General features: G+C 26.1%; 6 protein-coding genes across 7 annotated transcripts in view; 4 read left to right on the forward strand and 2 right to left on the reverse strand.

The window, feature by feature from the left end:
• The first annotated feature begins 270 nt into the window (after window positions 1-270).
• Window positions 271-864, forward strand: LOC132918740 (KRAB-A domain-containing protein 2-like). The gene has a single exon (XM_060980179.1). It carries the CDS (start codon window positions 271-273, stop codon window positions 862-864), a length of 594 nt encoding a protein of 197 aa, XP_060836162.1.
• An 8,798-nt stretch (window positions 865-9,662) lies between these two features.
• On the forward strand, window positions 9,663-13,928 carry LOC132931813 (uncharacterized). Of its 2 annotated transcripts, XM_060997836.1 has the most exons (4): window positions 9,663-9,809; window positions 10,697-10,849; window positions 11,951-12,022; window positions 13,245-13,928. In XM_060997836.1, exons 3-4 carry the CDS (start codon window positions 12,004-12,006, stop codon window positions 13,676-13,678), a joined length of 453 nt encoding a protein of 150 aa, XP_060853819.1. In that variant the 5' UTR covers window positions 9,663-9,809; window positions 10,697-10,849; window positions 11,951-12,003; the 3' UTR covers window positions 13,679-13,928. The 2 variants fall into 2 exon arrangements, with proteins under 2 accessions (XP_060853819.1, XP_060853818.1); XM_060997835.1 differs by lacking the exon at window positions 10,697-10,849 and having other exon boundaries at window positions 13,245-13,926.
• Window positions 13,929-17,600: 3,672 nt separating this feature from the next.
• Window positions 17,601-27,998, reverse strand: LOC132918256 (protein ROP-like). Its single transcript, XM_060979394.1, has 10 exons — window positions 27,765-27,998; window positions 27,508-27,660; window positions 27,271-27,426; window positions 25,968-26,071; window positions 25,476-25,840; window positions 25,317-25,421; window positions 21,760-22,222; window positions 21,502-21,689; window positions 18,541-18,701; window positions 17,601-18,472 (listed from the first exon to the last, which is right to left on the reverse strand). The coding sequence occupies exons 1-10, from the start codon at window positions 27,790-27,792 to the stop codon at window positions 18,411-18,413; spliced, it is 1,785 nt and encodes a 594-aa protein (XP_060835377.1). The 5' UTR covers window positions 27,793-27,998; the 3' UTR covers window positions 17,601-18,410.
• Window positions 27,999-38,880: 10,882 nt separating this feature from the next.
• LOC132931712 (mitochondrial import inner membrane translocase subunit Tim23-like) lies at window positions 38,881-39,730 on the forward strand. The gene is made up of 3 exons (XM_060998079.1): window positions 38,881-38,987; window positions 39,066-39,235; window positions 39,630-39,730. The coding sequence occupies exons 1-3, from the start codon at window positions 38,953-38,955 to the stop codon at window positions 39,728-39,730; spliced, it is 306 nt and encodes a 101-aa protein (XP_060854062.1). The 5' UTR covers window positions 38,881-38,952.
• Window positions 39,731-61,474: 21,744 nt separating this feature from the next.
• Window positions 61,475-64,204, forward strand: LOC132916889 (uncharacterized). Its single transcript, XM_060981128.1, has 4 exons — window positions 61,475-61,704; window positions 63,705-63,916; window positions 64,007-64,103; window positions 64,180-64,204. Exons 1-4 carry the CDS (start codon window positions 61,643-61,645, stop codon window positions 64,202-64,204), a joined length of 396 nt encoding a protein of 131 aa, XP_060837111.1. The 5' UTR covers window positions 61,475-61,642.
• Window positions 64,205-70,675: 6,471 nt separating this feature from the next.
• The window catches only part of LOC132918711 (uncharacterized), a 9,718-nt gene continuing 8,304 nt past the window's right edge, over window positions 70,676-72,089 (reverse strand). The window contains exons 3-4 of the mRNA XM_060980138.1: window positions 71,510-71,642; window positions 70,676-70,788 (exon numbers count right to left, since the gene is read on the reverse strand). Coding sequence (XP_060836121.1) covers window positions 70,761-70,788; window positions 71,510-71,642 — 161 coding nt within the window. The 3' untranslated portion in view covers window positions 70,676-70,760. The remainder of the gene's footprint in view (window positions 70,789-71,509; window positions 71,643-72,089) is intronic.

Genomic DNA, 72,089 nt, shown 5'->3' on the forward strand with positions numbered 1-72,089 from the left:
AAAGTACAAAATACGGTTAGTGTACATATTACCCAGGTAATGTGAACACTACCTATACCTATCGGATAAAGTAAAAATACTAATTATAAAACGTTTATTTCGTACATTACTCGGGTATTTTACACATTATCTACGACTGAGTGGTTAAAGTACTTTGATAAAATGTATACGATAAAATTACGATTGTAGATAATTGTTTTTGATTAAACACATAATATTTAGTACAGTGCTAGTTCGTCGTTCGTTTTAATACATGTGTCGTACATATAAATGACTTCACGCGAAAGATTTTACGAATGTTTTTATAAAATAGTCAATGAAAAAAATAATAATTCAGTTTATTTATCGGCAGTTAAGTATAATGAAATAGTTTCGGAAATTAAAAATGTGAGATCAAGTGGAATAAAAAGTAACAAGGCATATCGAATTTTGAAAAGGTACGACCTCATTACTATTGGAGAAGAAAATAAATTAATATTGCCGTTGTTGGAAGGTAATACAAACATTTTGTACTATATTACTGATGAAAATATCTATGATGTGCTACATGATGTACATTTAAGTATTGGACATGGTGGAAAACACCGCATGAATGCTGAAGTTAAAAAAAAGTATAAAAATATAACACAAGAAGCAGTATCTATTAACTTAAAATTTTGCGAATCATGTCAATCAAAACAAAAATCTAAAAGTAAGGGTCTAGTGATTAAACCAATGGTGTTTTCGGAAATGAATAGTAGGTGCCAAGTGGACTTGATTGATATGCAATCGCAGGGGGATGGAGAGTTCCGGTTTATTATGGTATATCAGGATCCTGGTATATTAGTACCTTCATCCATTGAGCCATATATCGTTTTCGGATAAAATACGGTTCTGATGAAATATTTTCTGCTAAAATACGGTTCGGGTAAAATATTTTTCGACTAAAATATTATTCGGATAAATTAGTTTTCATTGTGAATATACCCCTCAAACTCGTACTATACAAAATTCTTCTATAACCACTCTGGGTGTACGGTGTAGTAATTTGGGGTTCTGCTAAAAAATCAAATAAGAGAACTATCAAAGCCTTCCAGAATATCTGCTGTCGTAGTGTCGCGTATATCTCCAACAATGCAATAAACTCTGACTTAAAAATCTGCTTTGTCAACGAAACTGCCACTATATGCTACAAAAAGTTTCAACGCTAAACTACAATCAAACCTCAACCAGCTCATCGGGGACCTTTCCATACCAGCACTACCCGGAAATCCAACCAGACGACTCAAACGAAACTAGTGTCGTGACTGTATACATTTTAAATTGTAAATGTAACTATGTAAAGCCACTAGGTGTCTCTAATGTGAGATTTCCTACCATGTCACCTTTAGTTCTTAGTGTCTCATTTTTTACCATAATTATTACGAATCTAGGAAAAAAACGACACGGAAAAAAACAAGGTTAAAAAACGACAAGGAAAAAAACAACATTTAAATAAATGCTATATAATAAATATAACACGACAAAAAACGTTAAATGCAGTTAACTTTAAAATTTCAAATAAGTATTAATTAAATATAAATGTATTATAAAAATTCAATTATTGTTAAATTAAATAAATAAATAATAATAAAAATAAATTATATAGATATTATCATATTGAATAGTATACGACACGACGTACATTGTGCCGCGACATTTCAAAGAGCATTCCTTTGTGCATATCCACGTTAATCGCGTTCGGCCCTGGTGTTTCATTATGTACGTATACCCATTCCAATAAATTTTTAAGCCACCTTTGTTAGATTTAACCAATTCCATATTTAATAAAAAAAAAATTAAACTTCCGAAAATTATCGCGTATTCACGTTGAACGATCAACACATAATTAACGCCTATAATGTTTTACAAAATATACTATATAGTAGAACCTATAGTTCATATCCATAATCTTATCATAACATCCAAAGTCGTAATTTAAACTTTATAATTATATTCAATAAGTAATAGGTATCTGTTCTCTATATATTATTATTATCATCGTTGTGACTTGCGACTTCGCTCATCAAAACTACGTAGGTATACCTAGGTATAAAATACGATTACATTTTTAACGATAAAATTTGGTTTATCGAAACCCAATATGTGTATCATTGTGTAGGTATACAAATATAACTTCAGGCTAATGGCCTGTGATGTTGAAGCCTTACTTCTAATATAAATTTATATGTATATGTGTGTTGGATACACATTTTAATATTTTAATTTGATGCGGCGACAAGTCCTGCGTCGTAACGTTGCCACCCTGGTGCGCTGTCCGTGTAAACTTTGTCCCTCCGGAGGGGGACCGCACCGCCGCGGTCTAGCCGATGATCGCTGATGCTGCCACCCCGCCGCCGTGTCCTTTATCTTTTACCTTCCGTCTAACGAAGCAGTCTTTGTTTTCGTTGGTCATCGCAAAACCGTTGCGCCATCGCCGTATTCCGCCCTTTGGTTTACGCGCATCTGAACTCTCGCGCTCATCGTCGTGCCGCACACGTTCCGTGTCCGCGATTTTATTATTTGTATTTTGTTTCGGCTTTTACGCCAAGCAAATACCCCCTTTCGCTTCGTGCCATCGCCCGTCCGAGTTCTCGCAGTGCGACCGAAGCCGTTCGCGACAAGTGCTTCAGTTTGTTCAACGAAGTGCAAACACGGTTGACTGTTGTTCTCGCCGTATTACTATTTAACATTGCAGGAATACAGTCAATCGAATCAACTCGTAAATCTTGTGTCCACGATACAAAATTTGCTGTATCCAGGGACGAATTGGAATTTTATACCGGCCCGGGAATAAAATTTTTTAGCGGAAAACTAGTAATCATGTTTTTTTGGGGGGCAAGTGCACCATACTGAAGTCTGAAGGTGCTAATTTTTAGTCCTTTAAAGGAACAGTAAATATTTATTTACATTTTATGGTGTATTAATTATTTCTACAAAAATGATTATATTATAATGATATTAGTGAGGTTTGAATAGACAAATATATGATACCTAGTTGTTATAGGTTGTAATTTTTAGTTAAAAACCACTTGGCCCACTTTAAATATATATGTACTATTTAAAAAATTAAAATATTACTATTTACTTACATTCTAAAACATATGTCTTACCAGTTACCAGTATAAATAAACAACATTAATTATACATAGGTATTAGTATAAAAAAAACTGATCAATGCTTTATTCATAAAAAATTAACCTTTAATAACACAATATAATAAAAATAATAATGATGGAATAACAATATATGGTATACTGTAAACATATAAATGTTAAATAATAAAATATATAGCTAATAATAATGAAATTTATAATGAAAGTTTTTTTTTAAAAGAGAACTCTCTTTTTGTATTTCTTCTATAATTTTATCTGAATCTAATAGTGTTAATTTCTGTTTTTCAATTGCTATTAACATGAATGCTTCTAGTTTTGGATCCGACAGTTGACTACGAAGCCTTGTTTTAATATTTTTTAGGAAAGAAAAAGATCTTTCACATGATACTTGAGTAGAAGGTAGTGTAAGTACATATTTGTATGCTAAAAATAAATTAGAATATGCATCACAATACAAATTGTATTTTTGTAAAATGTTATAACAACAAATAACACAGTTTTTGCAACTCTTGCAAATCGCATTTTGTGATTCAGGATTAATATTATATTCAATGTCATCTTCTTCTCCTTGCTCCAAAGAGTATGAAGTAGCAAATGATTCTGCAAGACTTTTTTTCAATTTATCCCAATTTTTTGCAAAATGTATCAATTCATCCTTTAGATTGTTGTAAGTTACATTTAAATTTAAGTTCTTTAACTTATCACATAAAGTAGTCAATGCTTGATCAGGCAACCCATTTTGAACTATATATGTAAAATAGCTTGGTGACAAACATGATAAATCATTATATAATTTTCTATGTTTTATAAATCTTTTTTTAATACTTTCGACAACTATATCTAATATTCTGTTATGAACTTCTATTTCAAACTTTTTTAAAGGATCTTCATGTACCATATTGTTACTAATCTCACCTGGTAACATTTTTTTCTTTCTAGTTCTTATATTAGGTCATATTTCATTCACAGTTATAGGACTATCACCATTAAATCGTGAATCCAACTCAGTATTAGCCCAAACAACAAATGAATCTGCAGATAATTTTATCCATTCCATATTTCTTTGAATTTTTTCTAAATTTTCAAGTGCTCCATCAACTAGGTTCTGAGCTGTAATTAAATCCATAGATTTTGATTGCAGGTATCTCGATAAAGGACCTGTAATACTAAATACTCTTATATATATATATATGCAGTCAATATAGTAGAAAAATTCAATAATGTATTTGTCATAGTTTCAGCTTTGACCCTTATATCTGGTGTAGATTTTTCATCATTTAGAATATCATATAAAGCCATTAAAACATCAACATACAGTGCATTACTCTTATATGGACCTTCAGTAGAACCAAATATTTTAATAAGTGCTACTTCTTTACTCCACCACCTTGTTTCACCAATACTTTGTAAGCGTTGATTAAGACTATGGCATTGTTCTGTCCAAACTCTCATACGCTTATGTGAATCTTTAAAAAACACTGCTAAACTATTTCACAAATTGAAAAGTGATGCAGCAGTCAATGGTGATTTGGAAGCATCTGACAAAACTAAATTTAATACATGGCTATAACACCAAACATGAACTTGATATGGGGATGATTGATTAAGCCATGTCGAGAATCCATTGTACTCCCCTTGCATATTAGCCGCACCATCAGTAGTATTGGCAATACAGTTTTTTATATTCAAATTATTTAAAAGTAAAACATTTTGTAATAAATTATGCATACCTTTACCTGTTGAATCTGAACAGTTGACAACTGCAATTAGGCTTTCATGTATACCATTGTCATCGACATACTATATCTTAAAACTACTGCACATTGATCCGATGATGTAATATCCTGAGTAGTATCCAGCATAACTGCATACATTTTAGCATTTTCAACTTCATCACAAATAGATTTTTTTATTAAACGACTTATTGCAACAATAACATAATCAACTGTGGTTTTAGAAAGAAATGTAACAAGTCCTCCTCTTCCTTTACTACCACTTTCGTGAGCTTTATGGCTTTTCTTTATTACAGTGTCCAAGTGATCTTTCATTTGAAAATCATATTTTGCTAAAAATAATTCTAAAAAATTTCCATGGTCAACAAATGGATTTGTTAATGTATATGCTGCTTCAAATTGATTTCCCCTATAACTCAATCCACGTTTTCCAATAAGTTTAACAGCTTCAACAACTCTTGAAACAATTTCGCGGTTTTTTTTAATTTCTTTTTTAGTTTCACTGAAAAGTAGTGAGCCAATATCATGTTCATTTGAATGGAGAAAAAGAGCCGAAACACAATTTTTATGTATTGTACTCTTTTCGTGTTCATCAATTCGAATATAAGTATGACTCCATACATCTAAGCCTTTAGTAAAATTATTACTTTCAGAAGAAAATGCAAGACACAAATAACAGAATAATTGTTTTGCATTTGTATTATAGGTTAACCATTTTCGTTCTGAACCATTACTTCTAAAGAAAGCTTTTTGAATATTAAATGGAGTTTCTTCATTTAATTTTGGTTTTTGAGGATGATGTTTCAAAAATTGATTAAGCTGTGTAATTTCAGGTTTTTTAAATATATCTAAAGAGTGGAGAACCAAAATTTAAAAAAAAACACATACCTACACATTATTCACAAACTACCAATGACACAAAGACATATGGCCTAATCAAAATTTATAATAAGAATAATTATAAAATAAAAGATAAAAAAAAATCCTTCTTATGTATATATTTGTAAATTGTAAATAATATTATTTTGCCTATGTGCCTTTGTATACTAAACTATAATTGTTTCCGAAATTAAAAAAAAACTTACTAGGTACAAGTTCATCGCTAAAAATGTTTTGATGATCATTAGATTCAATTACATTCAAACCAACATTTGCATTATCTTTATTGCCAATACCAACAGTTTCAGTTTCAATTAAACTAACGTTATTAATGCAACTATCAGTCACCTATATTAATAAGTCATTTAAAAATTAAAATTATAAATAATATTAGACATATTTTTTCTTACATTTTACAACTCATTAGTTATTACTAGGATAAGAATGTGTTTGATTTTGCATATTTTTTTTAGGTTGACTATTAGCTATCATTCTCATATTATGGAAATGTGTTTCTAATAATTTTTAAAAGTACCTATCAATTAAATATCACAATAAAATACCTAAATAATTAATTCAATAATTATTATAAATTATAATACAATTATATGATGTAGGTACCTATATTTTTTTATTATTATATAATATATAATTTATTATTAAAAATTGAATACCTATTGCATTATTTCACTTAAATATCTTGTTTCTCTCATTCTTTGTCAATAAAATGCATTTTATACTGTACAATAAATTAACGATTATCATTAATTTTTTATTTAGTTCTTTGTAAAATTTTTAATAAAATATTAAGAAAATTTACTTTAATAATTTAATATTATTAAATATTAATATATTTTTGTCATTATTATTATTATTATAAAAAAATTCAGATAAACTCACTTCGTTATCCCGAGACTTGAAAAATGAATGAATGCTTTTAGAAGCCTTTGCTTCTAAAAGTAATTTTTTTTTGTTTTTGTCACGAATTTTTTCAGCTCCACCTTTTCGTTTTTTTTTACTATCATCATTATTAATATCCATTTTATTTTATAATTTAAAACTACAATATTTATATTTAAAGAAATATAATTAGTAAATACATTCATGAATATATGTAGTTAAATAAATATATTCATAAATAATTACCTACTCTACTGAAAAACTGAATAGGTACACGTCGTAATAAATTAAGTCCAAAACCAATTGGCAAAATATATGGCAAACTGTTTGGTGCTGATTAACGAAGTGTTGAAAGACGATAAACAAATGAATTATTTAGTTGGTAAACTAATATATCAATTCGACAGTGTTTATTACAATATTATAAATAATCTAAATTTAAAATAAAAATATTCTTATTGTTCAGACTTACGCCGACTTGTATTATTGAAATTCGTTGGTGTCACCCGCCGACCATCACAGAACGCCGACAGTCGACAACCCGTCACCCGAATACGGAATAACAAATTATTTATAGATTTTATTGTTCATGGAGGTTGATTTTTTTATTAAAATTATTGTTATTACTTATAAGTTATAATGATTATTTATTTTCTGTTATAAATGTATACTGATATATGCGTTATATAGTAATATTTATTATTCAATATTCACGTTAGTTATTGACCTATTGCTTTTTGTTCGTTATTTAAAAATTGCAATTCTTACTATGAGAAAAAATTACAAGTTAAAATAAGAAAAAAACGTCTATATCTAATTGTTGTTACTTATTAGTTTGCGACAGGCCACAGCCGTAGAGTTTGGTAGCGCACGCGGCCCATCGGGAATTTCCCGATTTCCCGATGGCCCAATCCGTCCCTGGCTGTATCAACCCTGCGCTCGTACGCGTAGGTATACGCGGTCGTTGACCCGTGTTGCCCAACCGACGTTCGGTGGAGTGTCGTCGCCGTCTGGTCGGTCCCTGCGTACCGTTCCATCGATGTGCCGGGACAACGACAACAACAGCCACCGTCATCATCACCAACTATGATTATAATGGACTGGTCTCGAAATTATGAGGAGTGTATAGCGGGACGGGTCGCAAATGTCTGTACTTTTCCTCGATACTTGGGGTGTTTATGCTCTCAAGCGCAACCTGGTTTTTAAGCACGATAACATCATACTTGGATAAACCAAAAGCTACACTGGTAAATCTGAAGTCCAAGGGTGGTTTAACTCATCCAAATGTATTTGTCTTCCACATATTATCTGCTTTGAAAAATTCTGTGACAATAATGATGTGTTTGAACTCACTTTGGAAAATTTTTTTTCAGAATATGGACCAATTCAGTTTCCATGTCAAGACCATAAAAGTGATGTACTAATGTCTATTATATCGTATTACATTATTACGAGAATGCATCAGTACACACTTATAATAAACAAAAATAAAAATAAATATAATGCGAAAAATAAAAATTTTCAAAGCTTGTTATTATTCTGCTCGTCACCATTGTGGTACGGCATATATTTATATTTTACATTTATTTAATCTGGCCGATCGGGTGGTGATTGTGCTATACAATTGACTAACGTCTAACACTAGTTATAATATATTATTTTATTAATTGTGGAACGTCAATAAATGTATTCTAATATTTTCTATACCACTAAATATTGTTATTGACATCTTAGGGATCTCGCACTCAACATCGATCTTGTAGTTAAATACTTTTATTTGAATCAACCTTAATATTATACAGTCTTCCCATCCTACAGGGTTATTGACAATCAACGTAAGTATTCACGTACGACGGGTTGCGTGTAGTGCACTGTAGGCCGTCGTCGTTGCACGCACACACACACATACACACGTACACTCTTCCGCCGGCTTCTTGTGCTGCCTCTCGCATAATATATATATATATATATATATATACATATAACTTACATATTAAAAAAATTAATATAAATGTAAAGTTTATTTCAACAAGCGTGCTTTAGAATTTCTATGTAATTTAAAAATAATTTTATTTATGACAATTATTTTAATAACTTTTAACCAAAATTAACGTTTTGTCGTTTTTAACGATTACCATTATTACTTATTGTACACCTATATAGATTGTAATATTTTAAAATAGTTAGGTATATATTTAAAAAAAAAATTATTTTTTTATCAAATATAGTTCTAAAAAAATACTTTTCTTAAAATATATTTTTCGAATTAAAATATTTTTCGGCAAAAATACTGTTTGGACAAAATATTTTCGGACATTTTACGTGCTCCCCCTCTAGCACTGTAACGCTCTGTCTTAGAAATGGGAAACTTTCAATACCTAGTGCATTTTGTACTTTTGTAGATTCATTGTCATTCTGTGCTCTGTGCTCATTATGGTTGTAAAAATGTAAACAATTTGTAATATTTGTAAAAATATGTTGTTTTGTCATAATATTGATATTATGATTTATTTAAGTGATAACTTATGCTATGCCACCCTTTCTCCTCCCACCACCGAGAACGTGTTCAAGGCCAGAATTCATCGAATTGTCTATACCCGGGTATAATTATCTACAACCGTGCTTATCACTGCAGTACGGCACTTACACCTTAAAGTAATGAATACACAAAATTAATTACACTGATAGCCGCCCGAGATTTATAGACTCAACACAAGTACTTCTGAGTACTTGCAACGAGAAATGGATTTCCATACTATAGGTTTTTATTACGCTTAAATAGTTAAGTCATATACTGTGGATGAGGCCATAGCCCTATCTCGCCTACGTAAACAATTTTAAGCACATATTAGCGACGAGTCTCTCATTGAGATGCGTTATCTGCGCGTGCGCAAGTATACTCGTTGCATAATTATTTGAGTTATCACTCATGAATTCCCATGGAAAAAGGAATAAAATAAAATAAATTTTTTTTTATAGACTTGTCGCTTAGTATGTGATTCAAGTATCAGTCCATCTATAGTATACTATGATCTTAGGTCATACGCATTGAGTCGTTTAATGTAATTGAAATTCAACATTAATGCAATAGTGTCCGTTGTGATTGTTCTGAAACTTTGTCAACAGTCAAAATTCAATCAGTGGAATATGGAAGCACCATCAGGTACCTAACACAAATCTGATATAGTACCTATAAATCACTACAATGACAAATTAAAACATTTAAAACCCTATCCTATATCATTTTTAATTAAAATACATGATTTACTACCGATTGTTACTGTATGATACTAAGAGCAGTACTAGTAAATCATTATCTTTTACTCTGTAGATATATGTGGATATTGTAGTGAGCTCGTCAACTAATTGTTGATTAGTGATTTTGTAGTCGTGGCGTAATAAAAGATAATGCAAATATTTTCGGTGTTAATTTATTGAAAATATTACAGTTTTTAATTGCAATATATTCTAAGTATTATACTACCTACAAGAAAATAAGAGTTAGTCAAAATGATTGATTCGTGATGTCAACTGACGTGAAGGTGCTCGTGCTGACTGGTAAATCACGTCTATCAGAGTCGTCTCCAGGGCCCCCTTATATAGTCAGATTCCTCTCGTCCTACTTTTGTCCTTTCTGGTCAAATAATATATGTCATTTGTGTTTACACATTATTACACAATTTAGGATTCACGCGGACATGCGATGACCTAAATAGATTGTGGCAGGATGACACCACCTATGTATCTAGTTCATTCAAGGTATACATAGTCGTATATTATTGTATAGTTTCTGGGACGAACAAATTTGATCTGATGTTTATCAAGTAACTACAATTCTTATGTTATAGATCTAGTATATTTTTGAAAGTCTAGACTTGTTAGGCCTATCTCTGCTTTTTATGTTGTCGTTTAACCTTTAATTTTCCTTTCTATGTTTTTGGAACTAGTTAAGGTATATCTGAGCGTGTAGTAGTATGTTTACTATATTATGTTTTGTTACGCCTACTGTATTGTTGTTATTATTATTATTATTATTATTATCATTCTTAGATGTCAGAGCATGAGCAATATTTATTACTATATATATATCTATATATCTACAATCAAAACATTTCAACAAGTTCTGGTGTCTTAAAGTGAATAACGATTATGATTATAAACTGAAGAATAAAAATATCTGAAAATATCCAATCATATCAAGTTGTAAGCTTACATTTTATAAACATTTGTTTTTTTCTTTTTATTTATAACAAACACTAATTCTTAACGTTTACAACAATTGCTTGGTTTAATGACATACAATCTAACAGTTTCTATTGTAAAACTAAACTCGTAAAAATTAACTCTTAACTGATTTCTATTTTAACAATAGTATGCTTAAAATAAATGTTTCGAGTAATAATTTATTATTATTTCAGAGGAAACTATTTAACAGCAATAATTTACAGTCAAAACTACTATAAATAAGTAGTACTTTTCTTATGTACCTATGGCAAATGTAATGTTAATGTATGCAAAATTGCATGTGCCTAATTATATATTATAATGTTATTGTATGATAGAAAAACATATGAACACAATTTGTATGGACTAGTTTTAGTCGAGGAGCTATGTGGTATACTTCTCTTGATTAATAAATCTACAATAGTTTTATACTTTATGGGGCACATATGGAGTTTTAATTTACATAAGTTAAAAGAATATAGAAATTCATAAAAAATATTTTTATAAATATAAAATTAATATAATTTTTAGTGTTATGAAATACTTTTAGTTTTAAAGTATATTCATGATACAGAATCATGTAAGATCTAAAATACTAATACAAAAAATTAATAAATATAAAAAGATTTAGGCCTTAAACCTGTGCCTGTGTTACCTTAAAATTATATGTGAATAATTTAAGACCAAATTTATAATTATTATGTAAATAATTCTATTCAATGGTCAATGGATATATTAAGAGGATGCCATACACATGTGTTGTCTCTGTCTTCCAAGTTTGTAACATAGCAAATTTAAGTTCAGTAGATCACATTTAGCTTCATTAGTTTAAAAATTAGAGTAAATCGACCTATTATGAAACTTGATGGTTAGAACATTATCTGTGTTTGTATGTTGGTTTTATACAATTTTTCAATTTTTAGCAAGTTAAGTGTATTTAATATAACGTAAATTAAAAATGCTCATAACTCACTTAAAAACAGAATAATCTGCCATGTTACATACTTTTAAGACGAAGACAACACATGCGGGTATGACTTTCTATTAAATGTTATAAATTAGTATATTTGAAATGTTTAGATCATAATCAAGATACACAAGAGGAGTCTTTACTTGGTTCTTCAAACGAACATATGGAACAGTTTGAATCAGGTAAATTACCTATTTAAGTTTCCATTTTAGAATAAATTTTTATGATAAAACAACAAATCTTTCAATTACTTAAAAGTTTTGATTACAGATGTAATTAATATTATTTTGAAATTTTTTTTTTTTTTATGTGACATTAGATTTCACTGAAATATTTAAATCAAGAAAAATAATTTTGAATCATATTACCTAGATGAATTTGATATCAAATATTTATTTTATCAAAAAGAGGAATTTTTGAGCAAACATTTAAAATGGTTGTCTCTAGTTTTTAAATTATTCATAATTATAAATATAATGTTAAATTTTTAATACATTTTTATGGGTCACTTATATTGATGTGATAATTCAACATTGGTATTTATAATTATATATAATATATAATACCAATGTATATGGTATATATAATACCATATAATTGGCATTGAAAGAGCAATTCACATTTAATTTTGTTTTTAATGTCCAATTTACATTAAAAATTAAACGTTTTATAACTATTACATATATTTAAATTAGGATTTTTTACTGGAGATGATCCATATTCTTCGAATTATTTAAATAACCAAATTCTGGTCATATATTGACCCGCATGTGTTGTCTCTGTCTTACAAGTACGTACCATAGAAAATTTACGTCAGCAGATTACATTTAGCTCTGTTAGTTTAAAAAATAGAATGAATTCACTTATTATGAAACTTGATGGTAAGAACATTATTTGTGTTCGTATGTTGGTTTTTTACAATTTTTCAGTTTTTTAGCAAGTTAAGCGTATATAATATAACATAAATTAAAAATGCTCATAACTCACTTAAAAACTAAACAATCATAAAAAACCAACATACAAACACAGATAATTTTCTTACCATCAAGTTTCATAATAGGTCAATTCACTCTAATTTTTAAACTAACTGAACTAAACGTTGTCTACTGAGTGTAAATTTGCTATGTTGTGCACTTAGGCAGAGGCAACACACACAGATGTTGCGGCCTCTTAAATTCTATGAATAAACATATTCTATGGCTGGAAATATTAAAATTTGTTATTTGTATGTAGCAAATAAATCTTCTAATTTAACAACTAATCTAACTAAGATTTTATACCTAATTTTTAATTTACATTATATCAGTATGTAACATCCTCATATTTAAATAGTTTGACTAATTTCTTTTACTACATAAAATATTTTAACAGTTTTTAAAATTGTGTTATTTATCTGTTGATTAGATAGTGTAAGACAACGTATTTGTCAAGAGGAAGTAGCTCTCGAAAAGCTGAAGTACATTTTTCGAAGATGTAAAACCTTGCTTGAAAAATCCAAAGACCATAGACTTGATAGGGAAGCAAATTTGATGCTCTATAGTGAGTTTAGGGCACCATTATGTACTCCAAACCAGGTGCGGACATCTTCTTTAAACACCCTTGAAGGACATCCACTAATGTGGGCAACATATATTAGAGGTAATAACGATGACTCTTCAAGCAAATACGAGACATCACCAATGAAACAACCAGGAACATTTAAGCCTAGCTCATCTAGGGTGACTAAATATCCAGAACAAAAAAAAAAGTTACGCTCTAAGATGTTAGCTTCTAGCCGAAAGATGTCAACTGAAAAGTTTATGGCCGAATTTTATCAATTTATGTTAACAAAATTATAAAAGAAAAAATAATTCTATTATCTGTGACTGTGAATTTCATACCATTAGAAATAAACAGATAAAATTAATAATCTTATTTTATGAATACTATTATATTATATTTTCATTAATCAACAACCATAAAAATGAATACCTTTTTTTAGATAGGTTATATCAAAGTTATTTCAATATTAGTAAGTTTTATCCAAAATTGTGAATTTTATTACAATATATTATATTCTAAACACCATACTTGGTCTATGTTAATTTGATAGAAAAGTTTCAAAAATAAAAAGTATTTCATTTTAAATACAATTTATAGTATCAAATATTACTATTTAATTAACTTGTGCTAGTTTGGGTTATATTCTTATATTTAATCATACCGAGTATAAATATATTTCATTATAAATCTGTATTACAAATTTATACAATATTCATGCATACATATTATATTATATATTTTTGTGTTTATTTATTATTTTCACTGAAATAAATCTTATGGGATTATTAAAATGTGTTCTCTCTGCTAATAATTAGCATATTAAGGCTTTTGGATATCAGCCAATTTTTCCTTTAAAAACTACCTATTTAATTTAAATCAGTCCGATCATTGTATTAAAGCAATAAGACTTCTGAAAATGTGGGATTACATTTTTTAAATTTAGACCTTAAAATTCCACAAATTTGATGTAAATTTTTTGTAAAATATTAAATCTTGTGGAAATGTTTAACAAATATTATTAAATAAAACTAAAAAAGTGGCACAGCCAATCTTAAATATAATTCATGCTGAAGTAAAATTAGTTTTAAGAAGTGCTATCGCATAAATACAACAATGATCAGATTGATTAAAATAAAATCAATAGTTTTTGATGGAAAATTTGTAAAAATCCTGAACAGCGGCTTAAACTGACATCTGCGTATGCAATTGAAATTCACTGTTGCTTGTTTTTCTAAAAATAAGTTTTGTGCTCTCCAATAATGCGATGTCCAGTTTTATACACAAATAGGTACATCATTATTATAATCGACATCAACAATAATATTATTGTGTATGAATTTAACTAATGCAAAACATTATAAAATATAATTCTGTGGTCAACGACAGTCAACGTTATTTGTCAATTAAACAACAATAATAATAAAAAAATAAAAAAATGTATCATATCATTCTACAAAAAAAAATTAAGAACTAAAAAAATTTAATACTTACAGGTGATGTTTAATGTTCAAAATTGTTGTCAAGAATGTGGAATGTTATGTTGATTTTTGTAGGAATCGCTCTAAGTATACATTATTCCATAAAAACTTATGAGTTATGAGTGTTATGACAAATCTCTCAAGGCCAAAATTCATATTATGTGGATTAAAGGAGTTCAAAATAAATTAGTTTTCTTTTTTACATGTAAAATTAATTACATGAAAGGTCATAGGAAACAATACGAATAAAATGTTATGAACAAATAATAATAGTTGACAACACAACAAATTTATTGCTTTATAATTAATATATTAAAATCATTCTGTGTTTCTTTGTTAGATGTTACTTATGAAAATAAAAGTAACTCGTTAAGTAACTTAGTTAAAAGTAACTTAACTTTAACTTGTTAATGCCCAGCCTTGATATTTATACATTTATAAAATGATTGACCATTTGAATTACTTTAGATTTTCTGAATGGCTACTTATTTGTCCTCTTGATTTTTGTTTTTAATTATAAAACAAGTAAGTTTATACTGTTTATAGCTAGGTTATTAAAATTAAAATGTATAATTTCATGTATATAACCGTGCCATTTGTCCAAGTTCATAAATAAATAGAATTGTGTAAATCTATAAAGTTGTTTATAATTTTTAACAATAAAATATTTTATATTATTGACTTAGTTTAATCTTGTAATTTGATTTTTAATTGAATTGTTCTAAATTTCTAATTAACCACTGAGTACTTATAAAGTTTGTATATCCTAAAAATCTCTATACTACTAGTTTACTTGACCAAATTCAACTTGGTTTCATTACAAATTATTAATTAATAATATTATTTAAAGATAATTTTAAAATAATTTAAGAACTGACAGGCTAAACACTTATGTAATGACAACTAAAAAAATAATTACCTACAAATACAATTTTTAAATTAAATAATTAGTACCTAATAATTTTGTGACCAAATTAGTGATTGATGTATTGATGTAAAAATATATTGCTTGTAGTATTTTAATTCATTTATTCATTGGTATTAATAGTTGGACTATTTCTTCTAACCTAACCTTTTATAGGCCCTATTATTTTGTTACTATCCATTCAGTATAGTTTACTAATTATACCTGACATACCTACATATCTTTATCATATTATTTCCTTGCATACAAACTGCATGGTAATAAACTAATAATTATAACATTAAGTCAAATATGTTTTCATATGATTGAAGTTATTAAATTATTTTAAAACCATTTAACAACTAACAAGTTAAAATTCAAAATATGCTGTAGTAGTATGTATAAATTGTTATAGAAAAATGTTCAAAAATATTTTACAGGTACAAGACAACAAAGTAAATAATTACTCCTTATCTTTCATTTATTTAAATGAAATTTACAAGCATAACCCTACTAAATTAATAGCAATAGTATAAATTCTAAGTAATTATTAATATGTTATAACTAAGACACGGACTTAAAAAATTAAAACAAAAAGACTATTACTGTAAAATTACAAATCTTAAGTGTAAAATACTAAGTAATTGACATTATCATTATAAAAACAGAACTTTAATGGATAAACTGTAATCATAATACTGGGGATAATGTCAAATTGTATTCAAAAAAGTTGTGTAAAATAATTTGTATTAATTATTAGTTGAGTAGAATTTCTGAATACCTACTTTCCAATTATGTTCCGTGTCCTAGCGTTGAAAATATTTACATAGATTAATAATGGTTTAGGACTACAAATTACAATAAATTAATATTATAAAAACTATTCTATAAACTAATTTAAACATAGAATACTACTATAAGTAGATAGATGATAAGTTAATTACAATAATTATTTTTTTATTAAGACTAGATGCTGGGTTTTTAAATCTATGGAAACATTCATTACCTACTTAATAAATTTGTACTACATGTCTACATTTTTGCAAACAAATTAATTTCTATAATATTCGAGTAATAATAAGTTACTGAACTACCTACTTCATAATAACATGATTAACTTTCTTAGATTATTAAAAATTTACATTAGTGAATCCACTATCAGCAAAGGAGTGATTTGAATGTACTTTGATAGATACGTTCGTGAATATATTGTCCACAAGAATGTTGTATATTTATGTAGAATTATATAAGAATTGATTAATAGTTCACTAAAATGTAATGGTCCCATCATAGGCCGCTAAATCGTAGTAAGAGAATAATGACTCATTATTGATTAGTGAAAGTAACATAAAGATATGTAAATTCATACCTTATAAGCAAAATAATATGACTACCTGTCTACCTATTAATGGATGTTATCACTCCTTTACAAATGGCTTACAATAAAATTAAATATTACTAAATGCACTCACCTATATTATGATTTATAATAATTATACTAATTTAGTTGTAAAATCTTAAATTGGATTATTATAACTATATTATAATTTATTTTGTTTAAACATGCAATCAATAATTATGGTAATACTAATTCTACAAAAAAATAACTTTCAACAAGTTATAAATAATAAAACTAATTAATGTCTGTGATATAATGATTAATAAAGATTATTCTGTTTTGATTATTTAGTATCTTAATGAAAATACTACTTAGTAAGTATTAAAATTTAAAATGTATATATTAATATATTTGAATATACACACACGCATACACAAAAAAAAATTTAACAATATTTTTATATACTTATAATAGTTGTTAGTTAATAATTAATTTTTTATAGCACAGTTAAATGTTTTTTAAATTAGATGAATGTAAATATAATATAATATCAAGATTTTTGGTTTAATTTTTTAAACAATAAAATTATGTATTGTCTAATTAGGTCGAGAGAAGGAGATAACATAATTATTACACTATAGACTGACTTTATATATACAAAATTAATGTGATTTTTTAATTGATTTGGCTTTGGTATACAAATTATATATTTTTATATTATCCTCTACAACAAACACTTTTTGTGGTCCTTTGGAGTATAACATTATACCGTTTTGTAATATTATAGATAAGGAAAAAAAAGTATGTTTTTATGATACTTTGTCTATGTTGACATAATTTTAGTAAATATATTTATAGTATGTTATTTTGATATTAAAAAATTAGTTTAATCTATTTTGTTTTTTATTTCTTTATTAAGGTCTGTTATAACTAACAATTGTTGTACAAATATTACCATCTATTGAATTCATATTTGTAAAACAAAAGTTGTTAAAAAATGTTTTTACATTTATAAATATTATAAAGTTCATAGAATATTTGAAGAAATTGGTTTTTATAATCATCAAAATATATTAGCGAAAATCTTTTTAAATCATAAAATCTATTTATGTTTTTGTAATAATTAATGTTAAAATACCAATGCACAATTTGTAGTTATTGATATTAAACCCACAAATCACAATATTAAGTATTGTACTTGTACAGTATGATAATATTTAAATTTTGTATACATAATTCATTATTTATTACAATAGCACACACACTAAATAATATTAGGTACTTTACAATTGTCAAGTGGACAAGATTTATTGACTTAAAGCTGATAAATTTTTAATGAAGTCTTCTGGTGTAAGAATGTGTGATGAACCTGTCCAAAACAAATTAAATAAGTATGATAAAATACAAAATCATAAATAAAACAATTCATATAATTACCTATAATAACCTCCCAGTTTTTGACATTACTAGTTACTTCATATGCACATCTCATCTCAGAAAAACTGATTCCTCCTGTCACAAAAATTATTACTCTTGGCACATTTTTTATAAGTTGTTGTCCTTTGCCTTTATCCTTATGCCAGTGTCCGTACCGTGCACTAGAAACAAATAAAAAATTATTGCAGAGTACTGAGTAGGTAATATGTTATGTTAATAATTATACAGTGATTTATTGATTGTGTAAACATTTTAGTATAACTTATTACATTGGATATAATTACTTCACGATTCAAATTAGTTCATGTAAAGAGCAAAATGTCAATTAAGAACAATATTTTGTGTGTTTGTTTTCATAAGCGATGTCATACTGGCTTGGATTATATATGTATAAGTAGGTATATCAAATGTTTATGTAGCCAATTTTAATTTATATTCTATCACTATTTTGTCTTTAATTTATACAGACTAAAATATTTTAAAAGAATGGGATAACAGAAAAAACAATTATTATTTTTAAATTTGTGCATCTTTTGGTTTTTTTTAATATAAAGATTTATTTTAACATGGTAAAAATGTTTACTTTTTTAAAGGTTTTACTTAACTGTCCACTTGTATAATGGTTGTTTTTAATATTAATGAATTCTATTTTCAAAATATTTTCTTACAATTACCAAAAATGGACATCGGTAATTATAATATACAGCATGTATAAAATACTAAATTTAAATTAGAAAATGTTAAGGAACTGTCTATTGCCAAAAATCTGTAATTTTTGTTGGAACTGCATTTTGTAAAAAATGTAATATAAATTTAAGACATATTGAAATAACGAATAAAAAATAATCAATTAGTTACATACACTCTTTTGATCTAAATAATATCTACATTTCATAATTTTGATGTTTAAATATTATACATTTTTCTCTCTCTAATTTTTATGAGTTAGTTTTTTTTTTGTATTTTGATTGCACATGCTTCACTAGTTGTTTTCTTTTTCGTTGTATTTTTTAGTTAATGTATAATCTAGATTATTTTATTTACCACCTCCTATGAAAAGCTACACTTATTGAGGAGTTGTCAATTATTAATTTTATATTGTTATTACTATACAATACTAAATAATATACTGTTTTTTCCTTTCAAAGGTTATATTAATAACTTGACTACATTAATGAATGAATTATTACAATTTTATATTGAGTAAATATATTAATAATATTAATTATTTTATATTTTAATTTTAGAAGAACATAATCCTGCAAATAAAATTTTATTATTGAAATGCTAGTTGTAGTACTGATCATATTACTTTAGATAGGTACAGGCACAGATACAAGGGGGGACTATGGAAGCTGAAGTCTCTCCCTTAGGCCTTAGGTACTTACTTAAAATATTTCAAAACTTAAAACTTAATGCCTATGCATGTATGTGCTTGAAGTAAATTTGTGTACTTAGCCTCACTCCTTATTTAATTTATAGATTCACGCCTAGATATGTACACTACAAAAACTTGAACTTGTAAAACACAATTTTAAACTTTTCTGCGAGTTACATTAGTTACAATATTATATAGTATTGTAAATACCTACAAATATGATTTTATATGTTATAATATATTAATATTTGCATAGGAATGGGTGAATTTAAGTGATCCATTTTATTTAAATAAAATTAATCACAAAGTGGATTCATATTTTAATAATATATTATATTGCATTACTAATTATTTATAGTTAAATATATTTGTAATTTTGCTGATTATACAATAGTATTTTAAAATGAATTAATAGAGATTATAAATGAGGTTTCTAAAAAAATGTTGTAGCTTATTAATAAGAGGAGTTTAAAATTAATATTTAATGTAGAAATAAATATTTTGATTTAACTATTTAGGTATTATATTATACAGGGTGTTTTCTGAAATGAATAAGGTCACTAGGATATGCGTACTCACTGTGATAGCGCTAGGAAGATTTTTTTGAAATTTTTTTTCCATTTTCAAAATCTGGGTTAATTAAAATTGTTTTTAAATATAAAAATAAACACTAGTAGTATTTTTTGCAAAATGCTCATGCGAATTGAGGCGTCACCGTCACATCATATTTGTGCGTTTTTCATGCTTGAATCATATATTAATGATAATTTTCTAAAACTAATTTGAATAAACCCAGATTTTGAAGATAAAAATATTTTCAAATGACCAGCGAGTACGCATATACAAGAGACACCATCCATTTCAGAAACATCCTGTATACTTCATTTCTTTTTATACAAGTAATAATTAATAAAAAATATATATTTTAAATTAATTGCATGATAAGAATTTTAACAATTTATTTTACTAATTTTTGATACAGTAAATTAATTTTTTATTTTTACAGTATTTAGTATACTTAGTATGTTTTTACACATATTGTTAAAAATATAAATATTTTATAATTATTAATTATAGAACTAATATCTATTAGTATTCATTATAAAAAAAAAATTAATATAAGCAATTATTATAAACTTAAAATTTGATAGTGATCATGTAATTAGTGTAGATGAAATAAATCATGATTTTAAAATCTTATTGATGATTATGGTAACAAGTCATAATATTATAAGAAAGGAGATAAGTCACATTTTTATTTATTTTAAGTGTGAAAGGGATTAAGCCTTTAAAACAATTGATACAAACAATTTAAATACTTAATAAATATTTTTAAAAGTAATTAAAATTATTAAAATACATAAATGATAACAGAATTTAAATTGTAGCATTTTAAGAGATATTGTAATATTTTGTATACCTCTTGAAAAATTACTATTATTTACTTTTTCCTCTTTACAAAAAACCCCTGCCAATTATTTAAGTTGAATAGGTTACAACAATTAGATGTGCCGCAAGAAAGAATTTAAAATACCAAGAAATAAATAAGATTATAATAAAAATAGTAGGTATTTAATATACACCTAGATGGTGCATAGTATCCAGATGAAGTAGCTCTGCCTGCTAGAAAAGGAAAATGTTTAGCATCCAATTTGTCTTCGATACAATCTTCTATTAAATCCTTAACCACTGGTGTCCAACGAGACATCTGATATGTTTCTTTTGAAATACGCTCTTTACGTGGAATTTGATAATGTTTTTTTCTGTTACCCTGAGGAGAAACAAAATAAATAAATTAAATTTGCTAAATCTGAATAATATCAATTTAATTTTATATTTACGTCCACAACAGAGTTGATACCGAGCAAATTCAAATTGATAATTGCTTGTTTATCAATTGGTGACAGTTGGGCATGTTGTATAAGTTTGTCAAGATTGTCTTCCGATATTCCATTTTTTGACAAAATATACAATATAATTATCCTTATTTTATCGTTGCTAGACACATTCGAGTCTAACAATATGGGCACAATACACCTCATATGATCTTTAATCTTCTCGCCCTCGGTATCAGTACCCATAGCAAGATCTTGTTCTACTTTACAAAGTCTGTCTAGATTACCTTGAAAAGATTTCATGCAATCTTCAGCTAGATGTAAATGAGTTGAATACTTGCTCAATTCACTTTGATATTGAGGCATTTTCTTGATCATATTAGATAAATCGCTCATGGAAAATGTACCTTCATCAACAGCAGTCATGCGTTTAGAATCTGAGAATTTCTTCATTTGTTGTGTTACTTTCCTGAACAGAAAATGTTTTAAAAGAAGTCAATGGTGTTAATACACTTATTAATAACTAGAATGTTTATTGAATTTAGATCAGTGGCCTGCAACTCTAGGCCCTTGCGGCTATTAAAGACGGCCTACTTTAAATTATAGAACAAAAATATTTATTTATTTTACATTTTATTATTTTAGAATTCTAGACAGTATTTTTTGTTATAGTAAAGAATTTAAGAATATAAAATTTTTATTTTTGTCTGGCTCATGAACTCTTTAATTTGTGAATGTAGCCCAAGAGTTCAAAAAGGTTGTCGACCACTGGTTTAGATGATACTATTCAAACGCCGCATAGTTTTGCAATAATAACATCTAAATTCCCATTTTTTAAATATAATTTTAGAGAATATAGATAAAGATTATATACTATGAGCTAAACATATTTAGTTTGATTTATATTAATATGAAGATAATAAAGAAAGTATGAGTATGATTGGGAAAGATACAAGATAATTCAATTAAAATTATATAATTTTAAACTGGAAAAAATATAATGAACAAAAAATAAACACAACTACACAAGGTTTATGAAGATAATGTTATGTTAAAAATTATGCTTTACCTGAATATTATTTACAATATGACTGCAAATTATCAAGAAATATTAATTACAACTAATTGAATGTATCATAACAGTGATAAAACAATAAATACACCCATATAAGTAAAGAAGATAAATGGAAAACATGATTAGAGGTATACACAAAATTATTATGAATAGTAATCAAAATAAACAGGTGGTGAATTATACAATATGTAGTCAATTCTAGTGAATACAAATATACCTAAAAACTATAAGAAATATATTATTTTATAGCTGCTAAAGAAAGAACAGAAAATAATAATTTTGACAATGAAAAACTTGGTATTTTTTATTTTTGTAAATTAATTGATAATCCAAACACTATTACTACTCCAAAACGTGATGACAGACACAAAAATAAAAACAATACACATCATTGTAAAATCAATACATTCATCACTCCGTTCAGAACCCAAAATGAGATTATATTTTGAAGCATAAAGGACTAAAAGAAAGATTGAAATTTCAGTTTGTTTTATTCAAATTATTTTTTAATAAAAAAAAAAATCTGAATCACAAATTAAATGGTATGATAGAATAAAAATAAAAACTTATAAAAAAACCTATTCCAATAAATAAAATCCTTATTTAACACGGGAAATATTTATAACTAAAGTAATTTTAGGTACAAATCCTATAAATTATTAAATTATAGATTCCAACAATAAAGTTTGTAGGAAATTTTTATAATGAAGTTACAAAAATAAAAATTTAAAAATTATTTTACATAATAAAGAAAGGATAATTGAATAACTCATTGAACATAATTTTGAAATTGTGGAAAATTAAATTAAAAAATCTAAACCAAATGATGAAGTATTTGTTAGATTTTCTTATCCTCACAAGTAAACAGATTGTTCTGAAAAATGTAATAAAACAATTTTACCTTCTATAATAAAAGTGTTATAATTATCTTACTGATAAAAAGGTAACAGAAAAATAAATATAAAAATTTACAAAAAAATTGGAAAGTATTTAATATAAAAAAAATCTTCATAAATTCACTAGTTTCAATAATAACATAGATGTTTTGAAAGCTAAGAATTATTTTAAATTGATGAATAAAAGTGTTTATAGATGGACAATGATGAGTTTTCAAAATTATGTTTATATAAGATTATATTCTAATGAAATACATGAAGAAAAATGAAATGCAAAACCAAATTTTGAAAAAAAAACAATTTTTACGAAAGACTTAGCAGCAATTCATATGAAATGAATAAAAATAAAATTTAATCAATTATTCTATATAGAAATGAGTGTATTAGATTTATCTATACTGTTTATGTATGATTTTTACTATAATATAATTTAAAAAAAATATAGAAGTTACAATTGTAGATTTGTGTAGTGATATAGATCAGTGGTCTTCAACCGGTGGGTCGCAACCCATTTTGGGTCACGTTAAGTCTTCTTTTTAAAAAAAATGTATATAGAATATATTTTCATAAGAATTCTATACATTTTTAATTAATAATAATTAAATATTCTATTTATTAAAATGTAATTTTTATTTATTCAGTTTTAATTTGTGATAGTACTACTGCAAAGCATTAAGAGTTTAACTTTTTTACAAAGCTTACATGGGTCACAAAAAATGTAGGCCTTTTAAAAGTGGGTCGCGAGTCCAAATAGGTTAAAGACCACTGATATAGATTATACAACAATAGAAATAAAAACTAATAATATAAAACTAACTAATAATAAAACTTAATTTAGATTACTGATACTTTTGATTGATTGAAAGATGATATTTAAGAATTTCTTTTAACTAATAAAAGTTTGACAGAATTTTTATGACTAAGATCCAAACTATATTCATATTAAATAAAAGATCTTTAAATAAAGATTACTAGTAGTAATTTCCATATCATACACCTATTTTATTTGTACACATCTTTCTGGCATATGTATAGTGCAAAGGTTAGAGCCCTTGGACAGGAAAGTTTTAACTGGCCCCCAAAATATAGTAAGTAATCAACATACAACTATAATTTGATAAAATATTAGCAGAAAAAAATTAATTTCATATTTCTCATTAATAAAGAATTATTATTTATAAATCATTACAAAAATTAATAGTAAGTATATTTTAAGTATATTATAAGAATTATTTTATAAAATATCTATAAAAGTATATATTCTTCTGTAAACTTAAAAATTATGTGCTTATAAACTGTTGGCCTGTTAAGAGCTTTCAATATTTTACATGTCCATTGAATAAAAAAATTTAGAGGCCCCTAGTAAAGTGTATATACTAAACACATATACAGTATACTAGAAAAATTTACTATTTTCTTAAAAATATTGTGTACCATTTAAAAATTCTAAATTTATTTATGTAAATACACAATTCTAAACATCTGAGATTCGCTACAAATCACTGTGTGAGCATACTCATATCACTTAATTGTTACACTACTGAGAAATAATAATAATCTAATAACCAAACAAGTTGAGATTGAAAACTTACTTGGATACAACAGCAATATGCTGATGTCTATGTTCCACCCAGAGTTCATCATTTTCATCCAATAGCACTTCCTTAATAAGAGAAGATCCAGCATTGGGTTCATATCTTTCGAAATAAAATTAATTAAAACTAAGAATAAATGTTATGATTATATCTTACTTATAAACATCATTTTCTATTGGCAAAAGGTCATGAGCCATAGCTTGAAATGTAAGCTCATGCAAAACTGGAGATGTACAATCGAATCCTCTGTCTAATATAATTAACTGTGAACGCATTTTTTCTGGACCTTCACCCATTGTTGGTTCATCAGCTTTATAAGCATCTAACTTTTGTTGTACAATTTGAGCCAATTCAGCATTGCGTTCAAAGTCACTTCTATATCGTAGTGACGGATATTCCCCTAATGTGGCACAAACAGTAGCTATCTGTTCTGCAATACGCTCCATGTTTGGGATGCGACTGCTTACTAGTAATGGACTATAGAAACATTGAAATGTTTCACGGGAGTCTAAAGAAAACACCTAAAAGTATATATTAATAAAATCATTATAGACAAAATAGTTGTATGTCAAATATTGGAAAAATTAATTAATTAACATGTTTAACGTATGATGTATGTGGTCTTGTTATTTTATTGATGTTAAATACCTGACTTTCATAAGGTAGAAACGCGATGTTTATCTCTTTGAGAGTTTTAATTTTTTTGGCAGCAATTGATTTGCACAGTTCATTGAAAAGTTCTTCTTGACACACTTTTGTTAAAATGAAGCATTTAAAATATAATACTATATTAGTACATAAACCATAAATTGCATATTATTGGTATTTGGTGTACAAATATTATATTATAGTGTTACTGATGTTAGTATGCTATGTTAGTAATTGAATAGGTTTTTTTAAAGTTTACTGCATAATAATATAATTAATTTTATTTTAAAAGTAAATATCAAGCATCCAAATTGAACAACTTGAAACTCATTATATACAAGAGGTAGTCCATAATCCATATAATAAAGAAAATCATTAGATTTACCAAATAAACAAACTTAAATACAATCAACTCTAACTATAGAAAGATAATCCACTTTACTGTAAACCATAAATCATAAATCTAATTTAAGAGATAAAGCCATAAAAGCATTTAAGTTAATGTATAAAGGTATTTTATTATTTGTTCTAAGTAATAATAATAAAAAAAAGTAAATCAACTGATAATTATTATTTCAGATATCAAAGACTGAAATATTGGATACAACTTAATAATATAACATTGGCCATACACTATTATACAGATAACTGTACAACTTTTTAATAGTATAACTTTGTTAACATTATTTTACTAAAAATTTGAAACATTTACATGCATTGCAAGAGTAATATTGAAATCAGTCGTTAGTCGAGTTGTTAAATAATGTACATATATAAAAGACAATATTCTGCAAACATTGATTTATCGTTAAGAAAATTCTATAAATCAATTTAAAAATTACAACTATTTATTATTCGTCAGTCAACTAGTATACCATTAATCACTATAAAATTAAAGAGGAGAACTAATAAGCACATTAAAATCCATTTATAAGACTAATTAATGCCAACAACTTTCTAACTTATGACAATTATAAGAACAATAGAATTAACATACCTAATTTATATTAATATTTTTAAAGTTAATGCCAAAATTGTATTAAATATTGAGTATAATTTGTAAGTGATCTTGTACTTTATAGTAGATACATTGAGATGTTGGTATAACTATAGGTATTTTAAATGATGATCAGTAATAAAAATTTGTAATAGATGTAGCTAAAATCCCTTAAATGACCTTGTCTCAAACTGTAAAAAAATGTTATTTAATAGATAACACAGCCATAATATACTTCAGTAACAATCAAGAATACTATAAGAATTGTATATCTACATAAATAGAGAAATTAATATAATATTTTACCCTCAGTGAAGAATACATGAGCATTTTTGTACATTGGTTTCCCCGGACTAGAGAAGTCTCTGATGAGTGTGCCGATGGACTTTTCACATGGAGTGATAAAATAAACTGCGTCCATTGTGGGCAACGGCTCACGGTTCTTGTTTAGATCTTCGACAACTAAAACAAGCAAGAAGAAAAATAAATGTCAACAATTATACTTTCTACCCAAAAAGTATCGATACTGAGAACAACACTCACGGGTGACGCGTTCGTATGCCATTTCGTGCATCTTGCAACATGAAGATATTATTCTCATCGCCAGCTGATCGACCACCAGCACCCGCCAGATCACTTTTTCCACTGTACCTTTTTTCACATCCTTCTGTTCTTTGATCATTTCGTCCATAATCTCTGCAAAACAACAATTAATTTTATAGGTAAAAGTCTAAATACTTTTATACACTACAATTTATGCTGAGTGGCAGCCACTGTCATACACAGACGCAATAACTTACTCTGTCCAACAATCGCTTTCAGTGCCATTTTTTTTCTAGTGTATTGACGAATTTGATTGTTTGAGTATTAGTGAACTGCTATGGCAGTAGAAAAGTCAGAAAATTTTGAACGGGCTCGAAGTTTTTACTAATATAGTTTGTGAACAATGGGTACTCACTAAACAACAACAACACCGTTACTCAGCTTCTCGGCTACTGGTGCAGTCGAAAATTCGAAAGTCGTACAGTGGCTGAGTGGCGCTACTATCAACTATTAAGTATCAACATCCAGGGTACGGAGATAAAATCCTGGTTGGACCTCCATGCAGTGTGACCGACGATGATGGAGTAAAAATTACCTCGCCCCGCGTAATTCGTAGTCTCGTCCACGGATATGATTGTAAAGATTTTTCATAAATTATACCAATTATACGTAATTATAGGTACCTAGTCGTGCTACAAATAAATCTCATCTTTTATGACTCATTTTGATTTTGTATATTATAAGTGCATACTGCACAACAATTAAAAATTATTAATCTTAAATTAGAGATAGCAATTACAGCAGTAGGTACAGTGGCGTAGTCAGAAATCTTCTAAGAGAAGGGTCTATCAGATTTAACACCAAAATAATACATTTTTTTACATTTTTGTATATTATAATTATTAATTACCTATTTAATATATTAATTAACACAATAAATAGATAAAAAAAGTTAGAACAATTTAACTAATTTAAGTATGTATACTATAGTAGTAGGTATATAGACAGTATACTGAATAGTATATTAAATTACTAACTATATACAATTTTAAATTTAAGTATTATCTATTATTTAGACCAGTCTTGTATAGTTGTATAATTCTCCTAACAGAACTTAATTTGTTATAAAAACTAGTGTTATTTTTGAACGATTGTACTTTAGCAACCGCGCGATTTTTTCGATTTTTTTTTTATGCATGCATTTCAACGAGTTAAAACAGCGATGAAAAAGGAATTCGCACAAATCATTATTTTGGAAGTTATGATTTTATGTTTTTATTACATGCGCACGACGCTGTACTTTACTGCCGCGCACCGCGTTTATAATACCTACATTTTTCAATTTTTTTTTTTTAAAATAAATGGAAGATCAATTAGAAATGTAAGTACATTATACAAGGTAACTATAAACACTAGATAACGTATTCTGTGAGTAATGAGTAATAACATTAAGCTTATATTTATATTAAATTATGTAAATAGGCAAACCGAAAATATCGGGTAGACAATAAAAGATTAAAAATAAAATTGTAATTATCGAAAACATTCTGTGATCATGTATATCTATTATCTATACATACATATTATAGTAGTCTCGCTTTCAAATGATTTTATTTAGGTTTTAAAGTGAAAAACCTGCTAACAGTTATGTCAAGTATATAGTGTGGCTTCCTTCGCCTATACAGGACTACAGGTCCCGGTTGCCTGACTCGGTCCTGTGGACCTCGAGTTGGTGGGAGGCTCGCCTCCCAAACTCTCCGGGCTGAAATATCCAACCTAGGGGAGGAGGTTGGCGGCTACTTCAGGGTCTTGGGGGGAAGCATACCTGTCTTTCGGGCAATCAGTAATCTAACAGGTACCTAATCCTAATATAACCTACCAGTAAAATAAGAAAAGTAGGTAATCATCCCCTACAATGACCACTATAGCCCCAATAACAGCTGTTGTAAACCTGGGCAGTCAATCCATTTATGATTGGACCATCATTCATAATTATTAAAATATGTAAAAAAAAATTCGAAAAAATCGCTTAATAACTATACTACAATTATACTGTTATTTCCTCCACAGTTACATTTTCTTCTTTATTTATGTTTGTTAAATCCAAGCTATTTAGCCTTTTTTGGAATATTGATATAATTCAGTGTTCGGCACTTTTACTAAAAAAATGAATTCGTTCACGTTCACGTTCTTTGAAAAAATAAACATGTTCAAGTATTCATTAAATCGTTCATTTAATTTATTTTTTATGAATCATTTACTTAAATTCAATATAAAAAAACCATAAAAATATACGACTCAACCCAAAAATAAAAACAAAATTTAGACTTTAGAGCATACCTATACATTTTATAAAGTGTCTGTATTATATTTTTAACATTTGACACATTATTTGAGTTACATTTTGATAAGGATTTAAAAATGATAAAATTAAGCAAATACTAGGGCCCTAGCGGCTTGGCCTCTCGCTCCACCTAAATACTTCAATGAGAAAAAAATTAATAAAATTTCAAACCTATATATTAGGTAAGTATATTATATTATTATTGAAGATAATAGTATAAATACGTACTTATGTTGTATATATTACGGGCAAAGTGGGGTAGTCGGGCATTGTGCACAGTGCCCATCAGTTTTGGGTAAAGTAATCAGTTAGTAATAATTGTTTACTATGACCGGTCATTCTATAATAATGTCTGGACAATTTGGATTGTCCGACATTATTTTGGTCAATTTAAAAATGTACTGTATAATATATGTAGAATTGTTAATACGCAATGACGAGGTACACTGTACACTCGACACCTGTTATACAGCTGTATGCTATAGACTCCTAATATTATCATTTATCATAGGTACAAAAGTTATAGGTAATGAAGAAATATTTGAAATTATAAATAAAATTAATTTAAATATAGCACTCGAAGGGTGTAATTGAATGATATACGAGATAAATTTGAAGTATAAAAATATTACTTGGGAAACTATAATGTTATGTCCAAGTTTGTGTATAATATGTCAAAAAAAAATGGAAGCACTACAAAAAAGGTTTAGTTGTACTTGTACGACTAATCCTCTCCTCAGAAATGAATTTGCGTTGCCAGGTCGACTTGATCAACATGGAAGCTGAGCCCGATACAAATTTTAGTTAAAAACCTAACTTTAGTAAAAGCGTCAAACAAAAATGTTTTAAATGTAAAGCAGCAGGTAAAATGTGTAACTCTAAGTACCACAGTAGCAAGCCGTGCTCAAATAATACATAGGTAAATACTCGTAGCTACTTTTAAGTGTTACCTATTAAACTAAAAAAAATAATTAGGATTACTATACATATATAGTAATATCATGTTAGTAATATTTATCTAATCAATATAATAATAAATAAATAAATAAATAAATAAATAAATAGGTATAATATTTATTTTACAATAGGTACCTATAGTCTTAGACATAGTAGCATACCTACATTACCCTTCACGCATTCGGTCATTGTACGCAATGTCTGAGCAATGTGTTTTATTTTCACTTTAACCAGTAAAATTAGGAATTGTGGACTACCCCACTTTGCCTGTAACATATACATATATCAATAATTTATGTAACGCATTTTAAATAAAGAAACTTTTTTCTATTTTTTTCTTGTACTTTTTAAATTTATTTGAATTACTTAAAATGGCAAAAAAAAAACTATATAAATAATAGCATATATTTTATACTTATATTATGTTTAAATAACATTACATATTTATGTATTTAGCTTAGATTTCATAAATTTTTCAATAAATCCAAAACATAAAATTTTTATTGATAATTACAAAGATTATGTTAATTTATATTACTGTTCTCGTGTAAAACAACTCGTAAACATGATTTTAAAAATTTAAAAATTTTCGATTTTGATTCACATTTTGTCGTTCCTTGATTGTTTTCGAAATAGATCGCGAATCACGTAATTTCATAATAATAATTCAGAGCCTCAGAGGACAAATTTTATAAACATCCACCATTCGATGAAAGGATTATAAAAAAGTTTATACCACCCTTTCAAACATGATCGGTTGCCAAATGCCAATTAGCTTTTAACCTTGTAATAAATTATCAAGTCTAAACTATAAAAATTGATATTTTTATACAATTTTAACTATAAAACAATTTGCAAATAGTTATATAAGATTTTGACGACTATCAAAATTCTAAATCCAAAAGATTACAAAAAAAAAAATCACTCTTATTTTATGTATTTTAAATATTATATTATAACTTGCAAGTTCCTATATACCTACGTATACTGCATTTTTCATATATAATATTTAAATTATTACAATAAACAGCTTTTGTGAAAGCTCGTAATACATTTAAAGCTATTAAATATTTTTTAAATAAAACTAAAAATATTAAATGCTATTAAAAAGCTTAAAATTAGTTTTTATATGTTTAGCTGTATAGAAAATTATAATTTTAGTAATGGTGAAATCTTTCTGCATGTTTCAGTATTTTTTGGTTTACAACAATATAAAAAAACTTAGGAGAATATTATGTCTTTTTACGTTTGAAATGTAAATATTCAATGTCAATATTTGTAATTTAATTGCTCATAAAATATATCTATAAGCATTAAGCAGCACAAAAGAGCCTTAATAATTAATATACTTGAAGTCATGCAATGCTGTAACTAGACTACTTGAGGCCTGTGTGCAAACCAAAATCTAGAGACCTTGTGTGGCCGTATTTTACATTTTTTTGAGGCCCTACAATATAGTATGAGCCATAAGACCTTTGGTCCGTGTGTGTTGCACACTCTGCACACCCGGTTTTTACAAAACAGAAGTCATCTCATGTTTATCTAGTAAATGTTCATAAAAATTTTGTTATATATTTCTAAATTATTTTTGAATGACAACAAATTATTAAAATTGATTTTGTGTAAAAAATTCTGAAAAATAGTAAACTAGTGAATATTTATTTTTATTTGGCCTCCTTAAAGTACTAACATTAGTACATAAGTACATTACAATACAATAATTATATCCAAATATCCAATTTGCCATCAAAAATAGCATTCAAAGTTGAAAACATCAGCATTTTTCTCCTATAAATCTTTTTAACTATTTAAGTTTGGTAATCCCACGTGGTAACAAAAAATCTGGGTCTTACTTTGTTTTATAAAAATATTATTTGTTTGAATTTTTCTTAAAGTCCTTCTTATTTTCTTTTTAATATTTTTTAAGTAGTACTATACAAGTTTAACTTGAGGAAGACATATAATTTTCATATAAAAACCAAGTTTTCTTTATTTAGACTAACTTGGGACATTAAATATATTCTTTAAGAAATTCCTTGCATTTTTTTACATAAGTAAAACATTTTGCATTTGTTTTCAAAATAATGTACACTAATATTAGAAAAATAAATTAGGAAAAACAATTAAATTATATATTAATATATTTCACGTATATTATCTTTTTATAGTTGAAAACAAAACAGTATTTATTAAAATTAAGCACCTAGATAATTCATAATTTCATAAAAAAAAATCAATAGGTAGGTAACTAAATATAATCAAGCCAACCATAAATTATAAATACATAGGCGTAACCATGGGGGACTTGGGTGGGCTTCAGCAGTTTAGCCCCCTCAGAATTTTTGGGTAAATGTATGTGCACTTAATTTTTGACTAAAATATAAAAAAAATATAATGTTTCATATAGACAAATAATCATTCAAGTCAGTTGTAAACACCAATAGAAACAAAATATAATAATCTAATAATTAAAAACAATTTGCTATAAAACATTTTTTTGGAATCTAGCCCTCCTCTAACTTAAAAGAATTAGTCTTGCCTATGCATATGTGCTTCAAATTAAACATTGGTACAAAAAAATATATATTAATAGTTAATAATTATTATAGTATTGGCATTTTAGACTAATTTGTCTAGTTGTGTAAATCTACTAAGTTTTATCTTTGTGTAACGTGGACCACCTTGCCACAACTTACACATATGTCACTAAAATTTAAATAAACTTAATAAATATTAGACTTATAAAAGTTATAATTATTGTTATGAATATTAAAAATGTGAAAATTTGAAACTTATTTTTATTTGTCACATTACTAAAAAATAATACTTTTTCTTGTACCTATGTACTATGTACAATACAATTAAGGTAGGTATGTCAAATGCTTACCAAACTACAAATTTTATTAATTATATTATTAAATATATTTACTAGTAATTTTTGATCTTCAATTTAAATTGGTTTTGAAAACATTTTTCGAAAAAATATATTAAATATAATGCAATAACGCCATTATTTGATAACAAGCCGTTATGGCGCAAAAATTAAAAATATATGATTATAAACAATTATTATAATCACTTAATACTAAACAAAATACTAATACAATTCTCACTTTGCATAAGATCTAATAATATTGAAAAAATTATTTAAAATAATGAGCAAATAAATAAATAATAATGAATTAATCAAATTTAAAATTTAGTAATTTCAATTCATTTAAAAAATGAATTATTTATGTGAGTTAAGTCTCAATTTCTAATTATTTAGTTTTGATCATAGACCTTATACTATTAATAGTATTAGTTTAAGGTCTATGGTTGTGATATACTCGTAAAATAATTATTAACGTTTATCATTAGTTTTTTATAAGTTGACTAGGGATTGGTGAAACTCGATTTCTGTGTATAGAAGCTGCTTTCGAGGTGGTTGAGTGAAAATCGTTTCACCGGAAAATCGATAGAGAATGGTAATCGGTTATCTAGAATTTGGTCACTAAAAATGTGATTAAGTCGATTACCGTATTTTTGAGTTAATAGTTTATGTATAACTAATCAGTTATCATTTGGTGTAAAAGTTTGTGTCATCGCATGCCTGGTTCTTTTTTGAATTCAAAAATAATAAAACATGTCGAAAATTGTAATTAAGTGTCTTATCAATCGTTGTAATACCGTGTCCCGTCGCATGCCTGTTTTTTTTTTTTAATGAATAAAAAAAATATAAATATGAAAAATGGTATAATTACCTAATGGGATCTAGCTGTCAGTCTTCAACCGATGTAAACCAATACCTGCACTCCTGACACGTTGAAAGTCGAAAGCTGTTTTGTAGGAGAAAATGTTAAAGTCGATTGCTATCCATAAGTAATCCATAATCATCGAGAAAGTTCAATTTACACGCATCTAAACCTATCAGGTAGGCAATCCGACTGCGTTGTCGTGCACGGATGAAATTATATTTCTATTATATATTATGTCGCATACTCGTTTCTTTTTTGAATGAATAAAAATAAATACTAAAAATGGTAATTGGGTGTCTAGCTATCAGTCTTTAATCGATGGAAGTCGACACCTGTGCTGGGCAATCAACCTACGGCGGATTGTTATACCTCCTGATGTCGAAAGTCTGATGCTGTTTTGTAAGAGAAAAAGTTATTTGAAATAGGTGCATGTTAAACCTTAAATTAAGCTGTCACATATCATCGGGGAAAATCCATTTAAACGAAACTAAACCTCCCAGGTATAGGCAATCCGACTATGTACCTATTGGATCGTGGATAATGTGCGTGTAGCAAATTAAATTAAAATTTGTGTAAACTCGAACTTCCAATAGTATAAAGTTCCTATACCTGTTGACCTGTTAGATTATTTAACATATCGTACATATTATAATATTATGGTATTTGATAGTTGAGTGTGAATGCATTTACAGTGCTCACAGTGATGAATCTTGAGCACTTAAACCGTTTCTGAGCCGTGACGAATTTTGCGTCCAGAACTGTTTCACTTATGCGATTCGTATAATTGTGTGTAATGAAACTAGGATATTCTTATTAGTTGTCTTTTTAATGCATAATATATGTCAACAATTTATGTGCATTATTACATAGATACATATTTCATAATATAACTAATATATTATATTTATATACTATTTGAATGTACCAATAATTCATTCAAAGATTTAAATATTAATTCTCAAACATGATCTGTATAATTTAAATACATATTTTAAATATTAATACATATATTGTGTTTCATTCGGTAGGTACCTATTTTTTCAACAATATAAGAATATAATTATTTAAATTTAAAACATGTAGAATTATACTCAAATATTAAATATAATATATTATAAACAATTCAGGCCATAAATTAAAACTTTTTAATGATTATTAATAATTATTAAATAATTTATTTACTCTTAAGCAAAGTTTTATCAACACGTGGTAGCTAATGAATACTATTAATTGTTAAATACTGCATATTATTAACAAAAATACATTATAACGTTTATATTATATTGATTTTTAATAGTTGAATGTTGAATAACTATTACACTCCCGAAGCCTAATTAATTTACCTAATATAAATCTTACATTCTTACCACAGAAAAATGTTACATATTATTTAATGTAGGTATTTGTCTGCACTTATTATCTATATTATAAATTATAATACTATGAGTGAAATAAACAACCTAATATATACCTCCTTCCACGATGTTAAATGTTGCAAAAAGAAAAGTATCCCAATGTTGACAGCAGTATCAATGTTTTAATAACATTTGCATTATTTGGTGTACAAAAACATAAAATATTATTGCCATACACCCAAGTACACGAATACAGTACTTTGCGACACAAACGTCGTCGAGAAGCACTTTTATATTATATCAGCACAATCCGTTAAAGCTACCGAGAATAACAAAACAATATAAATACGATATAATGGATAAATGGGCTTCGAATCAAACATCAGTGCTCTACGTGAGAAAATAAAAAGCGAAGAAAAACGTCCGGAGGACTGTCGTCGGCAGACGTACTCGTTACCGTGATCGCGACCGCTACATACGCAAACGGCGAAAAAACAGTACACGTGAGGTTTTCAAAAGACGCACATTACGCGAATATGAAAAGAACGGATTGAAAAAACTCTGGAAAAGTCCAGTTAAAATCCTGTGAAAAGTGGAAAATATTCGAAAATATTAGAAATAATAATAATAAATAATTAATATAATCGACCGCGCGGCGCACAATGCACATAGACCTTATAATATGACATACAGCTTTTTTCTATGCGACCACTGCGCATTATTTTTATAGTAAACGAACTATTTTTCACTTTTTATTATGTAAGAAGAAGAAGAAGAATATAAAAACTTCTAGGTACCCACATTCAGTTAAAATAAATTACGATTTAAGATAGATCTTAATCGCTATACCTATATTTTACCCATATAGATAATATAATATTATCTATGATTTTACCACACCACCACGGATGAACAAAACTTAAATTATTCAGGGACCTTGGTTTGAAATTTATGCTCACAACATAGAGTAACTAATATGTATAATATACATCGAGATATAATATAAACTATACAGTATAGTTTATATATATCGTTGATAATATAATAATTTATAATAATAACAGATATATTAGGTACTCTATATATTATTACTCTATGGATCACAACTTTACGTGTTAAATACAGATGCATAGACTAGCATAATTACTGAGCAGTTGAATGGTTTCTGTCCAACCTTTATTATTGAAAAACAAAATTTCAGTTCAGAGGGCGATGATAAAGATATTTTGTTTCATTTTGTAAAATATGAAGTAAAATAAATTTCTTTCCAATATGCCCATGATTTTTTTCTTAATAATATTTCTTCCATCAATAATTAATATTTTATAAGTAGGTATAAGATTATTATTTAGTTAGATTAAGAAATATTATGCATTATACATATTAGGTATGTATTTTTTTTACCTATGTGTTATGCTTTGTATTTATAGTAATTTTAATGTTTTATAGTTTTGTAAAATGTAGGTAAATGTACATATCATGAACTAAGATATCTTAGTTCATAATACATACAACATTAACATTATAATAGCCAATAGGTACCTATTATATTTGACTGGGTAAATCAATTGTCGGTATTCATGTTCAACATCAATAGATACTGAGTTTCTTATAGGATTAGGTACCATTAAAATCTGTAGTTAAATATTTAAACTGACCTAATAGGTATCAAATAAAAAAACGCTTGCCAAGTCAGAGATCGGCATGTAAACTTTCTTGATTTTCAATTTTTAGAAATTTATTAATTGTATGCAATATGTATGTTGCAGTATGTATAATGTATTTTATTTTCATTTTCATTTAGTGAGATAGATCTTTGAAACCGGATAGCGGATTTTGTTGTTTGGGGTCTTGTTAGATTCACATTGGCTAGGAGAAGTGCAGTGTAGATTTTCAGAACATTTTTAGATTTTTATGTTTTTCAGCTTTATAGCTTTGTAGTGAGTTAACTGAAAGTTATTGGAGATAAAGTTCTAAAAATCTTCACAGCACTTTTCCTAGCCAATGTGAATCTAACAAGACCCCAAATAACAAAATCCGTTCTCAAGTTTCGGTAATCTACTACGCTAAATGAAAATCTAGCAAAAAATAACTAATTTTTTAACTGTGAAAAATTAAATAATTATTTTTGAAAATTTTTAATTTCACATTTTATGTTTACATGATAATCTATTTTTAATAAGCTATCAACCAAATTTTTAGGTATAATAGTTTTGGAGAAAAGTTAAAAAAATAGAAATTTTGGGACTGTTCATGCCGACGTTTTTGTGGATTCAAATCGTTATAGGTACCGCTTGGCCGCTTGGGTGTGATATCGGATCTCTCTCATTAGTATTTTATACTATAAAGCTATATTATAGCTAGTTTAATATTACTACCTACTCATTATAACTGAGTTATATTTTTATCATTTTCCTATTTAACAAAAATTCTTAGTTTTAAAAATTCAAACTTTTTTCATTTCAATTACTATACTTACTTGATTAAAAATCAAGAAAGTAAAAACATTCTATCAATAAAATCAATCATCTTTAATATCCACCAATAATTTAAATGTCGGTCCTATAAAAATATATTTTCTAGGTTGTGTATAATATGAAAAAAACAAATCATTGTGTAGGTAGTGTGCTATTGAAGATAAAAAGGTCACATATTTATTTATAATAGCTATGACAATTACAACTAAAACCTTATTACCTAATTAAATAATATTCTTTACACATAATTATTGTCATAATATTTCTATAGTTATAATTCAATTATTAATTTCATTATTTCAGATTCTGAACGGAGTAATGAATGTATTTATTTTACAATGATGTGTGTTTATTTTTTAATTTTTTTTTCTATTATTTTTTAATTAGACAATAGAGGAATGTCGAATAGTTTTCTATTAGTTCCATCTCAGCCAGAATATATATTTCTGAAAGGAGCTGATTTCAAACAACGTGGACGTTATGAATTGTCATTTACAGAAATTGGTACATCATGTTTGATTGGTGGTACAATTGGTGGTTTACGTGGAATATACAGTGGTATAAAAGTTATATCAATGGAAAATCAAACTAGTACATACAATAGAACACAGTAATATTTATCAATGTTATACTTTATAGTGTATTATTGATTTATCTTTGTAAGTAATATTTTAATATGAATTTTCAGGATCTTAAATAGTGTTTTAAAAAATGGAGCACGTCTATCTAATACATTTGGAACATTATCTGTATACTATTGTATGTTTGGTATCATATTAGAAAAGACCTGGGGATGTGAAGGCAAGCTTAATACTATTGTAGCAGGAACAAGCACTGGACTTTTATACAAAGCTTCAAGTTAGTGGTTAAATAAATATTATAATATAAGTACGTATAATATAGAAATTAAATAACTTAAATTAGTTTTTAACTGAAACATATAATTAGTTTTGATCATTTTTAGTTTTTAATGTTACAGTTTGAATTAACTATTCTTAAAATTGGTTCAAATTTTTTTTTCAAAGCAAATTCATATTCCATAATTTTTGATTATAAACCAGCTATGACGTTCCGATAATAGATTAATAATTATTATACAATTATTATTTTTATTTAGCATAATCTACAGGGCCTTAATTTACCTTCTATCATCTATATATTATGTATATTTGTATAAATAACAAATATATTTACTTAACTTTTATTATTTATTTCATAACTATTAAATGTAAATTTATATTTAATTTTTCAGGTGGTCTTAGAAATTGTGGAATTGGTGGCTTGATTGGATTTAGTCTTGCTACAGTATTCAGTTTAGTAACATCAAAAAATAAAATTAAAGAAATAGGATGAAACGTATTTCATTTCTAAAAATGATTACCAAAATAAATATTCATAATAGTATTTTAGACATACAGTATATTAACTTATTTGGAGTATCGTCCTGATGAAATTTATTAAACTATAATAATTAAAAAATATTTACATGTGTATTACATATATAATTTAATAACTACATTTTGAGTTTGTCAATTGAATTGTTTTCAATATAGGTAATTTCTGTTGTCGTTCTGATTAATTTATCAAATCCTCTAGTTTAAATAAACAGTTGGCAAAAATTAATTAGTTTTGATGTTGAAAAATATAAAATGTAATTCATCTACCTTATTTTATTATAAAACCATAGCCTGGCCTGCCCCTGCAATTTTCAAAAGGCTTCAGTCAACCGAGTTTTAAATCTAGTGATTTACAACTACTACCTTTTTAGAAAAAAATGACATGCATTGTTTATTTTGTTTTAATAATATATTGCATTGTTGAATTGATGTCTCCATCCATTTATGATTCTTACCGCAAATTACGATAATACGATAGAAATTTTCCAAAAATGTCAATATTAAAAACAAAATTAAGAAGCACAATGAAACAAGAAAGGCTCAATGCTTTGTTATTTGTATTTATAGAACAAAAATATGTGAGTATTATCAATGTTGAAAGTGTGATTGATGATTTTAAAAATGTTCCTACAGAAAGAAGACTTTTTCTTTGATATATTCCCTATGCGTGTTAGGTACATTATTATTAATATTATGTATCATTCAATGCTATCCTTGTTGTTATTAAACACATTAGGCATAATATATAGTATATACATACTATTTAAAGAATTTTGTAATTCTATACACTTACACATCATATATTTTATTTATTATCAAAATTATCTAATTTTATTATGTGGTGTAATCCAGGCCTATATACAAATTAATAATATTTCTAAAGTTAAATTTAAAGGTAGGCTGATAAACAAAGGTTGTAAACTGATAATACAGACTTTTTTTAGAACTATATAAATATTAAATTGGCGGGGAACCCCAAAAACATCTTTTTTGATATTGTAGAAGCTAATTGCTATGTACTTTTTCTTAAAACGATTTTACGGTGTATGCGAGTTGCCGTTGTCATCACAAGCTTTGATTGAGTGAAGTACAGAGAAACACAGTCATATAATTTTGTTTTTTATAGTGCACAATTATACAACTATATACAACTGTAAAAATGTATAAATAGATACAATTTATTAAGTTTGAGTTTTAAGTGTCTGGTGTTCGGGTGTTCCGGAGTTAATTGATCTTTAATCCGGACTTGGTTATCACCTTATCGGTTTTAATGGCCTAATTTGTTAAAATTTAAATAAATATAAATAATAAATTAATTTTTTTTGATTTTTATAAATCATTACATCGAAATATAAGATTCTATAAATATATACAACAATCGCAAAGATAATAATATTTTTTTTTATTATTATTAGAAATAAGCCTTGGCAACATGGCCATTGGCTGACATTTGACACTAAGATTATTATTATATTTAAATTGTGTACTAATCATCGAATAATTTATTTATTTTAAGATATACCTATTATCATATTTATTTATGTTGGCTGGGTACAGCTTTATTTTCTGTCGCCAATTCCACGTACGACCACGCCCACTGCTATTATTATTAAATAACAGGAATTGTTTTTAATGTTACTCCTAGCAACTGAAAATTATTTATTTTTTATATTTTTTTCTTCGTTGATACACTTTATTTATCATACAATTTTAACACATTATATAATACATAATTAAATCTGCAGCAGAGAAATGTATAGTTGTTTTATTGTTTATATTATACTTATATTGTTCAATATCTTGTAAAATTATAAGGTACGGCCAGTCAACGCACCGACACAATTGTAAGTAAATAAATAATTTTTTGACTATAATTATTAATTTGTTGGACCAAAAGAGTAAAATTTTTCCATCAGTAATTTATTTGTATTTCCTTATCCATTGTAAGCTTAGTTGTTATGTTATAACATTTTATTAACAGAAACTCTTGTTTGTATTATTTTAGTACCTATACACACTATACATAATATATACATTATACATAGGTACATGATACATCCATATTATTAATAATGCAGTTCATTGAATTTAGCTTGTTAATCTTAATTTCCGACCACTAAGGTACTAATTGAGGCTAGCTGATCGTAAACACACCCGTTTATACCACAAGGAAACAAATTGCCATTAAAAAATATATATGATTTATTCAAATTATGAACACTGCCAGTTTTTGTTGATTTGTTTTAAATATTTAAAATATTTAAGTTTTTTTCTTGAACAAAGTCGTGTTGCATTAATCTTTAACTAATTTAGATTAATATTTTTATGTTGCATACCTAAACCTATAAAAGTTACCTATAGAAACATACCTACGTTCTTATTTCTTTGTACCTAATATTAAAATGTACCTATTTATTATTATTTTGTCGAACATTTTCTATTTTTATTATTGCCCTTTTTGTTCAGCATATTATTTAGACCAATGAAGCAGACAATATTTTCAGTGGCTTGCAAATACTTGTTGAGTACTATTTAAGTTTACTTAATACTATTTAGTATCAGATTCTATTATATTTCATTGTTAATTGTTTTATTTTGGAGTATAATTGATTTGAGCAATTTTAAGTGATTATAAACCATAAGTATACGCCTATACCGTAAACATTTTGTATGCAACAATAATAAATATTACCATGAAGTTTTTTCTCTTTTTTTATATATTTTATTTTGATTGTAAAATAACGCTTTTGAGTTCACTAAACTAAATCAAGAAAATGTATTAACATTCTCATGTTTAAATGTTTAATATATCTCGTTGATATTAAATACAGCGATTGGAAAAGGCGAGCACATAGAAAGTTTAGGTAAAGCAACATAATATTTAGATTCATTTTTACTGTACATACAGATTTATAGGTCATGTAATTAGTAGATTAAAAGAGCAAAAAGATACTAAAAAAACCCCGTTTTTTGGTTTTTTTCTATTTGTTTTTTTTTATTTTAAAGGTCAACAGTTTTTTATACAATTGTTTTAAAAACAAATACAAGTGATCAAAGAATGTTATGTTTCTATTTGGAGGGATTTCGTTTTTTTATGTTACAAACCTAAATATTGTGTTTGTACTAAACTTAAGAAAACTATATATTGGGTCTTTATTGAATTTATTAAAAGATATGGACAACATAAAACCACAAAAATCAATTTCAGTCTAGAAGAAACCATATAAGGAATCGAAGAAAAATAATTTGATAAAAATTAAAGTTTAGAATCCAAAATGTACTATAATAAGTCACATGTGTGGTCATTCAGAGTCAAAAATATTTGGGTAGGTTGGAATAACGAAGCAACAATACCGTACGAACAAAAAGAAAATAATAATGATAATAGTAAAATATCTACTAAAATATATAGGTACTTTGTCACGACATCGATCAAATAATCAAATATAGAAAAGTTCAAAAATGAGTTTTACAAGAAAATATTAATCTTGAATGGAAAAATCTTTACGTAATGCAAAATATTTATAGTGGTGTTGTATTAAAAATGATATTTACGAATTTGTTGTGCGAAACGGACACCATTTTTGTTCGCAATTGCTGTTGAAAATAAGGGTAACCATTCATATATTCAAAATATCAATTATAGTAAAAACAATTTTTGCCATTTTAAAAATAGTATGAAATGCAAGAATTTAACACAACTATTCAAAAAAAGATGAAAGTATAATTAAAAATATATCGTATATCGTTATGTTTTGATGCACTTTGGCTACATTTGACGTCATAATTTGTACTAATCCATTTAAATGAATATTTAACTATACTTGTCATTAACATGATTTAATTATTTTTTTAGCATGGAAGTTTTTTGCCATTTCTTATACTAACTACATAAAAAACAGTCATTTTTAAGCATATAAATATTTGTCTTGTCGATAGTTAGGAGTAACATATTTTTCAGTTAAAATTATTCATAATTTATTTTATTTATAGTTTTTCATATTTTTATATAACTATTTTTAATTTTTGTCTAATAATTTGAAAAAATCTATAATTTTACACATTTTAGCATTTTTAAACTATTATTCTAATGTCATAAATCAAATCTATTCTAAATCATTATTAAATAGGTATTAATATATAATAGTGTGAATTTAGTATGGCATTTACGTTTTTAATACACCAATGCTTTGAGCTATACGTTGTACAATAAACATATACGAATAAAAAAAGTAATAATTATATTCTTCTTTTATAAATAATTGTGTTTAAAATTTATTTTTAAAATGGCAAAATGAATATGCTTTCACTATTATTGAAAAACTGATTATATGAACAGTTATCACTATATTCTACAGCGTTGTGATCAAAGTGGTGTTGAAGAAAGGAGAGTCAACTACGCTTGAGGATATGTGTTATTTTAGAGGACGTTATATGCTTGCATGTATTGTCTGTCTTACTAACAAACACCGCAGCAAATTTTCGTTCAGCAGAACACAATTTACTATTTGATGTTGTTAGCTTTAATATTTGAGTCGATTTATGTATTATAAAACTCAAAGTTAAGAATATTATTCAGGACATATATTATATGCTTTTATTGGTATTATAGTTTTAAAGTGAGTTATGGACATTTTAAAGTTGTACCTAATTTTTTTCATAGGTATAACTCACTTTAAAACGATAATATCAATATAAAATCATATGACATGCCCTAGATAATATTCTTATCTTTAAGTTTGATAATAGGTAAAAATGGCTTCAATATTTAATTTAACAACATAAAATGTGTTCTGCTGAAGGAAATTTGCTACGATGTACGTTAGTAATACAGACAGCACATGCAGGTATAACACTATAACGTCCTCTTATCTAAAATAAAAAGTTATGACAAGCCAGATTATTCTTAGATCACTTTTATTTATTCGAAAAACAATTGTTTCTCAAACACAGTTGACCATTAAGATAAATAGAATTACGTTTATTTTTGTAAAATAATTCAGAGAAGAAATAGTAGAATACCATATTATAAGCATCCTATATTTAAATATTTAGATCAAATTTAAAAAAAAAAGTTTGTGTGCGGCTTAGATTTTTTAGTAAATTATTTACGTTTTGCATAATAAATAATACTATTGTGTTATCGCATGGGGTACAAAAATCTACTAATTCATGATAGTGGTATGGTTGTATAATTTCTATATGCTATATACCTATGTATACAGCAGGGGCGATGAAACGGTCGATCGCGGATAATTTCAAAGTCGATCATATTATAGAATTTATTTTAGTAATTAGTAATTAATGTATAACACTTGTTGTATGTTTATATACACTTTATGCAAGCATATTTCTTAATAATTATAATTATTCAATAATAAAACAATTTTCGATGGAAGTTGATCCTCAAAGGTGAAATATATTTTTAATGGATCGTGACCAAAAAAAGTTTGGCATATACATATTTTTATTTTTTTTTTATGAACATCACATGTTGGTTGGGCTATTGATTCAAATCAAAATCGTGTCATTGTTCACTGCAAGCCTTCCGAACAGGAAATTTTGTAAATCTAATATACTAAAAATCGACTTCATACACACACGAGTGTAAGTAATTGATAAACGTGTACGCTGAGGGAAACCCATTCAATATATATTTTCAATCATTGTAAATTGATCCGATCCATTGCAATGCCGAAACTGTGGGAATGACTATTAACTATTATATTATATTATATACGAATTCGCCAGTAAATTCAGTGGGTAAGATACCCATATTATTATCATTTGACCTATAATTTGTAATATAATAATGATTATTATGCATTTAGATGATATTCACGACGTTTACGTTACGATAAATTGATTTTTATTTTAAGTATTTTTGAATTGAACGTTGAACAAAAAACCGAGTTTAATTTACAACATATCGATGGGAGGAAATTATTGCACTTGATAAATTAGGTACCAATTTGATTGTTAATAATTCAATATTCACATTTATTTTATTATAATAAAATAGGTATATACGTGCGGGGAGCATTATAAAAATTTTACTACGGTTCAAAATCAAAACAAATAAATTGACAACATGCAATTGCAGCTATGCAATACACACCGTCTCATCAGTCATCAACCATTCAAAATATGCACATCGAAAATAATTTAACAAATATAGTTAATAACACAATTTATTATTGTTATGTTTGTTTTTTAACGTAAAGGTTGTAGTGTGTCATGTGTGATCTATACAATGAATATCATATTGATTATGAAATATGTGTGTTAATTCTTTTTCTTTCATCTCTTTATAAAATATGTTATTATTATTTATTAGGTATGTTGACTATTATATCATATAAAATATAAAGACTTATTTGAAAATTTCTTTTACAATTTCAAAAGTTACATATTTTAATATTTATTTAAACAATACGGTTTTTTTTTTGCACTATGTAAATCGAAGGAGTATTATGAATATATTATTATATACATAATAATATATTGTAATATAAGTATAATAAAAAGGTGGATATAAAAACATAATCAACAATTAACAATAAAAGTTCGTTTTTTTATTAAGTTGATACAGCAATAATGATACAATAATTAGGATTAGATTTTAGATTTTACATATATAATAAACGGTCAGAGGGCAGGCCCAACACTTCCCTTGAGTCCATCACTGCAGCAGTATACTGACTAATGGTCACTACGTCGATCCATTAGCGAGGACGCCAACGATTTAGTTCACGGTCACGTAACACGTAGATACGTCGTATCGTCTTTGTTGGCCGCCAATACGGCGTCTGGGGAGTGGTGAAAACACTAATTTCGCTACTTTGGCAACTCGTCCACGTCAATATTAAAGAAATGTAACTATATATAATAGATAATAATCTAGGTACTTAATACTTATCTTTACTTATAATTTTCACGCTTAATAATTTTAGTTCATGTAGGTATGAGAAACTCAGAAACAGTGGGTAACAACTATTTTTGCAAAAAAAGATTTTATTAATTGGAACGGGGGATTTATAACCTTTATTTAGTCCGTACGATCTGTAGATAATAGGAAAAAATCCATAGAAAAAATAAGAAAAATGTTATGGTAAAAAAGGAAAACATTTTCCAATTTAATATTTGACGTGGTTTACAGCAGTCACATGTATTAAGTACAAGCATTGTAGCTACTTCGATGATATAAAAATTAAAAATTCCCAGAAGTTTTTTTTAATCGGTATAAACCCGATAAACAAACAAGAAAAAATGGCCAAACGGAAACTTTTAATTTTATAATAAATAATAATTATTACGAAAAGTATATTTGAACATTTTAATTAATTTTTAATGTTTACAACATTTTTAATAAATGTACAATAATAATTTTGTTGTTATATTATTTTATTTTTTCCATGACATTTTCTTTTTAAAAAATGAATAATAATAATTTTGTTTCTATATATATATAGCAGTATTTGGTCACGGGTTGAACTAAAATCGGTTTTCATACTTCTGAATATAGTATTATAATGAGAAATATTTTATTGGTTATTCTCCATACTTATTTACAAATATATTTATTTTCCATTTTTCCTGTTTATATGAGAATTGAAAGTGCTGCAGTAAAAATTTTTCGGTTTTTCTCTACTATTATTGCAAGTGTAATATAAGAATTCATTTTTACAGTTTTCAGTCAGCAAATTATTCTAATGAAAAAAAATATATTATGTTACGCTTATATTAAAATCTTTAATACACTAATAAGTTTATTTAACATACTAATACTGGGTTAAACAAATGATATATTATGGTATATATACTTTAGTTGTTATGTATATGTATATGTGTACTCACATATAATATATATATATATAATTGGATGATATATTTTTTTTTTAATTGTAGAATATACTTTACGTGAGTTTTTCGGATTGATGTAAAATATATGTATACACATATAATTAACAATGTACCTATATATTGTATATTGTACTTTTATGGTATTTGATTGTATGTTAAACCGTTGCCGTATTTATTACCTTTTATGTTGATTAACCAAAATAATATATAACGGGAAAATATTTTATGAACAAGTTAAAAAGTTGTTCAATTTAAATAAATTTTACATTAAAACTGTATGTTAAAATAAAATGTGTTATAGCTTTTAATATAAGCGTAGTATCGTAGATTCGTAGTATAAAATTGTTTTAATGAAAACGTGGTATATTATCTTATTTTGTGGAAACGGGTATCAATAATCAATAATCATTTTGATTTTTTTCTACCCATTACACAGTTAAATAAGTAGTTATCACCTATCATCAATGATGATTCCTCAGAACTCAAAAGTATTTGTAAATGTTCATACAAATTAATAAAAACTTTTATAAAAAATCATGTATTAAATTTTCAAATCAAAGGTAAAAAAAAAAATACAAGTTTTTAACTATAAAATAATTTAATAATTTTTGCGATTTTTATAAGTTTTGTCAAAATACTAGCTTTAAACGTTCATAAAAAAATATTGTGACTTAAGCTTTTCGATATCTTTTAATTGAAATATTAATAACTTATGATTAGTTTTTTATTAATTTTTCAAGTATCTAATATATTTACCCAGCTAATAAACTTTAATAAATATTTATAAAAAAAAAACTAAAATAAATTGTTTCTGGTTATAAATATATCAAAAATAGTTAAAATACATTGAAAATTTTATCGTAAATAGAAATAATAATGATTTACCTTTACACTCTTATTTTTAAATTAATTAATTGTACATAATTAAAAATAATAATTATTATTATTATAAATATTTTAAAAGCACGTATAACTTAATTAGTGGTAGGTAGAATTGGCACAATATAATATAAAAATATCCATTATAATATTAAAAAATATAATTTTATAAAAAAAAAAAATAGTCTAATTTTATATCTCAACTTCAATGATTAAATAAGAATGTACATATTCACCAACCACAGAGCTTCGAGGATTACACAGCACCTCACGTTGAGAAATTGTAGTGTATCAGAATTATTTAACTGTCTATCAAACAAGTAGAAAACTAAATATGCTCCTGGGAATGGACACTAAAAATAAAATATGATTTGAATAAAATTTATAATTAAATAATATACACATTTAAAATATATTTTGATAAACTTATAATTAAATGCTATTACTTATAAATAGGGTTTGGAAGTTGATGATCTAAAAAAGATTATGTAACAATGTGAAAAAGGTGGGCAAGTGGGTATCGCTCTGCTGTATAGTAGAGATGGGGAATAGGTCACTATAATGGATGTGTTAAATTTGAATGTAATGACAGGTATCATTGTATACGAAAAATGATTCTGAACGGAGATGATTTGTCAGTCTATGATAATTAGTAGAATATATTATATTATTACCTATATTTAAATTGTAATACATATTATTATTTTACGTGATTTCGTAAAAAATTAAATTGCATACACTCAAAAAATGATTTCTATATTGACGCTGGAGTTCTTTTTTACTTTTTTACTTATTCAGTACAACAGGACAACGATGACTGTAATCGATGAAATAAAATCGGATAGGTACTATCTTAGTCCGTGGTAATTTTAAAGTTTTAAGTAAGTTATCGGAATAATGGTCGACAAGAAACTATAAGAAGTGAACTAATGTGAAATCAGTAAAAATGACTAAAAATGTGGGGAAATGACCTAAAAATGTAAAAAAATGACTTAGAAAGTAAATAAACACCAAAAAATACAAAATATAAATTAGTTGTTCAGATTCGCATGCTAATGAAACAAATATTTGGCCAGGAGAGAATCGTCTAAAAAGTTCCAAAAAAAAATGCAACATGCATCAACTTCCAAGCCCTATATATTAGTATATTTATAATATAGTATACTTATATTAGCTATATAATATTTAAATCTATAAATTTAATTTGTAGTTAACTAAAAAAAAAAAACAAATGGTCAAGTTAGGTAAAAGTCAATCTCCTTCAATTTTACTTGACCCCCCCCCCCCACACACACACATACATTTTCTGAGCACGCCCCTGCTATTATTTCTATTTTTCAAAAAACATTTATATTTATATTTATTAATAATGTTTAAAAAAGCAAATATTTTATCAAAAATCAAGTGTGAAAATTAACACCTAGTTCTAGAATAGTTCTAAAATTATACTTTCTTGGAATTATTTTTGTACCTAGGTGGCTAGGTATTTAATATCTATATTAATACAATTATTATTTATTTTAGATCAATAACAGAAATAGGTAATATAAAATATTTGTATTTTGAAGAAATGTATTAACCATATCCAATTATATAATCATGTTACATGTCCAAACATTGAGGAAGTATGGAATTGTGGTAATCGATTAACACAGTTTAAACGAGCTTATTATAGTATTTAATGATATATTTTTCTATACATCTAAACTATTTACTTACATAATTGTTTTCCTCGTAGTACCTTATCAAATGCACTAAAGGCATATGTCTATTAACGTAAAATGTTTGAATTGTATAATTCGAATCACGAATATGTACTATAACCATATCATTTATAATCTACAACAAACAGAAAATTAAAAATATATAAGTATTTACCATTAATTAAAAAATTGTACATTACACTAAGAATATTTAGTTAATTTAGTCTTTAGTGCATACGTAGTCGTATCCACTTAATTTTATTGTATATTTCATGAAATGTTCTTGAACCACCTACGATATCATGTAAGTCACTCCTAAGTTCATGAAATGGACATAATATCTATATTTTATTCATTTCAGTGGCGTATTTATGGGAAAGAGTGTTTACATCCCTTTTCCCAGAGAATATCAATGATACCTATAATAACTGTAGACTGTAGTTGGTTTAATTTCTAAATCATAATAGAAAAAACAATATTTTGACATTTAATTAAAGAATTTATTCAATTTCATTAATTTATTTTTTTATAAAATTATTTATCTATAAACTTCTAATAAAACTAGTGTAAGATAATATTGATTTTTTACTATGCAAGTCGAAGTTTAATTACTGTACTCGTATATTTATGGATAGGTATATTCATAAAAAAAACGATCTATTATTAATTTTTGAAACCGCATTCACATTTGGATTTTTATCATTATTATTATTTATTATATCCATACTGTGTTTCTTGATTATCCAATTTTACTTGTGTATTATATTATTTTTGAGGAATGCCTATTATGACACGTGCTGTACCGTATCTATATAAGTTTTTAATTTCTTATACTTTGTAGTACAAAGATAGACAACTGATAATTTGATAATTAAATTGAAAAAAAATTTGATTCTTATTTTAAATCAAATGAAGTCAAAGTCAGTTTTACTATGAATTATTTCTATTTAAATTATTTGATATTATTTATTAAATTGGTATATAAATTGTATAATTAATAAATTATAATTATTAAACATTAAACCACCAACAATTATTACACTATTATTATTTTATTGTATTTAAAACGTTGGTAATAGTTTTGAAAATGTTCAATTTATTACATTATTTTTATACACATTATAAAAATGTAACAAAGTATAAGTATAATTTTAAGTAAACCATGTCTATAAAAATGTAATATGTTTTAGTCAATACATACAGAGTGTTTCTGAAATGAATAAGATCACTAACATGAGCATATTCACTGAAAGTTAATTATTGAAGTTATTTAGACTAATTAATCTCTATAAATTTCGTTAAATGTTATAACAGTGACCTTTTTTCTATTTTCTGTCAAGAATAAAGCATACCTACGTTGTATTTCGTTTTGTTGCTTTTTCGACAAAACTTTTGAAGGATTACAAGCGTATTTAAGTGCATTTTATTCTACAAGCGGAAGTCTGGTTATTTAGCTTGCTATAAAATGGATATTAAATAATATTTTAATATATTCTGTTAAATTAGAAATGATTAACATTCGAAATTCCAAACACAGTATCAATATAGTGACTAGTAGTACTATTTAGTATTTTATGACATTTTAAATATAGGTTGCCATTTGAAAATCAAAAGTTGATAGTGATTTCTCTATTAAATATAATGGTGAAAAAAATAAAAATATCATATAGTTTAAGAACAGCATGAAACTTAAGATTTTGAAAAAAAAATTGTAAAAAGTCAGCTCTTTTTGAAATAATGAGTGTTTAATGGTAAAAGAATCACCCTATATTGTATATTCCCTATAGTTATTAAGTAGATCAATATTTTTTTGCTTCTAAACTCTTAACAACGTTTAAGTAATACGCATAAAGTGATAAATATTTTTTTAAATAGATTACATATTTTATTTTTATAATAAATAACTAATCACATAAAAAACATAAAAATTGCTTTCCAGTGTTTGAATGCATCTCTATAAAAGTCAGATAATTTAAAATAGGTAGTGTGTTCGTAATTTTTATTTTGCTGGACATAAAACAAAAAGTACCTAGCATATTATTGTGTAACTTGAAATTTGATGGAACTATGTATCAAAAATTAATTATATTTTCAATATTGTAAATCTATCTATCAATGTCTTTAATAGTATAAATTCAAGCCTGGGCATAAACGAGTTAAAAAATTAAAGTTAAGTTAATTTTAACTTTTTAAAATTTAATTTTCATTATCTTAATTAATTTTTATTGACATTAACTTAATAAATAACGAGTTATTTGCCATAACATAAATCCAAGTTACATTATTTTATAAATAATTAAATAATAAATATAATACAATTATTATTGATTTACGATGCATATTGCATAAACATTTACTAGAATTAATTTAATTTAATTTAATTTAATTCTTGTTCTATTAACCAGAATTGTTTAATAAAAATAACTTAATTAAATATATTATGTAGGTATAGCATTCTATACCGCGGCATACGGCAAATTGTAATAATAATAATATTTAATAGTAAATATTAATAAAGTAATAACCAAATCAGTTATTTCTGTTTTTGCCGTTTTTGGTAATGGTCATGTTTATTTAAAATGTTTTTATTTATAAACAGCTAATATTGTCAATAGACTAAATAGTTCTTGGCGGTTCACTTTTCGTTCTCGGTTCTCGCAGTACGCAACTACACATCATGTATAGTAATTTTCTGGGCTTAATAATATTTATGAATATTATTATTTCAAACCATATTACCTACTGGCTATTTAGTATTTATACATAATAAATAAAAAAAAAATAATAATAACTTAACATGAGTTAATAACTTAATTGAAAGTTTCTATATAACTTCTAACTTAACTGAGTTAAAAAAAAAAACCAGATTAACTATTAACTTATCAAAAAATTTTCTATTAACTTAAATTAACTCAGTTAAAAATTATCATTAACTTTCCCAGGCTTGAGTATAATAATTAATGTCGATTCTTAGTCATAACTTAGCTATTAATAAGTAATTTAAATACAATTAACGTTCTAATACTTTTATCCGTGTATTTTAGACAAAAATTCAGATGAAATGTTTTAAGTTTAAATAATTTATAGTTTTAATTATTTTCTACGAGTAAAGCAAAATTATTTGTCTTTCTATAAAATAGTTATAAAATAAAATTTTGATATTTTCTGTTAAATTAGTATCTACTGACACTCCATAGTCCATATGATTACAATATCAATAAAGTGATTCAATAATTATTATATTATGTAAACTTTAAATCAAAATATGAAAACAATAAGTTTGTGAAGTAATATTATAATGCTTGGCTATCTTTATCTTTGTAGTAGATACATTATTTATTTAGTTAGTTATTTTTTAATATACGCATATACGTAACGGTTTTTAGTACTTTTTACATTTAAACATTTATAACATCATGGTCATATAATTTACAAACAACTAATAAGTATGAAATTTAGGTATCAATTGAAAATAGTTATTAAAAAGATCATATTAAAACTAGGCGAGTAAGTGGGTACCAAGCTCAATATAAGAATCGCTTTCAAATTCCAATTCGTTGTATTGGATGTTAAATTTGAATTTAATGATTCGTACATATCGTACACGAATAACCATTATATGAGTAGTCTCTATATCACTATAAACTATAATCAAGGGCGTACCTGGAGAGGGGGTTCAGCCTTCAATAAAAAGTTGTGATTTTTCTAGACTACTCGTATCAACTAATATTAACCCGAATAATAAACGTTTGTTTAAATTTATTATTCCGGTGTTTGATCATCCAAATAAATCTAGCACTCGAAACCCGAATAAATGATTCGGAGCCTTGGACTTTTAAGTCTCCACAAATTACAAATTGTATCAAAATAATAAATATCTTTATCTTATAGTAATATAGCATGATTGTATTTTTTGAGATTTTTTTTTTATTCTAATATCAACTACTTATTAGAAACTTTGGAAACGGATTTCAAGCTTTTAAATTGTACATATAATATATGTTTAACTGTTTACTGCAAAACAATTGGAATATTTTTATGACTAACAATATTATTGTAAATCACTTAAAAAAATAATTTGGTTTTACACTATTTAGAATTAAAATGTTACTCAATTTATACGTTTATTATTATTTGAAATTAAATCATTTGACATTTTTAAGTAATAATTAAAAATTAGTGGTATAAAATTTAAATAAATAGTATTACTTTTAATAATAAATAAATTCTACATTGTAAAATTCTTGAACTGTTTTTTACGATAAAAATAATTAATAACAACATTTGTTTATAAAGTTGTGTATTTAAACGTAGCAGATAAACTAAAATTATATTAAATTATACTTAAATAATATTATTCACATATTTTGTTTATTATTTAAAATATAAATTAAAAAATGTATGTTATTTTATAGTCGTAAAAAGATAGGCTAAATAATAATATCTCATAAAAACATACAATATCCTATGTGCTACAGATCAAACGTTTTTAATAAAGAAAAAACTAATAATTACGAAGAAAAATATAATTTTTGATTTGTTTTTTGTTATTTACAATTTGTATAGTTAATTCGGTTCTTTTAAACGGGTACGCTGCAGTACCTTATGAAGAGTTAAACGACCGTACAAAAAGGATTTTCACGTTAAAACAGAACTGGCAAAATTTTTAAATTACCCAATGTCAATAAAATCTATGTTTATTTCATGAACCTAAGTTTGGCTTTGGCTTACACGATATGGTCGTAGTTTGTGAATAGATATCCATTTTATGAAAAATACGATTATACGAATTTGAACAAAAAAAAAAAATTTTTAATACACATAATCAGAGGGGCACTGTGAATAATTATAGGTATATATATCTTTATTATACTATATTATAAATAATAATTGTTTTTCTATAAAGAAACCAGTACGACTAAAAAATATTTATAGGTTTATTAAGTTTAAAATAGGTGTACTCACGTTCAATAATTGATGAGTCATTTTGTTCAAAATGAACGAAAACTATTTACTGTTCAGCAAAATAAAATGATGATGGATCGATGGACGGTAAAACTAAATGAGTGCACGATGGTCGCGATGTGTATTATAATAATTATAACAACAGTTGACGACGAGCTCTCAATTCTCACTGAATTTCTGACCATTAGAGACTCGAGGAATTTGTTTAAGGTAATTATGACGACAAAGCGCGCCGTGAGTAGCGATCACGGAAGAAATAATTTACTAAGGCATATCATGGACGAATAATAATAATAAAAAATAATTAATTCTATCGGAGAACGCGCGTCATTTCAAATAATGTATTTTAAATAGGACAGAATATAATATTAGTAGCAGTGCTAATAGTATAGATACCTACAGTGGCGTAGCCAGGGGGGGGTGTTAAAACCCCTCCTTTTCGGCCGTATTTTTATCAAAAATATAATGTTTATAATATAGGAATACAATCATTTATTCGTGGTGAAATGTATTCTGACATTCTGTTATGCGGTATTCACGTTATCGACTGCACTGGTGATAATAATCATTATCATTCAATTATTTTATTATTTTAACACGGTTGTAGATTTATTTTATTTTATAACTAACCCCCCCGCCCTAAAATAATCCTGGCTACGCCACTGGGTACCTAGAATTAAATATTATATATATCCTAATATCCTATAGTTTAAATCGGTGTTTCATTGTTTCTCAAGGGTGTGTCGTGAAAATTTTAACTTTTTTTATTTAGATCTTAGATCTATAGAAATAATAATAATAAAACGAAAATTTAAACATGCAATTTAATAGTTATCGGTGTGGTACCGATATTTCTTAAAATTGGCATAACGTTGTGTTAAGGAATTTAGATACATTGGAGTAATGTATCTGAAGTCAACAGTAACAACAGACATAAACATTGTAATGCGTTAAAGAAGTGCATAATACCTAATAAGCAATAACAGTAGCAAATATCGAGATTTGTCAACTAAAATCCAGTTCAATAAATATTCAATAAAGGAGGATAAACAATGGTTTAAAGTACTTATTAGAACTTAGAAGTGATTAAACAATATGTATATTATATAATAATATAACTAAAGCGCAAGGAATCGACCACGTAGATACCGAAAATGATGTCACAAAATCATATTATACAAATACCAGAGCTTAGCACCCATCCTGTGGGCTGTGTTTATCCCTCTTGAATGCAATCGAACAGTGACGTTTAATGACTGAATGCAATTATCTGCTTTCACTGCAGTTAACAATAGAATAGCTTATGTGTACATTATAAAATCAATGATTAAAACTAAACCTGTATATTTTCCTACGCTAGTTAAAAAATAATATTAAAGTAAAAATACACGATTTGTAGTTATTCTTTTCTTTTACGGACTCATTTTGTTACTCTACGATTTTTCTGCGTAGCACTAATATTTTTAATGATAACACTTTGTAATTTGTATCCTGTATAAAGTTATCCCCCAGTAGTTCTTTATTTTTTATTTTTATCTCCTTCTTTTGGATATCAGGCAGATACCTAAATGTTTTGATCCAACTCTTTAGAAGCTCTTTAGAATTTTACAGACAACTTACGAGTTAGACAGAAGAGAGGTCGCAATTATTTATTAGAAGCTAAATCGATTGAACTTATGAGTCCTACAGTAACATATTATATGTGTATGAGTGTATGCATGTTGTATAGTAGTAGAGCCTTAAAAACACTGATCAGATAGAAATTGACACTGGGCATCATAACATGAATGATTTAACAGAAAAAAATCAAGCAATAATGTAGTGTTTAATTAGCAATCAGTCAAAAAAAAAAAAACAGGTTGAAAATAAAAATAAAAATTGACAATAGGTAATTGAAAACAAATATAGTTATTATTATGTCACAAATTTTTATATTTTTTTGTAATTTTGCTTTGAAATATGTTTAACACGGAACAATATGCATAGCATTTATAACATATAATATACATTTTTATAAGCTAACTTAAAAATTTTAAATGTAGGTACATGACATCATGAAAAAAATAAGTATAAATAATAATAATAATAATTTTATTTATTTTTCAACTATAGTTTTAACAATTTATAAGAGAAAAACAAAATTTACATGACAGTAGTTGGTCACTTCCAAGCCAATTGCTGTGCGATTGTATTCATAACAATATTAGACTATTTAATTAGATTTACAATAATAATGTATACAATTACATGAAAAAAGAAATATAAATAATAAGTATAAATTAAAAAAAAAAATATTATTATTTGTATAAATAGAAAAAATAGAAAAATGTATTATACATATACTTTGTATTTTTTTTTATTTATTCACATATATTATTTTACACTCGATAATTCTACTGAACATTATTGTACAAATCATACATAATTATGAAAAATCCAAGTGAGAAACTGAACCCTAAGGTAAAATTAAACTGTATTAATGTATAATTTGAAAAAATTGTCTAATTTAATTATTTTATTTAGATTACAGACTTCAGTAATTTAGTTTATCATCGGTTATAAATTAGTGCTTATAATAAATGGTACTACTCAAAAATTCTGTTAGATGTTGGCTTATAAAAGATATAAACATAATAATATTATAAATTAATGTTAACACATTTTTAATTTGATTCAGTTGTGTAATTCAATCATATTATTTATTTTCTAGGCACTCAGTATTATTCAAAAATATTTTAGAAATTCTTCTCACAAGATCTATCATTGTGAAAATTATCTTTCCAGTAAAAACTGAGGTAAAACATTCATCTATTTTTCATCAAAATATTTATGAATTGGTACTTTTATTTTTAAATTCAAGTACCTAATTGTAATATTGTGATAGGTATAACTGTTTTAAGTGAAACATGGCTGAAATAAGTAATTGAAATTTATTGGAATTAATAATTAAAATAATTAAAAACATTTTTACTATTATAAGAATTTATAGATTGCCTAATGATAATTATTGAGTTATTTTTAAAAGATTTAGAATCATATCTTATTAAAATTAATAATTTAAATAAATATATAATATGCGGTAATATAAATATAGATCATTATCAATAATTCTGTAACCTCAAAAGAATATTTAAATACTTTGTGTTTGAACTGATTTATTTTTTGTATTAATAACTCTTCAACAAATCTTCAATAATTCCAAGACAGCATGACATGTATTGATCATGTTTTTACTAAAAATATTAAAATATGTTATGTTAGTTCTACTTCTAAATTTCTAATGTTATTAATTGTAATATTACTAATCATTATGTACCAAAAATTTTCATAAATAATAATTGTAAAATTAGTAATAAATAATAATAAAGATTTACCTACTTAAGATAAAAATTAAAATATATAGTTAATCATAACCATTTCATGTGCTTATAAAGTATATAGTATATAGATAGCTTAAATGAGTATTTTATTGATATAAATATTAATAAATCATTTAATAAAATAAAAGCCAACATTTTGAAACTTATTAACATTTCATTTGACATAATATACATGGTAATAATATTAAAAATAATAAATATAAAGACTATGTTACATACAATATAATTGTTTCTTATTGAAAAATAAATCAATCGGCTTGTGAGTTAAAAAAAAAGATCTTTCAATCAAAATAAAATATAATCAATTAAATAATTTTATCAATTAATAAAAAGATTCAAACTATTAAATTAACAAAATCAAATAATTAATGCAAGTAACTATTCTAAAAGACCCAAAAATTTACTCAGTATAAAAGTAATAATTATGTAATATATGAAATATATGATAATTTTGGTGATATAATTAAAAACAATGAAGAATATTTTGTAATATGTTTCATAAATATTTCATCAATGTTTGTTCTACTTTAGGAAATAATAAACCATCTGGTCTTAGTTTTAAATTTTTAAATTATCTTATTAAAAATTGTGATTTATCAGACAATATTTTATTAAATTAATAAATTAATTATAAATTAAATCTCATACAAATAAAATATTTTAAAGTAATTATTATTGATAGCTAATTCTTACTTAATTTTTTATAGTATACACTATACACTATATCATCAGTTTTACAAGCAAATCAATTTTTTTTTTTTTGTGAAATGTTTTGATTTTCATCTAAGTCCTACGTCAATAATAAAGAGATTCTAGAAAATTAATATACGAAAAATAATATATTTAAATATAAATAATTAACCAATATATTTATGTATAGTAATTTTATACAATTTAATAATTATCAAATTAGTTTTAAGTTGTTTTTTCATTTTTAACAGAAATTAATTGTTTTTGTTTTGATTTCTCTGGAAAAGAATCAGAGAATTAGTATCTGGTTTAAATATTGAATTTAGAAGTACAGTGAGTTCCGCTTAATGTGATCACTGGCTTATAGAATCAACTGTTTATTGGAATCAAAATTGAAAATCCCAAACCAGATCTTATGTTACTAATGTTAAATTAACCTTTTATTAGAATCACCAAGTACTGGATAATTGAATTGTTTTTAAGGACATTCTTATAGTTATAATGGTATTTCAAACTTTCACTATAAAAAAGCAAGAATATTATTTTTGAAAAATTTAACAGAATCTATTAAAAAATATGGTGATAATGATACTTTTCAGTTGTTGCAAAAGTTATAAGTACAATGTACATACATTTTTATTTATTTAATTTGAAATAATTATAAATCATGTATATATTATATTAATTGAATATGGATTTTAATTTCAGGCTAATATGAAATTGAAATTAGTAGATTCTCAAGTACTGAAGTACAATCAAAAATAGATAGTTTCTTTACTTTATTTTAAATGTATTTTATTTTAATTTAGTTTTAAACATACATATAAATATAAACTCATCGACAAAGAAAATGTTTTATGGAATCAACGGGTTAATAGAATCAAAATTTTCTGAACCAATGTGATTACATTAAGCGTAACTCACTGTAATATTTTATGGAATATTATTATGTGAAATATTTATTTGGATTAATAATTAATAATTATCTGTATTTAAATATTTTAGTAATTTCTTTTAAATATTTTTTAATTTTATTTGTGATCTTTATTATTTAACAGTACATTTTCTGTTTAATTTTTTCCAAATAGGAATTTGGATATGATATCATAAATTCACAAAAGGTTCTTAACACAGATATAGATCATATTATAACTATTAATCTATATCTGTGGTTCTTAATGTTCTTATCTATATAGTAATAATTATTATCAATGTTTATCAATGGTTAGCAAAATTAATAAGATAATATATCTATTTGTATCCAATTATATACCTAATATAAAAATACTACTCGAAACATAATTAAGAGAAGTTCAATGAAAACAAACTATAATAAACTACAACATTTAAGTTGAATTTAGAAGTACGTACGACTTAGAAAATACACGGATGGTAACATAACTATGTATCATGTATGTAAGTATCTATATTGTAGTTTTATATTTGCTTTTACTTTTTAGGTAAACAGGTACCTTTAGTCGTCTAGTTTTTAACAGAAGTTTTAATTGATAAAGGATGTACAATCGTTAAATTTTTATATTTATGATTGTATTGGACAGAATTGTTTTTGTACCTATAGTAGAAAAAAATGTTGAAAATGTTGACAAAAAAAAAAATTCAACCATTTTACATGATATTGTTTTTATAAATAATCGATAATGTTATTATATTAGTTTTAACTACCTAGACAGTAGACACCCAGGCAACTGGTTTATAGATTCACTATTCACGATCGACGAAATAGCTCATTTTCTTATCGCGTAGGTTCCTATCCAGTACATGATTACACGATATCATTTTCTAAATTCTGCTAATTATGAGTGCTGACGAAGGGATGATCAGACGTCGAACATAATTATTTCCTGGTATAGCTATTTACATGGGTATTTTATCAACTTGATTCTGCGCATGTGTTCACGTAACGCGATCTGCTTGTTAATATTGTCGCGAAACGCAGACAGCCTTACATGATAATTAAATAATATAGTAATTAGTTGTAATAAAAATATGTCTGCGTCGACTAAACGATATTTCATCCAAGTCGAGATCGGTTCAGAGTATTTAACCTTGATTCTAGTTGCGCCCTGCGTATTGTGATTTTTAATTTGTCGATATTGTCAATTTTCATCGAATCATTGACCACAGCGCCATGCGGCATTAACAGGTACTAGTGGAGACTGTGTAGTGTGCGTGTTGTATGCAGTATGCCTTCAGCAACCGGTCAGTAGATACGAGTACATTATTCTATAGCCACGTAATCGCCGTGGTTTGGAAACTAAGGAAGTAATAAAGTAAGCAATTTCTTCTATCGACTATCGTTGGACTTATTTTTAAAAAAAACGTGCAAGTCCCAATACACCAAAGGATCATCATATCCTGCAAATCACAATGGCCGCGATTTGTTCAATTCCGAATTGCGAAAAGAAGTCTCCAGAAGTAAAATTATTCAAGTGAGTATACCTTATGTATGAAGTATCCCTACATGTATCACAGTGGTATTATATTCAATATTGTATATTATACAATTACGTAAGCAGGTATAAATTAATGTTTATAAATAAATTTAAAAATATTATGTTTTGTCTTAACACATATACGGTCGATACATTAGGGAACTCAAATAATTTATTAGTATTTAAATTAAAATAATTAACTTTTTAGAAATATTGTATTTGCGTGAGTTGTATAGTGAGGTATGAAATCTCCTTCAATACTATCGTAACTAATCATAGCATTAAACCCAGAGAATTGTGAACGATTTTTTTTTTATCCTACATCTATTGATCAAAGACACGTATACAAAAGGGAGGTTCACCCCCCCCCCCCCCCGAAATAATTTCGAGTAACGAAAAAAAAATTGTTTTATTATGTTGCAGCACAATTTGTATTGCTATATTTTATTTTGTAACCCCTCCCACTCTACATTTTTTTTGTATACGTGCCTGATTGATCAGATTGGTCACTCTTGTTCGATAAAAAAATAAATCAACATCTATATTTATGTAAGGACTTAGCGTATTTTTCAAATTGACAAAAATTCTTACATAATTATTTTTAATATTTTTTTTACCTAAGACTAATGGAGGCGCCCACTCACTTATTTCCAGATGAGATATTATACCTTTATTTTATCTCATGAACTCTCTTACCGCGGTTTTCAAAGCATATGAAACCTAATATAGTAATATGTCCTATGATATTTAGGAATACTATTTACTCTTTTTAAATTAACCTTGGTGATTTTTATGCATTATTTTTTACTAAATAAACTTTTTACTACTCATGGAATCTTCAGCTTGATTCCACTAACTAATTCTATAATTTTGCTTAATTTTTATTCACTATTTTAATATTCTTCAATAAAATTTATTCATTTTTCTAAATGTGATTTATGATAACATTTTTTCTAAATTGGCAATAGTTTATTTAACCATGAACGATCTAACAGTGATTTTGTTACCTATACAATGTTCTGTTACGAAGATAAATTAATAATTAGATTTTTTTAAGGAACTAATATTTTTATTTACTTAACCAATTATCACTTCTATTGACTTCCAAAGGCATTAACTTACCGATGATATTCATATTGACATTAAGTGGTTCATTTAAAATTGAATTTGTGATATTATTTATATATGTACACTTTGAACAGATTTTTTCTTAATTTATAACATTCTCTTGCATTTTGCTTGATAAGAACGAGTATTATAATTTCTTCTATTCCGGTGACATTGATTCATAGCTGATATTCTTATTTATTTCTGACTGTGACTAATATTCTTTGATCGATTTCGTGTCCAAGACTTTTTAACAAGCTTTTTGAAAAGTTATTGATAATTTAGATCTAAAATTAGTTTATCGCGAAGAGTGTAGTATAAAAAGCACTAAATTCACAATAACTTTCTAATTATTTTAAAGTACCTAGTGATAAGTTCATGTCCTAACTCGCCCTGACAACGGCACTGCTTGAACTATTTAAAATTAAAACGGTCACCCCTCCAAACGCCACGGAGAAAATATTTTTTCTCTAACCTTGGGACTTAGGAGAGATGGCTGGATCAAAAACTATTCTACATATTCACGTATAACTTTCGTCACTACGTTCCGTGAAATACTCTGATTTAGTTGTTATCACCCAATTACTCGATTCTCGACTGTGCACAATTATTAGGATCACATTTTTAATTTTTCACCTAATCAACCTAAAATTTTTGAGTAAAAATGTTTCCCATATGCCATAGTAAACTTTAACTACGATAAATTTAACGAAAAATTTTATTAAACCAGTTATTTTTCAAAATTATTTCTATCCCAAGACATTAAGAGATTAAGACAACAATAATTGATTGGAAATACAATAATTTATTTACGAGTATATCTTTTATTACGTATTTACGTATGTATGAAGTTATATGTATAATTAATTTATTTTGATATGTTACTGTAGGATCCCTACATCTAAACATTTAAGGAGGGCGTGGTTGCTGTCGATAAAACAATATCATCCTAATTATTGCATGCTGGAAAACAAATCTGAACGATATGTATGCAGTGAACACTTCAAAGACCAAGACTTTATACTTCCAAAAAAGGAATTTTTAAAAAACTCCACAATTCCAACGGTTTTTATGGGCGAAAGTTACATTTATGTCGACATTTGTAAGTTGAACAAATTTTGATCCCCATAGTCCATTTTATAATTATTGTATAGTTTTAATGTTAAATATTCTCATGTTTTTGACTATTTAGATGGTTTATTTTCTCCATCAACTACTAATGCATCCGAAGCAAACATGACTGCAATAGATGATAATAATAATAGCAATACATCATCGCAGCAAACAAGGTTAATATTTTACGTCTATAAAAAATATTCTATTCTTAATATTATTTTAATAATTTGGTTCGTATGTACATTTTAGGAAAAGAAGTCGTCATGACGATTGACGATTATATTGTAATGCAGAAAATTCAGAGAAATAAGATACATAAGAGTATATGAGTATTCTTATTGCGAACATAACTAAATATTAAAATGTATAATAAAAATTAATTTAAAAATATTCAAATGATCATATTTTTTTTTATCCTAATAATCCAACTATTAATTGCTGTTTTGATTTGCCTAGATATAATTGTTCATTTGAAAGAAATTTTTATTTAATTTCGAGTACATATGGATTTATAATACCTAGATTCAATTTTTCATGGATGTTTTTTTTAATGTTATACATTATAGTAAAATAGTGTATAATATATAAATCAAGAGATAATATAATATTTGAGTAAATTAATTTGTGTATTTTTTACAGTGGGAATTATACCTATCTAATTAATATTGTGTTCAAGTAGGTTGAAAGTATATATATATGAGTCATGGTTAATTCCTTCTGTAAGACAACAACGTGATGTAGGATTTCACAGTTAAAAATGAATTAATTATTTTTTTTATTATTATTATTATTTATAATTATTAAATTACCTCTATATTATGTCTATATGACTATATTACATCGCACTATTTACACCAGAAATAAAATATGACATATCTCATTAATGTAATTGTTGAAATTTTAACAATAAGTTGGAACGAATTCATGAGTTCATGTTTATTAAATATGTATTAGAAAATATCTAATTGAAGCTTGAAAAAAAATTTTTTTATATTAAATTAATATAGTGTACTAACTACTAACTATATAGTCAACTTCGCGTATTTGTATATACTCGTACTACCATCACTAGATTACCATAAAAAAGAATAATAATTGATATATATGAAATCTTAATTTTTGTTGTACCTACAGCGATATGGCATAGTTCAACGCCTAAACAATAACAGTTTAAACGATTTCAAATCATATGGAAGAATATGACCTTTTAGATTAAATTTTTTATTTATAAGGACTGTTTAAGTACGTTTATAAATTTATAATGAAATTAAAAAAGGTAGACTAGTAAGTAACTATATTGGATGTGTTAAATTGGAATTCAATGATGTATCATTATATTTATATACGAAAAAATTGAGACGACAAATAAGTGGATTAGGTACCCGTAACTTTGAATTTTTCGTGCAGATCCTAAAAAGTGGATATAAAAATATTACATAATACAATAATATAATAATGTAATATTAAGAATTATGATTATAAGAGAAAAAAAATGGTACAAACTGTAAGTCGGACATTTACAGTCCTGTCATAGAATATAATAGAAGCGACAGTCAAACTGATCGATTTGTTTTCATTTTGCCGGAGGCTCGGGCGCTCGGCATGATGTTGGTAGCGAAGACTCGGCATCATCATAGAACATGTTTTAAATTTTAATACTGGTTTAAAATGACGACATGACGTTACGGTTACAACAAAATGCCGAGCCTCCGCGGCCTATATGCCGAGCATACAGCAAAATTTCAAGGTCAAATGAAATATTTTTCAGTGAATAATGGGATTTTGATAGCTGTTGCTTCTATATTGTGTTCCAAGGTAATACAAACAGCCAAACAATTGCACGAACAGCGTGCGTGCGTGCGCCTGTATGTGTGTGCATTTGTCGCGTACGTTTTCGCGACGTGCCGACGTTTATGTATGTACGAGTATGATGATATAATATTAAATTTTATTTTTTACGAATTACAGTTTTTAATTTATCAACTATTAATAATTATTTTTGTCATGATCATAACATTATTTCTTAATAATTTACGTAGACGGGTAGACGTGTTCATTGACGCAATGAGGTCTAAAATATTAGGGAGGCTATATAGCCTCACAAATAAATAACTAATTTAATTTACTTACTTATATGTTTACCAAAAAACACTGCGGATAGTCTTGAGTTATTTGCATTTTCAATAGTAACAACTGTACGACCTAATACTTTTTTTTGTGTATTAAAAATACCCACTAAATAAGTTTTTTTTTATTCATTTCTAATCACAAAAATAAAACACTGCAATAGTGCAGTAGTGAGTACACAACCGTAATTACTCTACTTACTCTACCGTACTTACAGTTTGTAGTCAAAGTGCCCATCACTAGTTATTATCGTCGCTATCCGCCTGCACACCAACACAATTTGCGAAGAATCTCGAAATACCGATCGTCGATCGACTATTTATTTATTTATAGTTGGAAATACTCGGAGTTGGAATATTGAACGGTGACCGCCGCAATGTAGCTGGTCGTTACCACATGTTCAAATAATATTTATTACTTTATTAGATAAAAATATTATTATTAAATAACATATTGCAAAATAAACTTTTATATTTGTACATTTTACTTTTGAATAAAATTGTTATTATAATTTATAATAGTTCTCTACGTGATATTACAAAGAATGTATCTTATGCTTACATTATTATTAAATCTTAAATAGCCAGAAATATTAGAAGGAGGGGAGCTAAAATACTTTTCAATCCAGTAGAAAATAATATTACAGATGGTACATCTGGTACAAACAATAGCAATACAACAGTCAACAAGTGATATAATTTTAACTGAAGATATTTTAGATATTTTGAATTATTGACAAAAATACAATTGGTTTGGTTTCAAAGTGTTGTAACTAGTTCAATTCCTAGAAATAATGTCGATGAAAATTTAATAGCTAATTTATATCTGTACTATATACCAGCATATTTCCCAGTAACATGAAATATAGTTCGGAGCCATTGTAAATGTATATCAAAACCTAATACAACACATGATATTTTTAACATACCTCTAATTTCAAATGTACTTTCAAGTCTCCGACCCTTTTTGTAAAATGAAAACAGAGTATTTATGATTCCAAATGTTAGATGAAATAGATTTATTAATTAAACCAAGTCAAATTGTAATGGCAAATAAATTGACGGGCAAATTGAAAACAGTGTTGTATTAGAACTCAAAGAAGTAAAAATAACTTTAATTCCACTAAGACAATTAGAAAAAATCAAATTTTTTTAACATGTTACATGTTGATTTGTTGTAATCGTATGAAGGTTCTATAATTTATAGTTTCATTAAATCTGGATTATGAAAAGAAAGTTGAAATTAATTAATGGTAAAAAATAAAAAAAATATTTACTCTTTTTATCTATCTTGATAACTAAGGTATATGGTCTGTTAGTGTATGGGCCTGGAACGGACAATAATAGGACGTGCGCCCGGTTACCAAAATACTTCGCGCTTAATACGTATTATACTAACACACCGACAGACCTTTGTAAAATTGTGTAAATTGTATATAGCTCAACTAGAATTGGTTGGGTTCGCCGCGCAAATACTAGTGAGCTATGTAGTGTAGTGGTGTGTACGTGTGTATATATGTTTGTGTGTATACTTAAATCTAAGACGAATAGGTAACTCTATAATAAATAATGGTAACTCAAATGTAAATATGGTATAAAATATGATATAATAATAAAATAAACAAATTACGGCCCTTTTGGCCCAACAAGTAAAATATGTATATAATAATAGGCCTAACCAAAATACCGATTCGGCACAACCAGATATAATAATAATATATAAAATAATTAGGTAATAATTGCAAGTGTTTAAACAGTAAATATCAAAAACTGTGTAGCCCTTATGACCAAACAGAATAAAATATAGATATAATAAAGTCTAATGAAAAAAAGTTATGGCCCTTCTGGCTCAATAACACAATAATTATAATATAAAACAAAACGCTATTAGAGCAGTAACCTGGTATAATTAATATAGAATATAGAAAAGAAAAGCCCTTCTGGCCTCACAATAATAAAAAAAATATATAGCTCTTTTGGCTCAACAGAGTAAATGTTAACAATACCTAATAATATAATAACAATAAAAAATAACTCACGGCTTGTCGGTGCACTGCTGGCCAGCTGCTACCTAGACCTATATACACTAAAAAATTCACACTCAACAAAGATATTCACAAAGGTATAAAAAGACGCAAATGCTACGACGATTGCGACAATGAATATAATATATGATAATAGTATAATGTAATTATGGCAATTCGCACACCGGTATATAAAATAGATATAGTAACAAATATATGGCGATTAGCGCCCACGCAATAGAGTAAAAAAAATAGCAATTTGTGCATATTTAAAAAGATATTGTTCACGACGCAACGGACTCTCTCACGGCGACGTACGGAGAAAGACAAGATTGTGGCGGCCGTGTTAAGCTACGCGCACCGGCGAGTCGGCATTAGCAGATAACGCGCCGATACCTGATTTGCATAACATTATATAATTCACAATACACAAAATATAATTAAAACAAAAATAAATATAAAGATAACGGCTGGTGCGCGCGAGTGTTTGTGTGTGTGTGTGTGTCGATCGGCTGTTCCTCCGTAAACGATAGTATTTTATTATATTATTATTCTATGGCGGCAATAGTTAGATTTCTATTAAGTTTTTCAAAAACTCGTAAAATTTTCTGCTATATATTTATAATTAGCTTGTTTACCATCCGAATAGACTTATTCTATAGACCATATGTTTTTAGCTTCTTTTCTTATCAATAATTTGCCTTACACTTGAATCAAAGAATATTGCGTACCTACATGAAATAATTCGATTTCATTTTTAGTAACAGAAAAATTTAGTGTAGACATAAAGCATAATATGCTGCAGGAAGGTGTTTGTAAATTTAAAATTCTTTTGATTTAAAACTAAATGATTTTTATTTCAATTACTTTTTTATTGAAATGTTAAACAATTGAATCACAGCATCACTAAAGTATGACTAATTGGATATCCGTATTAGGCCAACATTATTATCTTATAAAAATCTTTGTTATGGATTAATCAAAATTTCTGCATTAGAAATGTTCTGTTTTACTTTTACATAATATGTTGAGAAAACAAATTAACATAGAATCACAGGTGTACTATTATAGATGTGCGATTTCCACTTTGAATCGATTCGGGACTCTGTGTAGTATATCACGGTTTGTCGTCTTATTATAAAATTAAGTTACTTTTGTATGACATGGAATGATTAAGATACGTTAAGTACGATTAAGTATGTCGACTCGACTATGAATGAATTATACAAAATAAAACAGTATTTAATATCAATCAATAGTATAATTATTCAGAGTTTGGCATTATTTGAATAACATTTTATTTAGATGATTATTTAAATAATATTTTATTTGAATAAAAAATTATTCAAATGATTATTTCACAATTATTCTAATAAATCAAAAATAATATTATTCGAATAATTTTCAGTTAGTTAACATATTATGGTTATTATTTTGGTAATTAAAACATTTACGCATTAAAAAAACAATAGTTAGCATTGTATTTTAAGTAAATCTTCTCTTATTTGAAATAAATAGAAAAATACTATAAATGAAACAAATATCTATCCAAAAAAGAAACTAGAGAGTAAAGAATTTATATTTCTGTATTTAAATTTTGTATTAGCATTATGTTTGAAAATTATTCAATTACAATTTTATTCGAATAGGTAATCATATTTGAAAATTATTCGAATAATACTGTTTTCGAGTTATTCGAATAATTATCTACATAATATTTTGCCTAACTCTGGTATAATTAAGGCACTATAAAGGTGAGTGCTGTAGTATAATTTATTCCGAATCGGAAGGTACAAATTATTTCAACAGCGCGTTTTATAAACGTGTTTCCTCAAATAGGCCTAATTATTGTGTATCTTATTCCAGATCAAAAATTATTTTGTGATATTATAATATTCAACAATAACATATAGGTATAGCGGTATAGCTTTTTCAGCTATAAGTGTTTAACTAAATCATATTAATAACTTTAGATAATTGTATAGCTGTCTACAAGCAGCTATTTTATATAATTGAATTAAATATAAATTCTGTTTACTGAACTATATATTTTCTTTGTAATGCGGTGACTGTAAGTCAGCTTTTGTTTTGAATGATTTTCATTAGGTAATTTATTTACAAGTATTATTATAAGTAATGCGGTAGATTTATTGTTGCCAAAAACATAAATATTACATTTATTATAATATATTATGTATATACATGACATATAATTGTAATTGACATATAAGTAAACACCAATTTACCTTGTAATGTGTAAATAGCTACATAGACTCTTAGCATAAATAATTTAAAAAAATTCATCGTATACATAAATTAATAATATTATACTTTTAATACCTGTATAATTTTTAATTTTAACAATATTGTTTTGAATACAATATAATAAATCATAATATCTTTTTGAGGAAAAAAATGTTATTTTTCAATTGAAAGTTCAATTTTATCAACAAATTTATTTTTGATGTTTTTAAAATTCCTTAAGAATAACTTGAATGAATAATACAAATAATGTAAAAATGGGTTAATATCAACTAGGTATATAATTTTGTTATAAACATGATAATTAATACTAATGCTTATTGCTATATTTTAAAGTTGTTTTATGATTTTGGCAAGTTCCATGTATTTTATTGAATTTTGTTTATCAAGAATATGGTAGAAATGAATACCAATAAATCTACTTTGAAATTTGAACATCATTACCACTGCAACAAATAATAATAATCAGTAATATAAATATTTTTATAATAATTATTATAATTATTACCTATTAATACAATCTACCACTGACCACTGTTATACTCAGTATAATATTTATACTTATCAGAGTTATTATATGAAGAAATCAATTTGTCAATAAAAAGAAAATAATATTAATTAATATTTGTGTTTTCTTTGTATGGGAAAATAAATAAATAAAATGTTTATTCTGGCTTTTCTGTCTCATTACATAGTTTATCATTACTTAAACAATTTTGGCTCGTGATGTTGATATTGTATCAACGATAACCTACTCTTATATATTCATCTCACTGTTAAAAAAAGGATGTTAATTATTAAGTAGATACAATTTACAATGTTCAAATAAATATATAAATTCTAACTTATCTATTTCTTAAACATATTATATAAAAAATATGCTTGAGTTTAAGAAACTATTAAATGTAGGTACCTATTACTAGGTAATTGGTATAACTATTATTTAGTTAATTGAAGTCCATTAAATCTATTATCTATTAATTATTACCTAAAAAATTATTAAAATAAAACAAACTGAATACTATTACTTAGTTCTTACTCATTATATAATTTTAAACATTTAAATATTCACAAGCTGATATGTTCCATACAAATTAATTGATGGAATTAATTAAAATAAAATCTATTTATGATACAAAATAAAACATACAATAATTTGATACCTACTTAGTGTTCAACTTCAATATGCGGAAACGCTCTCTCTTTTTTTTAGCAGGGTTGGCAACAATAGATCCAGAAAAAGTAATCGGAGATATGCAGGCCAGTGATGATTTTTTGTCTTCAATTTGATTATTGTTGGCTATTTAAACAGATAATTTATAAATTATTTCACTTCTGTTTTATAATTAAATAAACATTACGGTAATACGGTCGCTATTGTGAGGGAGTATCAGATACTCAGATATATTAAATTTAAAATTGATTTAGGTACTTCTAGGTACTTATACAAAAATTAGAGTGTCAGGTTATTTCTATTGGTACTTTATTGTTTATTTATATTAAAAGCAATTTACTTTATATTCTGAACGGAGTAATGAATGTAATGATTTAACAATAATATATTAATACATTTTTTTTCCGTTTAACACTACTTTTAAGAGCTGTAAAAATGATTAGATATTAACCTTTTATAATATAAGACATTTATATAAAAATAAACTAAAAAAAAAAGGTGGGCAAGTGGGTATCGTTCTGCTGTATAGTAGAGATGGAGAGTCGGTTACTGGTCACTATATATTGGATGTGT

This window comes from Rhopalosiphum padi, chromosome 1 (genome assembly GCF_020882245.1).
Source record: "Rhopalosiphum padi isolate XX-2018 chromosome 1, ASM2088224v1, whole genome shotgun sequence".
NCBI classification, from domain to species: domain Eukaryota; kingdom Metazoa; phylum Arthropoda; class Insecta; order Hemiptera; family Aphididae; genus Rhopalosiphum; species Rhopalosiphum padi.

Bases quoted from the DNA above. Each gene is read 5' to 3' on its own strand.
- LOC132918740 (XM_060980179.1), top strand. From the start codon at position 271: ATGACTTCACGCGAAAGATTTTACGAATGTTTTTATAAAATAGTCAAT.
- LOC132931712 (XM_060998079.1), top strand. From the start codon at position 38,953: ATGGAAAATCAAACTAGTACATACAATAGAACACA. The intron at 38,988-39,065 runs GTAATATTTATC...ATGAATTTTCAG, and splicing joins AGTACATACAATAGAACACA to GATCTTAAATAGTGTTTTAA. The intron at 39,236-39,629 runs GTTAGTGGTTAA...TTAATTTTTCAG, and splicing joins ACTTTTATACAAAGCTTCAA to GTGGTCTTAGAAATTGTGGA.
- LOC132931813 (XM_060997835.1), top strand. The intron at 12,023-13,244 runs GTAAATTACCTA...TCTGTTGATTAG, and splicing joins TATGGAACAGTTTGAATCAG to ATAGTGTAAGACAACGTATT.
- LOC132918256 (XM_060979394.1), bottom strand. From the start codon at position 27,792: ATGGCACTGAAAGCGATTGTTGGACAGA. The intron at 27,661-27,764 runs GTAAGTTATTGC...GTTGTTTTGCAG, and splicing joins GAAAGCGATTGTTGGACAGA to AGATTATGGACGAAATGATC. The intron at 22,223-25,316 runs GTAAGTTTTCAA...TTTTCTGTTCAG, and splicing joins CATATTGCTGTTGTATCCAA to GAAAGTAACACAACAAATGA.
- LOC132916889 (XM_060981128.1), top strand. From the start codon at position 61,643: ATGGCCGCGATTTGTTCAATTCCGAATTGCGAAAAGAAGTCTCCAGAA. The intron at 61,705-63,704 runs GTGAGTATACCT...ATGTTACTGTAG, and splicing joins CCAGAAGTAAAATTATTCAA to GATCCCTACATCTAAACATT. The intron at 63,917-64,006 runs GTAAGTTGAACA...TTGACTATTTAG, and splicing joins TTACATTTATGTCGACATTT to ATGGTTTATTTTCTCCATCA.